At 35.5% G+C, this 72,089-nt stretch overlaps 1 protein-coding gene across 1 annotated transcript; it reads left to right on the plus strand.

The window, feature by feature from the left end:
- Window positions 1-2,959: 2,959 nt before the first annotated feature.
- On the plus strand, window positions 2,960-21,664 carry RGS18 (regulator of G protein signaling 18). Its single transcript, XM_036756574.1, has 5 exons — window positions 2,960-3,248; window positions 3,821-3,922; window positions 5,132-5,193; window positions 16,969-17,135; window positions 20,634-21,664. The coding sequence occupies exons 1-5, from the start codon at window positions 3,130-3,132 to the stop codon at window positions 20,889-20,891; spliced, it is 708 nt and encodes a 235-aa protein (XP_036612469.1). The 5' UTR covers window positions 2,960-3,129; the 3' UTR covers window positions 20,892-21,664.
- The last annotated feature ends 50,425 nt before the right edge of the window (window positions 21,665-72,089 follow it).

The following is a 72,089-nucleotide window of genomic DNA, read 5'->3' on the forward strand; positions in this document are numbered from 1 at the left end:
GTGCTGGAGATGCAAAGACGAAACATGAAACCTTTCCTGCCATCAAGAAGCTTGTTGTTCAGTCATTTCACCAGTGTCTGACCCTTTATGACTCCATCTGGGGTTTTCTCAAAAAATACTGGAGTGGTTTGACCTTTCCCTCTCCACTGGATCCATTTTTGTCAGGCAACCAGAGGTTAAGTGCCTTGCTGAGGATCACACAGCTAGGAAGTGTCTGAGGCTGGATTCAAACTCAGGTCTTCTTGACTCCAGGCCCTTTGGCAGCCCACTGAGCCACTACCTGCCTCCAAAGGAGCTTATATAACATGTTTATATATCCATAAAAATGCTACATACCACTTTTGCAATTGAAAGTTCAAACTCTGATTTGGCAAAATATAAAAAAGAAACATTTCATTATAAGGCTAAATGGCCCATTGGACCAAAAAAAAAAAAAAAAGAAGAAGTTAAGTTCAGCTAAATTGTAGAAGTGCATTAATTTTTTGGATTAAATAGACTTTGTATACAAGTATTGTATATGTGCAATATATATTTATATATGTATTGCAAATGATACTTTGTTACTCTTTAAATTAATTATCTAAGATATAATTCTATGATTCTATAATTCAATAGATACCGAAGGTACGCATATAGTATATACATGCTACAGATATATTTATTTCACTAGTATAGTTTACACTACCATTTAAATAGCTATATTCTTTAATTCTAGATGCCACAAGGGAAATTACCACACATAAACACAAATACACACACATCTCAATAAGACAATCTCAGGTGGTGGCAATGAGCTACTGAGCATTGCACTTTTAATCCACAAATTTTAATCTTATGCAAGCCTGCATGCAGTTGAGGGTTCCTAAAATCAAATAGCAATCTTTTCCTGTATTTTGCATATCAGTTACAACAACAATTGTTATCCTAAGTTATTGTTTTCCCCAAGTTACTAAGAATGGATTGAGAGACAGAGAACCTGGGTTCTAATCCTGATTTTCACAACTGCTGTCACCTTGCTTCAGTTTCCCCATAAAGAAATGAGAAAGTTGAATTCGATGACTGTTAATGTGCCTTGCAATTCTAAATCTATGCTATAAAATCATCTCTTTATAAACCAGAACAGTAAATATTGCTCCTAGTTACTAGAGTGCAAACTCTCCAGAGTAACAGGTAGGAGGTTTAGAAGAAATTTAGAAAAAAGGAAAACAAAGTAGTATTTGGTGGAGTGAATAGAAGAGTTTTGGGTTAGGAATCCTGGGTATAGTTTTTACCTTGCATACGTTGTCAACTCTCTTCACATATTATCTGCTAATGAATTGAATAAGTTAGAAAATATGATTTCTACAGGGTCTGTGGATACTACATTTTTGAGATATAGTGTTTGTTTCCTCTATTGCAAGCCCAGCATTTTGCAAGAACACTTTTTTTTTCTTTAGACAAAGAACAGGAAATGCTAAATGTTACGATGCTGACTCTACTATAAACACCTTTAACCTCACAGATTGTTGGTTTGGGGGAAGGGTCGGATTGGCAAAAATACATCTTCAAACTTTATTAGCACACAGCTAATGGCTTTCTGTTGGCAACTGGGGAAGATATTTTTGACTCAAACCTAACCTCTCTCTAAAAAGAGAGCAATATATTTCAATGGCTGTCAGTTCTGATCACGAATGAAATACAAAAGATGCATTTTTACCCCTCAATCTGTACAAAAAGAGGCGGCATGCTGATGAGCACGTTGTTAAAACTTTGGCAAGACTGAAGTTTGCCCTGACTAAACAAAAAAAATCCTGTGAGGCATACGGATAAGGCCTCATTCTGAATCTTTCCCTTTGATTAGTAGTTGTTCATTCTTGTACTCCTTTTTCTTGTGCTCATATCAGAGGCTACAAAACCCATTTATTCCTTGCTCCATTGTAGGGGCTACACAATCCCCCATTCTCTTTCAGCTGGTGGGCTAGTGACAAATACATAACAGTTCTTCAGTATGTACCATCTTTTGTCTTATCTGTGTAGTTTGTATCTGGTAGCCCATATGACTTCATGTAAAAAAAGCCCATTGGGGCTCCCAAAGTGTACAAATTTATAAAATACTTTCATATTACAGACATGAATGGTTGTATGTCTTTATCTGTAGAGTTATTAATATGTAGAAGTCATATTTTGATCAATATTCATCAAACTGATATAAGCTAGGAAATTTCACAAAGGGTCATGTTCTTCCTACATCTTTTTAAATATTTAGCCTTCCTAAAGACATTCATGACGAGGATGTTTCTTTTATTGTATCAGGTTCAGCCAACTGACTACTGACATTTTGCTAAAAGACCTTGAGAGTTGCTGTTTTGGAAGATAAGTCAATTGAGCCTGCAAATTCCTATCCAAATCAATTTTATAGTACTAGGTTCTGTTTCTAAGAGCACAAGCACTGATGAGAAATATGACCTTGGTCAGTACTTTCCTTCTCAGGGTCTCAATTTCCTCATCTGGAGAGTGAGGAGTTAGATAAGATATTCTCTGAGAATCCTTCTAGCAATATTCTATAATGTAATGTTCCTACTTTTAAAATTCTTATCTTCTTTTTTGCTTGCAATGTAAGATATTTCAGTATCTCAAGATTTAAAGTTTGGCACTTCGTAAAGGCAGCATATGGGTATGTTTAAGAACAGAGAGGAAAAATTATTAGAAATCCAAAACTTATCTCTTACTAGCTAATTCAGAATTCTGTTATAAATTCATACTTAACAAAATTTACAATACTGTATAAAAAAAAGTTCCTGTCGGAAATGACTGTGTCAGTTTGGGCTCAAAGGCTCATTTTGATTGTGAAAACACCAAGCAGAAGTTGCACTGTGGTAACTGTCCTCTTTATCTTAGTGGCCAACAACCATTTTGTAAATGAGTAATATCATTTCCTTAAACAACCCAGAGCAAAATTGGATTTCAATTCCTCGGTGATACACATTTGTAGAAGAAGTGCTGAGCACGGCTTCTAACTTTTTCTTCCTTTTGGAACATTGTGGGGTCAACAGTTTTGTGATCTCCATGTATAACAATGAAGGATTCAGATTCTACAAGCAAACTTTTTCAGTGTCCAACTGAGAAGTCTCTTAACTTTGTGGAAAGAAGATGGAAAAACCATTGGTTTTCTTTTCTCAACTAAATATGTCAGACCCAAAGGAAAAAATTTTCTTCAAGGCGATTCACACAATAGGGAAAGAAGCATTAAACAAAGACATAAAAAACAGGTAATATATATTTTTAGAGAATTGGTAAATAGGAATTTAGAACATAGCCATAGGGAAATATTCTTATTTGAAATATACAACTGTGACTATATTATGTGGTGATGAGGTAGAAAATAGTATAAAATATTTTTATGTGAAGGGAATATTAATATTTTATGAAAATGTGGAAAAAGCAAGTGGCACATATAGAGCTCCAAAAGAAAACTTTTAGTTAAACATAATCCCATGAAATTTACAGAATGAACACTGATGGGGAATGGTGTCACATTCTCCTCATATTTATCAAGTGAAAAGATGATATCCTCCTTGGTAAACTGGATTTTACTTCTTTTATTGTTATTATTGTGATCTTTGTTCTTTCACCGTTTATTTTGCTTAATTTTGTCAAGAATGAGAACAAAATCATGGTTTTTAGCATTTAAAAATGTGACATCTGAGACATTCTATTTGTAGGCTAAAAACAAATAATATCATAAAAAGAGGAGAGAATGATCCCTAAGTGTATCATTAGTTAGAAAGCAAGGTTTGAGGATTGTTATTCATTTTTTAAAGCAGCTTATATTCTATTACAGAGGTAAAGAAAAGAAAAATAGAATAAGCCTTCTCCTGCAGAAACCTGAATTCCATGAAGATGTCAGTCGTGGTAGATCTGAAAACTTGGCCAAGGGCACAAGGTGAATATTTTTGTTTTTAATTCCACTCCAAAAGTGATTTTGAGCTTATGTTAATATTATATGTCTATTATATTTTTAAATTTAAAATTAAGGCCTTCTGATTTTTTTTGGAATTGTACTATTTTTGTGGGGGGAAGTGTAAGAAGGTGTATGGGAGTTATTTCAATAAGCTATAAATATTTTTAAAAGCAATAAAAAGCAAAATATCATCAAACAAAGGTTTTTTGGAACTAAATTAACATCATTGCATATGTTTTTTCATTAGTTGGCATTTAAACCTTGCGTAGCTTTCCATGTTTTGAATTTTGCCTTTTGATTTCTTAAAACTTTTGAAAGAAATAAGAGGTCTCATGATTCTGTATAATAACTAAAAAGGAAGTCATCTGTCTTCAAATGTTTGAACATTTTTTTCTTACTTTTAGCATCAGGTGGTTAAAAATGTGTGTTTTGCTAACTTTAAGTTTTACTAAAACTTTTATGAAAAATACAATGACTATCAAAACGGACCTTACTACTATCCTTTAGTTTTTAAAATAACATCAATAAAAGGCATGCTATTTCACAGAATTATAACTACTATACAATTACCGTGTTAATTACATAAAAATAATGTACCTACCTCTCTAACTTGTAACAATTCTTCAAAATATTTTAATAAGAAGAAATTTAAAATATTTGTTAGATTAAATTAAAATTATATATTAAAGATATTCATAATAATTTGTCATCCTTCTGAGAGTCTACTAGGCAAACTTCCTCTCCCCTTAACAAAAAAAAAATCAAACTCACAAAGAGGCAGTATACTGTGGTAACCACTTCAAAGAGAAGGCTACCCAACTTGCCAAATGTTGCTTATTTAGGGGTCAGCATTTCAAAAGGTGGATGACCCAATTTAATTTCTGTTCAACCTTGCTTCTGGTTAATTGCTCCTCAAAGACCCCAATAATGCAAACAATCTTTGAAAATAATTTATATAGAACTTTTTAATTTGAAATATTGCATTATTTTACAGGCAAAGTGTCAAAAGAAATTAGACCAAATGTTTTTGAGGACTCCAGTGGAAAGAGGGCTTACATTATAATGTAATCTAATCAGACACCTTCTAAAACAAGACAAAGAGAGTTCTCTAGCAGATAGCATATGTTAAGTGAATCACTGTGAGGCTACTAAATGTGCATTTCATCAAAAAGTATTTCATTTTTTGAACAGTGTCTCCCCTGAAGAAGCAGTGAAATGGGGTGAATCCTTTGATAAACTGCTTTCCCATAAAGGTTAGTAGCAATTTTTTTCTAACTAAAGACTATTATTCCATAATGGAAAATGATGCAAAGTATGTGTGTAATTAAACAGATATGGCAGTTATCTAAATTAAGTATGATGGGTCATTTAGAGCACTGTGAGTTTCTGATCTACTGTGGAGACTAAAAAGAATACCGTTGAGTGCTGAAATGAAGTATTGATTTATTACTTTTAAGAGTTCCCTTCCATTTAAAGTGTATCATGAAGGTAGCAATACTGATGTCACCTTTTTCCCATAAATATGAAAAAGGTAACAAGAAATAATTAAAAACTGTTCTGCCTTGAATAATGAGATGATTCCTTTTGTGAAGTAGGTTTCTCAAAGTTATAATGCAAGAAATGTCTAAAGCTGCACCAGAATTTTAGTATGTGATCTTAATCGTACAAGAGTATACAATGAAATTAGTTGGAGTTTATAAAACTGTGTTAATAAAAATAAAACAATGACTTTCAAAATGTTCAGTATGTTAATTTCTCTTTCAGACATGAATCTTCCCTTTAAAAAATATGATTTAAAGGACAATTTAGAAGAAATAGAGAATATTACCTAGGGACGGAAATAGATAGATGGGATTACTAGAATGATTAGCAAGGAAATAGTGGCTGACAGTAAGTTGGGGTGGGGATGATATACAGTATAGGAAAGTTTATGCAATAACAAGAAAAGAGGGAAGTACTGAAAGTGTTAGAAATGTTTAGAAAGGGAACAAGTTAAGAAAATTCATCTTTTTTTTCCAAGTTACTTTAACTCAGCAATTTGATAATAAAATATTGGTTATTTGCATTCCCTTTTTACATATACTAAGTCTGATAATTTCTTTGAGGAAAAAGAGAGGGGGCAAAAATGGTAGCATCAGCAGCTTACATGCATGCAACATTTGAAGGTCTGCTATATCTACATATACCAATAACACCTACCTTACAACAATCCTATGAATTAGACACTATAGGTATAATTCCATTTTCTCTCTATTTGCTCCTATTTTACAGGTGAGGGAACTGAGGTCTAGAAATTTTAAGGGACTCAAGTGGCCATGGTTAATAAATGAGTCAAGATTCAAACTCAGGTTAATTTCATCTATCCTTGCATAATAATATCACCAATGGGATCAGTAAGTGCGTAAGAGCCGGAAGGGGCATCCGGGAATAACTTAGTGCCAGCCTTTCATTTCATAGATAAGGAAACTAACATTCAGAGAGGTCGTGACTTGCTCAAGTTCACATGGCCAATAAATGTCTTGGGTAAGCTTGAAATCCAGGTCTTTCTGCCTGTATCCAAAGCTTTTTCTAATTTCCTATTGTGTTTATATGGCATGGAACATGCATATGTGTGTGTGTGTGTGTGTGTGTGTGTGTGTGTGTGTGTGTGTAAGTATATACACACATTACAAATAAGTCGCATCTAGAAAGCAGCAGAGAGGTGCCTGCGTTTATGATTATGTGAGCAGGCTGAACAAATAAAAAGGAGAATTGGAGCAAAAGGTGTCATGGGGAGAATCCACGACTAAAAATAATCAGCTGATCTCACTGGGAGAGCAAGGATGGTGAATAGTCCAAAGGTTCTACTGGAATCATTGAATACCTCGTTTTATTTATAATGTTGACACATAAGAAATTCTGCAATAAGCTTTTCCTGTTCCCCTTTCTGTCTGAGGGAAAGCTAGTAACTTCCCTCTGAGATTGCCTGTATACACATACATACACACACATACACGTGCATATATGCAAATACATATTTATCATATGCATATTCTTGTTTGCATGTTGTCTCCCCCATTAGAATATGAGCTCCTTGAGAGCAGAAAATGTTTTTGCCTTTGTTCCACAGTCTTTAACATAGTGGAAAATATGGGTTCAAATTCTACCTTTCACATTATTGACTCTGTGAACCTGGAAAAAAATAATTTAACTTCTATATAATACTTAGGCATTTCCATAGAACAAATGATCTAGGTCAGAGATGGGCTTGGATCTAGATTTAGTTTAAAATCTTCTATTTGCTAGACAAATACCTACTCATTTTCTAAAGAAATTTCTGGCTCAGAAATTAGGCAACCTGGGTTAAAATTCTCTTTCTGTCACTTATTACCTATATAATCTCAGGCAAATTAGATAGTCAATAGGCATTTATCAAGCATGCATTTTACAGTTGCTGTTCAGTCATTTTTCGGTCACGTCTGAGTCTTCATGACCCCAAATTAGGTATTCTTGGAAAAGATACTAGAATGGTTTGACATTTCCTTCTCTAGCTCATTTTACAGATGAGAAAAATGAGGAAAGCAGGGTTAAGTGATCTGCCCAGGGTCACATAGTGTCTGAGGCCAGATTTGAACTCAAGATGAGTCTTCCTGATTCTAGGCTCAGCACTCTATCTCCTGTGCCATCTAGCTGCCATGAACTTACCAGGTACTATATTAAGCACTGGAAATACAAAGGCAAAAACAGTTTCTGCATTCCAGAAACTCACAATCTAATGGTTTATGTGTGTGTGCAACATGTAAATAGGAATCTTCAAGCCACATGTAGAGCAGGTGATGGCAGTCTAGAAAGAGAAGGCATCAGGAGCTGGGTGGGGGAGGGATAAGACAGTAAAGATTTACTACAGAAGTTAAGATTTAAGCTATGTATTAAAGGACATCAGGAAAACTATGGGGCATAAGTTATGAGGGAAAGCATTCCCAACATGGGAGACAGTCTGTGCAAAGTTACTTATATGGAAATTAGAGCATTGTGTTCAAAGAAATGCAAGTAGGCCAGTGTAGCTGGATCATAGAATGCATGAAGGAGAGGAATGTATAGGAGGGTAGGAAAGGTAGGAAGTATGCAGATGATGAAGGGATAGAGAAATTCATACTTCATCATGGCAGTAATATGGAGCCACTAGTACTCACCGAGAAGCGAGGTGACAGGATCAAACCTACATTTTGGAAAAATCCACTTTGAAGCTCAGTAAGGGATGGACTGAAGTGGGGAGAGACTTGAGGTAGAGAGAGCTGTTAGAAAGCAGTTGTAGTAATCAAGGCAAGAGGTGATGAGGCCCTGAACTAGGGCTGTAGCTACATGAATAGAAAGGAAGGGACTTACATGAAAAAAGTTGTAAGAGTAGAAATAACCAGATTTGACAATGAATGAAATAGATGGGGTAAGGGTGAGTACACTTGGATGATTCCCAGGTCATTGGCCTGTTGGCTGAGTGACTGGAAAGAGGATGGTACCATTGACAGTGAAAGCAAGCACTTACTAAATGTTTATTGATTGATTGATTGAGAAGTTCTGAAGGGCAAGGGATAGATGGGGACCTGGGGAGGGGAAAAGATAATACGTGATGTTTTATGCATGTTGATTTTGAGATGCCCATGTAGCATCCAGTTTGAGATATCTAAGAGGCAGTTGGAGATGCATTTAACCATATGGGGCCTCAGTTTCCTTATCTGTAAAATGGAAAATATGTTTAATGAGGTCCCCTTCTAGGTCTGTAATCCCATTGTCCTTTGAACCTATCTTTCTTCCATACAAACCTGTGAGGTACGCCATCCAAGTATCATTAGCATCATTGTAGATAAGAATGAAAGCAAATTTAGGCTTTAGTCCCTCTCTAAACTGAGTTACTCTCATTTCCATTATCATAGGATTTGACAGAGATTATGCTTTACAAGGATACGATTTAAGAACCTAGTCAGAGCTATCAGAGTAGAACTTTAGTTGCATTACATATAGTTTGTGTTACGTGAAGGTGAAGGTGAAAGTAATCCAAAAAAGATATTCTAGTGCAGAGGTGCCAGACACATGGCCCACAACACTCCAGAGTACACCCTGAGCCAGATTAAAATATAGTTGGAAAACAATTAACAAAATAAGTTAAAGTACAATAGAACATACATAATGTTAATATGTGGTTTTCTAAGTTAGTATGCAACTGCATATTAACTGCATGTTTTAAGGGCTCCATTTCTGCTTGAGTTTGACCCTACTGATCTAAGGCATTTTATTGATTTTCTGAAATTATAATAGTTCATACTTGTTTAGCACTTTATGCTGAAGATTAAATTTACCCTCGCAACAGTGCTCACAGGTTGTACAATTAATTGTATCCTTTTTTTGCGGATGAAGAAGCAACTTCAGAAAACTTAACTCATTTGCCTAAGGTTACATAACCTATTAAGTGAGAGAACCAAGATTTAGGGTTATTGGTCAGCTCCCCTTCATTCCAGAAGAATCTTGATTCTTTTTTCCTTCTATTTCCCCTCTTGAGCTGTATACAAGCTACAACTGATTTTTCCTTAGCTTAATTCTGGGGAAAAACAAAACAAAACAAAACATTGTAGAGAGAACAGGAGCAGAATATGTAAGTTGTTCTTTGATAGGAAAGGGGAGTGAAAACAAAACAAAACACATCACTTGATATCCTGGAAACTATTATCACCCACCTTTCTTTAAGACTGGTGTTGCTTAGGAAAGGAAGTTCACGTTCCTCTTCTACAGAAGATGAGTACCCCTTAAACTTTTAACCTTCTGCCTTTAATATATTGTGTTTCCACATTTCTACTTTCCTATTTTCTCTAAGACCCAGGACTTCAATGTTCCAGGAAAAGTATGATCTTGAATTGGCCTTATTCAAGGTAAACAGTATACTACAAATCTATCTGTAATACTAAAAAATGAAGTTTAGGTGAAACTAGAAATGGTGTACGTAAAGAGACCATTAGGCAAGAAGGACCTATTCAACTCCATGACAGGGTCAAAGCTCTTGATTCAAATCTTAGAGTAACAACACTGTAATCTAGTAATTAGTAGACTGAGTGGCACTGCACAGTCTCCGGACTCTTTTGTTTTCTTGGCATCAGAAATTGAAATAACAGATGCCCAAATTTCAATTTAGAAACATACAATTACATGTATTTCAAATGTGTATGACACATTGAGCTTCTTCCAGGGTAAAACCTAGTTCTGGGCTATGGCAGGCTCCTCTGGCAGCTGCATTAATTTTTGCACACCTCCAAAGTACCATTTAGTAAGTTACTGCCTCGGGGCAATGATGATTCCATCACAGTGCAAAACTCAATGCAGCAGCCAACAGTGGCTAACACAAGGTAGGGCAGTGGGGAGTAGGAATGGGGAGGGGAGGTAACAAATACCCCCAGGACCTTGCTCCACTGAGCATATTTCTTTTGAAGTCCAATATTATTACACACCTGAAATAACAGAGTTTCTCTTTAAGTACCCAATTTTACTGTTGAAGGATTGTTCAAGTGACACTTTTTTTGGATTTATGCAATTTGTTGGAATTAGATACTGGCTCAAAAATGATTCCATTCAATTAACACAGACTGACCATCTATATAATATACATAGAATTGTTCTAGATATTAGAGACTATTACAGCCTGACATATAGGATAGAGAACCAGAAGGGGAATCAAAAAAGGTCTCGGTTCTATTCAATGCTGCCTCTAACACATGCTGGTTGTATGAACCTAGGTCAAACTACTTGATTCTTAGCACGCTTAAGCAACTCTGTAAGACTAGACACCTCCCAATAGCTACGGATCTAAATTTGGTACAGGGATTTTCCTCACTGGGAGCTCTTGACTCCAGCGAATTTGTAGGTCCAGATTCCCTCCCCCGCCCACTGTTGCATTAATAACACTTGGGTTCTCTAATCTACCATAGTTGTTTCAATTGAGGGCATATGTCTTCTTCATGACAATCTACATAAGGTACTTTTTTTCTTTATTTCCTTCCTAAAAATAAATTTCAGAGATTTTTCTATAATTCTAAGTAGTCCTTCCTAAATCTTATTTCTTTCTAGGGTAGAAGAACAATTTTTTTTCTGAAGCCCATAATAGCTTAGAGACCATTTAGAACACAGTGTGTTCCACGTATTCCAATTGGGTGCTGTCCACATAAAAAAGCAAATGAGTTTTAACGAGTAGTGATGGACTAATCCTTTTCAATATCTTGGGATTTGTTAGCTGACTTGGGGAATAATTTGCCTTTCTTGAGAGTTGGTTCATAAGTGTGGTATACGAACAAGCTAACCTAAAGTCAATGTAGCTTCCTCCTTTCTCAAAATATATTGCAGCCTTCCGCAGTACATTACACAACAAGAGATAATCTCATAGTTTCCTATTTTCATATTAAACCTAAACTGGGGATAAAGTATACTCAAGTCCACTGCAGAGATCAGCATGGTAATTTGAATGTGTGAATTTCTTTTCTAGATAGATTTTCACAGCTGCAGAGGAGAAGAACAATCCTTTAGTAGGTCTCCAAGAAAAGTTCCCTAAGGCTGTTTCCCCTCCTCCTAGCTAAGGACATTTGTCCCCATGATTTGCAATTTAAAAAATCCAAAACTAGAGATCAGGATCACTTACAAGCAATTTTGTGACTTGCTTTTAATTCTTCTTATCTGTCTAACTGAAAAGTCATTGTCTTTTAATCTCAGAGCTCAATACTCACTAGGATTTGTTTGTATACACATACATATATACGTATACAAACATACATGTATATGCATATATATATTTACATACATATAGGTAGAAATATGTTCCTAAGTAAATATGACTTTGGAAATAATAACCAAACCACAACAGGAGAAAAAGTATAATGGCAGAAATGGATCCAATACGGGAATGTTCTTCATTCAACTCAAAGCGTAAATGGCCACTTATTTATAGTACTTAGTAATATTGTGGAAGAGGCTGTATTTCAGTGAGCAACTGGGTTTCATTTAATGGACTCACCATATTCTGGAGTATCCTAAATATAAAGTAGTTTCATTTCTTTCATTAAACAGCAGTATCCCATATAGTCTCTATTCAATACCTCTAATAACAGGCTGATGACACTACAAGTGTTTTATCTAAAATTGAATTTTGCCTAATGCACAGTGTTCTCTATGCACAACGGGCACTTAATCAATGTTTGTTGAATGGGCTTATTAAAATACTTCGAAAACTTTTACCATTTTGGTCATGCTTTTCTGAAAGGCCTGTAACTTAAAAGTCCTAAAAAATATGCTTCTGAAGAACAGAGTACTAAAGATACCATCTGATTGCCTCTGAGCATAGTGAGGATATCATCTCCTTTATTCTGGATATGTTTGGCACTCCCATAGAACATTCATTATATTCCTATATGTATTCACTCTGTGGTCATGGATGATAGTACAACACCTCATCATGTGAATTTTTTGTTCATTTTCTCCCAAATATTTTGTAGGATACCTATCTGATAGGATAAGGAGATTTTTCTAGATGCTATCACATTTACTCATTTGCATTATGTCCGGTTATGTAACAACATTGTCTCATGTTGAATATATGTGTTACACACACATATATGTATATACACACATAAATACATACATACATATATATTTCATATATATGTATTCATATGTATACATATATATGTATATATGTATTCATATATAATTCATATATATTAATTAGCTTTGGTTTCTATATATTACATTTTATATTATAGCCCCATATCTTATGTCTTATAGCCTTATATAATGCATATGATAAATTACTATATATCAAAGAAATTCATATGTGCATTTATATGTAAGTATTTATTTGTGTGTATTTATATACTATAATACATGTATACATACATATACATACACATACATATAGACACATAAATGTATATACAGATACACATACATGCATATACACATCACAAAGCTAGGTGACACAACGTATAAAGTAGTACACCTGAAGTCAGGAAAAGCAGAGTTCAAATCTGGCCTTAAGTACTAGTTGTGTGATGCTGGGGAAATCACTTCTCCAACTGCCTCAGTTTCCTTAGTTTTACAATGAGATCATAATAATACCTACTTCACAGAGCTGTTGTGAGGATTAAATGAGATAATATTTGTAAAATGCTTAGCATTGTGCTTGGCGCTAGTAGGTACTACATGAATGATTGCATTATATTATTATAATATACATTATATAAATTATGATTATGATGTTGATGTATAAATGTATATGGGTATGAATGGATAAGTCAGATTCCTCTGAAAACCACGTATCTGTAGAACCAGCAAGAAGAAATCAGAACAAATGAAGTTCTCATGGGAAAAAGGATACTTCCTAGACGGCTGGCAAAGATCTAGTCTCAGGAATGAGTTCTATATGATTTCTTAGTTCTGTAGATGGTTCCCATTCCCTCAGTTTTGGTTGTGGTTGTCACCTTCAGTTCAATGATTTAACAAAATCATATGGCTTAATTTTCTCATAAAAAAACAACAAACAATCCCAGAAAAGTACTGTACAATTATTTTTAAAAAACTGTTTTTGCAGCCAGAGATATAGGAGAAAAGATCTTTTTAAGGTGCCATCAAATCAGTTTTTGAAGGATATGTGTTTTATCTGTTAACTGAAGTCAGCTGGCCAAAACCCCGGATTCACCTGAAGTCTGGAATTGCTGAAACCCGGTTGGCAACAATAATGTAAAATTACAGTAGACTTGGGATTTAAACATAATGGAAACTGCATCCAGCAAATGGCAGCTGGTGAAAGGAATTCTGGGGCAGGAAAATTAAACAAAATATACTTTCAAATTGTATTTCCTCCTTAGGTTACTATGTTAATAGGATAGAGATAGGAATTGGAACTATGATTTCACTGGTAAAAAGAGCTTCCGAGGGGTGAAATTCCATTTACATTCCCTTTAACTTAAAAGTTTTCCAGAAATGGTAGGTTAAGTGACTTGAACAGGGTGATACAGACATTATATAAAGCAGGTGAAAATCAGCAGGTCACTTTTGGAGTTCTTTCTACCATCATATTGATTTAAGACTTCAAGAAGAGAGAATAACTATGACAAATATCTTTAGTTCTTGAGAATTATGGCTTTATGGTGAGTTGGGAAAGCTTCAATTCATAAAATATCTAAAACAACAATTGACAGCTCCTATTCTCTTTTTAAAGAAAAACAGTGCTTAACATGAGCATATAATAATGAAAACAACATAAAATAATACATGAAGTTCAGTCCCATGACTTTCCTAGAATTGTGCAACTAGTTACTAAGTGTCAAAGGTGGGATTTACAAAAAGATTTCCCTTACTCCAACTCCAGCACTCTACGCTGTGTTCCACAATGCTCATGAAACAGGCAAGAGAACAGAAGCATTGAATCTAATGCTAATCATTTGTTTCTTCTTTCTACTTGGTGATGGTTTTGGTTTTATTTTTGTTGTTCATTTGTTTTGTTTTTAAATTCTTGCTGAGTTGTTCAGAAAATAAACAATTTGGATAATTTTTTTTCTCTAGCCCAAGGAACTGAGTAAGTTGTAGATTTGGTCCCATGGGGGGCAGCTAGGTGGCACAGTGAGTAGAGCACAGGACCTGAGTTCAAATCCAGCCTCAGACACTTGAAAACACTTACTAGCTGTGTGACCTTGGGCAAGTCACTTAACCCCTCAAAAAAAAAGATTTGGTCCCATAGGGGAAATCTAAACTTTTTCCATACTGGGAAAGATGGGCATTCAGTGTAGCCAAGTATGGGGGCAGAAACAATACAAATACATATAACTCTGTTAAAGAAATAACATTGAGAGACTTCCTGCTGATATTTAAATATGAGCAGAGTTATAGATTATGAACTTGGGATGCCATCTTCCAAATCATTTTTAAAATGTTGAACATAACTGGGCCAAAGACATAGTCCTGTAGCAAAAGAAAAAAGCTATATACATACAACCAATCATACTTTCATCTGGTCCTCATTAAGTCATTTTTCAAGACTTATATTGACCAAAAAAGCACTTATTAATCACATACTGTATGCTCCATGGAACTGCACAAGATGTTGGGATAAGAAGAGAAATGCAAATCCCAGACTTCAAAGAGTTTACTTTCTATTGGGAAAGACATAAATAAGAAAGATACAAAATATTTTTAATTTGTAGTAAGATAGAAAGTTATTGTTTATATATATGAACATGTACATATACAAAAAGGTTAGAAAATAAGGTTGTACATTACAATTGGATATATTTTGTATAGCTTATTTTAAATATATGTGTGTATATACATATTGAATTGAATGTGATAATACAAACATTTGTTTTGCCTTCTAAACTTTCTTCCACCTTTTCTTTTTCTTTTCAAATATTTCATGAAGCTTTTTTCTCCTCCTTTTTTCCTCCTTTTTCTTCTTCTTCTTCTTCTTCTTCTTCTTCTTCTTCTTCTTCTTCTTCTTCTTCTTCTTCTTCTTCTTCTTCTTCTTCTTCTTCTTCTTCTTCTTCTTCTTCTTCTTCTTCTTCTCCTTCTTCTCCTTCTTCCTTCTTGTCACTACCTGTATGAGAACTCTCTATTCTCCCTTCCCCTCAAATCCCTCTCATAAAGTATAGGCAAGCAAGACAATGTTTTATTGTATTGATACTATTTGAAAATATATAACTCATCACATACATTCCATTACCTCTTCACCCAGTCTTCCAAAGCCATGATTGTACATTTCTACTTTCAGAGTTCTTAAAACATTCAAAGTTCTTTTCCTTTATATTTACACAGAATTACTTCAAAATATATAGTAGGTATTTCAGGAAAGAAGAATTTTAAAAATCATGTACTATAGAAAATAATTCTTAAGTTGAGTTTTGGAGAAAATGAAGGGTGTCTAAGGAATCAGGAGTAAAGGAGTGAGTTTATTCTAAGTATGGGAGACAGCCGCTGTCAAGGTACTAAGATGTGCAATGGAGTTTTGTGTATAAACAGCAAGAAGGCTGGTTTTGCTGGACCATGGAATGAGTGAAGAAAATATCGTGTAATAAAATTGGAAAGGTAGATTGGAGTCAGACTGTGGAGGAAGTTTAATGTTTTGAAAGTAATATGACAACTATGACAACAGCAGCAGCAGCAATTAGCATTTTAAGGTTTGCAAATCACTTTAAATGTATTATCTCATTTTATTTTCACAACAACCCTGGGAAAGAGATGTTACTCTTATCTCCATTTTACAGATAGGAAACTATGAAGTAACTTACCATGGGTCACACAGCTAGTAAATGTCTAAGGCCAGATCTAAACTCGGATCTCCTGATTTCAGATTAAATATCCAAAAATGCATCCTCAGAAGAGTCACTTTAAGGAGAGCAAGTATCATTGTCCCCATTTTATGATGTGTCAAATGGGGTTCTGGGAGTTTGTTAACTTATTTATTTTTTTTGAGGGTAGAAGGAAGGGTGATTGGGATTAAGTGACTTGCCCAAGGTCACACAGTTAGTAAGTGTGTCAGGTGTCTGAGGCTGGATTTGAACTCAGATTCTCCTGACTCCAAGGCTGGTGCTCTACTCACTGTGACACCTAGCTGCCCCATGGGAGTTTGTTAACTTGAAACTCTTGAAGCATTAAATCAACACATGAGGAGGCATTTTTTTTAAATTGTTTTTCTCTCCCCATTACTTAAGATAATTGACTTTTCATTGTTTTCTGGAGAAAAAACTTATTTGTTCCACAATGTACCTTAAAGAAATGCTGCTGAGAAGAGTCAGAGACAACTTAAATGCAGTAGACTCACTTTTTTTCAATTTATCAAATAAATTGTTGGATTTCGTCTAATGTCAAGAAATCATAGTTCTTTTGAATGCACATTGAACCGGAGAAAATATCTATCTTATCAGTATTTGTGGTCATTCCCTAATGTCAAACTTTAAAACTCTTAGATGGTTTTAATCTTTCAAACACATCTTTTGTCTCTTTCATTTATTTTTCTTTGTTGGTAGATGGATTCAATGCTTTTACCAGGTTCCTTAAAACTGAATTCAGTGAAGAAAACATTGAATTTTGGGCAGCCTGTGAGGATTTCAAGAAAAGCCAAGAACCCCATCAACTCTTCCATAAAGCACAAGTGATATATGAGAAATTCATACAGAATGATGCTCCACAGGAGGTATAGTAAAAAAAAAAAGGAGAGAAATAGAAAAGAATTGAAAGAGGGGGAAAGGTCAAGCAAATCTAAAAGAGCTTAATAAAAGTTGCATCAGAGAAAACTCACTTGCTAAAAATGAATACATAGGGACATCATATACTGTACTTCAAAGTTCAGAATTATGCTTGATGAATAGTGACTATATATTAATATTTTCTGGAAGTACATAGGTAAATAAATAAATATACTTCTACGTAGATATATGCATCCAAACATATAAACACACACTGTGTGCAAATATATGTGGCAATATGCCAGGGTCCAGCCTTAAAGGTAGGAAGATCTAGGCTCAGCTCTTGCCTCTTAAGCATGCAACCTAGGTAACCACAAATATTTAAACATTCTGTGCCACAAACAACTCTCTTAGACTTGAAGTTACAGATTAGGTTTGATCTATATAAGCATAAGGAGTTTCCTCAGCCCTGCATTTCTTACACTATACACACACACATTGCATATATCCATCTTCCTATATAGCTAGAGTTCAAATTAACTTGCCCTATCAACATTTACATATACATGTAAATATATATGTGTATGTGTGTGTGTGTGTGTGTGTCTATCTTTAGAGATAAAGATAGAAATAGAGAGATGGATGGACAGATAGGTAGACATCTATATGAATCCAAAGACTGAAATAGATGGAGGTAGCTATATGGAGAGATTTAAGATAGATGATAGACAGATAGATAGACTGACAGATGGACAGACAGTTTGGACAGGGTACATAGAAGTTGAGAATTTATTCTACATTTTCCCATTCTTAGAGTTTTATATTTTCCACCCAAAACTTTCAGACTCTCTGAATTATGTATACACACAAAGATGCACTGATTCATTCTCAGTATATCAGGCTTATTGTTATTTTTGATTTCCTACTTAGCTCTATATTGAAAATTTAATAGAATCATAGAAAATTAAGAATTTGACTTCCTGCCTGATGTAGAAATATCTTCCACAAGAGCTGGTATAGGGGTGATAAGGGCCTTATATATTTATATGTATGAGCCTATTGTATATATATTATATAATGACATTTCATATATATGTATATAATACATGCCTATAAATATCACAATTTTGAAGCAATGTCTGTCAGAGATTAGAAGTTAATGTGGGTCATAGTGAACAATAAAGGGACCCTAAGCTTTGTAATACGTGTGGGTTTATTCTTCCCCACCAGGCATACCTACAGGCAGCTAGGTGACACATTGGATTGAACATTGGACCAGGATTCAGAAAGATCTAAGTTCAAATCTGCCTTTAGATATGAACTGTGTAACCTTGGTCAAGTCACTTAATTTCTATCTGCCTTTTTTTCATATGTAAAGGGGATATGTAATATGTAAAGCCCCTATCTTCCAAAGTTGGGAGGATCAAATAAGAAAATGTTTGTAAGGTGCTTTGCAAACTTGAATATATATACATATATGCATATATATAATATATATGCATAAATATATATAATATATATACTGCTAGCTATTATTATAATCAGCACCCTTCCTCCACTCACATATTCATAGAAAAAAGCCTTAAAGAGGACATCAGGGCTCACCTTCACCCATATTCCTCATCAAACTACCACAGCTATCTGCCCCATGGTTTTAGCATAGGAGTAAACAAGATGGAGGACCAAGATTCAAATGCTCAGTATTCTCTGCTACTGGGAAGTTTATAAGAGCCTTTACTTCGGGAGGGGAATGAGGGAGGAAAAATCTTTTTTATTCTGACATTCATAAAGCAAAGGTTTGTACTCTGTGATTAGTACTTTCTCCTACTATCCCCTGTTTGAAAATAAAAACATAGGCAAGTCACAAAGCATTTGTCATTAGTCATAATTTCAAAAAATGATGAGATCTTTTAAAGTAGTACTAAAAAGTACATTACAATATATTCAAAATAAATAAAAGGGAGGTATATAACATATAATATATAATAAAAATGAGTTATAAACAGTTGGGATAATCAGGAAAGTTCTCATTCAAGAGGTGGCATATGGGTGGAACCTTGAAGGAAACTGGAGACCTCAAGAGATGAAGAGGTGAGACAGGAATTCATTCCAAATTTTGGAGATTGTGTAAAAGCAGAAATTGAAGAGATATAATGTCATTTCTGAGAAATGGCAAGAAAACCACATAGGGTGGATTTGTAGAATACAGTATAATGAAACTGGAGTGTGTGCGTGTGTGTGTATGTGTGTGACCAAGGTTATGAAAGTTTTAAGTCACCCAAAAGAGAAGTGTGTATTTGATACAAGAGGTAGTAGTGAACCCCTGGAATTTTTTGAGCAGGGAGAGAAGTAACAATTAGACCTATGCTTTAGGAATATCACAATGTCAGCTATGTAGACAATAAATTGGAAAATGAGGCAAGGAGATCAGTTACTTGAAAATAGAGCTGAGAGGTGATGAGAACCTAAATTGGTAGTGGTTGAGTGAGCAGAAAGAAGATAGCTCTGAGAGATATGGGACAAGGGAGAATTGATAACACATAGAGACCAACTGGATATGTAGGGTGAGAAACAGTGAAGATTTAAGGATACCTTTGAGGTTAGAAAATTAGGATAAAAGTGGCATGCAAAGAAATAGGTAAGAGGCATTGGAAGAGGCATGGATTTGAGAACAAAATTAGTTCCATTTTGCATATGTTGAGCTTGAGATAGATAGGGGACATCTAGTGTTAATTAAAATTCATTCTGATTACATTTGAATCTGATGATTTAACAGTGCTCTATTGTACCACATTTGCTAACATATATGATGTTCCTTTCTATCCTGAGATCTTAATTTAAAGACATTTAGCATGAGTGTGAAAGTAGTCTGGAAAGAGACATCAAAGATGAGAAATCTTTAACAGGTTAATTGCATTTATATTTTCTTTTGCCTGGCTGAGACCATTTGGCCACTATGCCTCATAGAAAACACTAGCTGACACATGTCACATCCTCTGTGTCATTGGCTGCCTTTTCTTAGAAAAGATGGTTATCTTTCTTTATTTCCAGTTCATTATCAGTGTTTCCTTTTAAAGGCTAGCTACATAACCAAGCAGACTGGGATGCTTTGTAGGCAAGCAAAAGGTTGAATGCTACAAATCTTCTCTCACTTGCCTAAATTTTGCACCATTCATTATTTTTCCCTTTAGCTTTAGGCATTGAGGATTCTCATTAAAATAGAATTAGTCAGAAATTTTCTCTTTTGGACAAATTAATTTATAGGTAAATTAACAGAAATGTGAGCTACATGAGTTAGGTTATCATCCATGAAAGCCAGATTCCTGTTGGGAAGAGGCTGTGCTGATATCTCTGGTATTACAGGTGATGCTTTTAGGAGAGAAACATCTAAAAAAAGAGAAACCTAAAGGAGGAAGAAAGGAGAGAGAAACTGACCTTGTCTTTTTCATAATTGAGCCCATTGATAGCTCTGATCTTCTTATAATAGTTTCTTCCCAATTATGCAGGTTAACCTTGACTTTCACACCAAAGAAATAATTTTTAAGAGCATCTCCCAACCAACCATCCACAGTTTTGATGCTGCCCAAAGCAGAGTTTATCAACTTATGGAGCAAGATAGCTATACACGCTTTCTGAGATCCGACATTTATTTGGACTTAATAAATGGAAGACCACTCCAAACAACAAACCTTCGAAGGAGATCACGTTCCTTTACTTTCAATGAATTTCCAGATGAAAAACCAGACTTTGCCATTTGGTTATAAAAAAAACATTCTTAATTTTACTCATGTATCATGGTAAGCTATGCAAAATTGACTCACATAATATTGGCTATTAATATTTATAAATTTAATCAATTGTAACTTGTCATATGGGTGAATCTAAAAACATAATTTGGAACACTTCTCACAGCAAAGGGATGCAATGTAGTAAGTATTATGGTCATAAATACCTCCATTTAAAAATCATTCCTTTTAATCTATAATTTTCAAAAATAGGAATGATCCTTAATGTATATGTGAAGAGTGATAATTATACGTTCAGTAGGATGAAGAGGACAAGATTTGCAAAAATTTGACAATAGTTTATAAAATGTATATTTATATATATGCATATATTCCACATTTTATATTAAATTTAAAAAAGATAATGTTCAGAGAAGCAAGATGAAATAGGAGATAGAGGAGATAGCCTTTGAGCAAATAAGACCTGGGTTTAATTCTTGCCTCAGGATAAGAGTAGAGTTAGGGGATAGAAACTGGACCTATGGGTTCATTTATGAAGGAAACTTCTGAATGTATAAACTCCCTGTACAATTCATATTTGAACATTTTCTGCAACTTATGATCTTAGAGTTGGCCTATAAGTAGAATTTTTTTTTCAAAACTATATGATTATAATCTCTATTGCCTTGAATAAAGCATGTAGGCCTATGCTTTATTTTAAAAATATTTAATTTTAATGGGTGTTGCATGGTATTAATGCCTATATTTGGATGATGGTGTGCAATTAGCTTTCACATCTTCATGTACTTGAAATGCAGAGAAAAATTAAAGAATTTATGCTAAAAATTTCTTTATCTTTCTTGCTCATTCTACTTTGGTTTATTACTTTCTAGAACTAGTTACTGTTCATTCACTATCAATTAAATTTAATATATATATATAATTATTTTCATTACAAATTATAGAACATACTGATTTAAATATTTAGTCAACTTTCTCAGGCTATTTTGAAAAGTGGCACCATTTATCTTTTCACCTTTCCAAGATCCCTTCTAAATGGCAAGTTTTGTATTTGTTCTTCTCCTGTTTATTGGTCTTTTCGTTTGTAAGCCACAATTATTGCCCTTTATGCACCTGATAGAAACTTGATGATGGCCAGCTATACCCTCATTTGCATGGCATGGATCAAGGCCAACAACATGTTTCTCAAATGCTGATCAGTTCTGTTATGGGTCAGTAGCCTTCAGAATCTATCACACTATTCACTGTTCATCAATAAACCCTATCTGAGTCACCAAGGAGTCCTTAGCAATAGACTAGGTATGGTGGAGTTTTCATTAAATACTACCTTTGCTTCAATGAACTTGTTGTCTGGGGGGTTTGGGGTGGGTGGAGCAGATACCAAAACAGCAGGTACAAAGTGGAGAGGGTTTCCTGACTCCAGGCCCCATGCTTTATCCATTGTGCCACATTGCTGCCTATAGTACAGCTGGAAGCAATCTCAGAAGTCCAAGCCTCTTCTTTTACAGATGGGGAAACTGAGTTCAGAAAGATTAAGTATGTTATCCCAGTCTACATAGGTAATAAGTACAAGAGCCAAGGTTTAAATCCAGTCCTCAGTTTCCAGACACAATGCTCTCTCCATATGACCACATTAACTCCACAGAAGTCTATGTTTCTCTCTGAAGATGGCCTGATTACATTTACTCTAATTCTCTCTTAATTGTTTTAATCTCTATTAAATATTTCACTAATAAAATATATATGCTTTGTTTTGTCTTCATGTTGTGTACAGATATTTCAGATAATATAAAGGTGTCCAATTGATCTGGGCTGGGGGACTAAGTCAACTGAGGTATGCATCCCAAAACACATCATAATGTACTCAGTATTTCTAAAAAAAAAAAACTCCATAATGCAGTATAAGTATGATTTGGTGTATAGGTGGAAATGGAGGACAGAATCGTATAGCCTCCACTTAGAGCAATGTGAAATACTTAAAGTACAAGTAATTTGAGTACAGATAGCTATTAATGTTCTTAGCTAGATGTGCTTAATCAGGGAACATTTCCAAAAGGAAGTAGATTTTTAGATTCTACAGGAATAAAAGTGGTCTGGTGGAAAAAGTGCTAGTTCTGGAATCAGTTCAAATTCCATCTCTGCTATGAATGTGAAAGGTAAGCTTTCTTTTTTCCAGAGTCCAAGACCTCCACAGAATTTATTGCCCTTCTCCACATCCTGTTGTCTGCTCTTTTGCCACCATCATCATCATTTCCTTTTCTCCCAGACTTTGGGCTACCTCCTTCACTTCTACTGCTTTATATGTTTACCCCATTAAAATGGAAACTCCTTGAGGGAAGCAGCTGTCTTGCTGTATATATTTGCATATTCCAAGCTTAGGATTGTCTTTGGAATATGGCAAGCATTTAATAAATGCTCCATCCATCCATCCATCTATCTGTCATCTATTTATGTAGCCTCTCTGAGGCTCAGTTTCTTCATCTATAAGATGAGAGAGTTGGGACAGATAGCCTCTGAAATCCTTTCCAATATTTGATTTATGATTCTCTGAAAAGGGCCAAAGAAAATAGGATCTAGGTAAGACTGGTTACTCCAAGCATGGAAAAATGTAGATACGTATAGATTATCCATAAAGGTCATCCAGACTAGAGTGAAGGATAGAGGGAAAAAATCTATTTGTGATGACTGCTATCATATTCTTTGAGGCGATGTGGATATTGGGCCATAGCAAGAAGTAAATACCTAATCTAATCAATGATTATAGATACTTGAGTATTTTCACAGAAGGATGAGGTACTTAATAGAATGTAAGATGTTATGCTTAAGCAGATCAAAGATTGTTAACTGTGACTTTACTTTTTTCAAGCTAATTTAGGATGTCTGCAGGTAGACTTCTATAGTATTTATACTGATAAATACTTCATCTTTATGATTCATTCTTTGACTTTTATTTGGCTAAGTAGCTAGCATTGCTGCTTACAAAGCATTACTACTCAATCAAATTTAATGTACCTTTACCTGCGGTAGTAAGTGATGACCATTAATTGTCACAGTGAGAACTATGTGATTTGAATATTCTCATCACTGGTGAAGAGTAAATAGTAAGTAAACTTGAATGCGTTTCCACTTCTCCCTTAGTCCAGTTTGGGCTAGTCCTTTGAGAAAAGGTTGCCCATATCAAGAGATGAAAAGGACAACTGGGTTATGGTAATTTTCTATCATCCTATCTCCAAATAAAATCCAAGCCTTTTAGCGTCCTTGAGCCCAAGAAATAAATGAAACTTCAAATTAGGGAGGATTGGGTCGGGGAGGGAGGTGCTCTTTAAGGAGACATGATGACACTGCTCATAGATGAGTCTCTGTGTATACAGAGACTAATGAGTTGTGAATATTGGGATCAGAGGAAGAAATCTGACTATTCATAGGTACAGCCGCCACTTAAGGTCTAGGATACCTAAAAGAAGTGTGGCTGTCCTTAACGGAATGAAGATACTAGGAAAAGACAGTATTTATGACCATGCCAGCACAGAACAGCAAATAGCATTTATTAGGGGACATCAATGAACAAACTCAGCATGGATGCCATACCAAGTAAAAAAAAAATCAAAAGACCATATCAACTACAGGCAGTAAAATAAACCTTGTGGAGTTCAAAGAGGATCTTGGTAAAAAAAAACAAACCCTGGTAAAATGCTGAAGAACATGTAATCATAGCTTTGAAAATGAAAGTGGACTTCATCTTGTCCATTCCATGCATTTTACAAATGAGGAAAGAGAGATGCAGAAAAGTCAAATGAGTTTCCCAAGGTATTGCTAAAATATAATTTTCAGAGACAGAATTTGAATCTAGGACCTTTGACTTCAAATCCAATACTCTACATAATGTCAATGTGTACTTAATAGAATAATGAAAATCTGTGTAACACTGTTCAACTTTAGCATCCTGTGATTTCCCTGTTGCAGAAAATATATAATATTTATCATTGCTCTCTTGTTCTAATAAACCTTCCTTTTAATATGTGTAGTCAGCAAGCTTGTAAATTGGGGAGATTGTATCAGTGTTTTGGACAACCAACTAGGAATATATTGCAAGTTTTCTGCCTGGGAGTTCTAGTCTCAAGGAGTATGATATCCTCTAAAGTAACCCAGGACTTGATGCCATCAGCCAGCTATGAAAAATGAATTACATAAGTACAACATGTTGAAGGGGGAACATCCAGTGAAACATTTTTTTTAACAATTCCCTTTAACTCATCCCAGAAATGCCTAGTACTACTGACTTAAATTGATGATGAGGGTTATTTGAATTTAGAAATGTGTTTTGAAAAAAACCTTTTATAGATTTGTCATTTTACCAAAAGTAAAGATAGTGCTTATTTAAAATCAGAAAACACTTTATGATATTTCACTTGAGTATGAAAATATTATGACATTATGATGAGGGCAAAAATTGATCTTAAGACACACAGACAAATTGAGCTTGTCATCTCTGCATAATGCAGCCCAATTACTATCATTTGGGGGAGTGGGGAGATACAGAGAAAAACCAGAACGTGTATCTGGCAACCTGAATAGCTTCCTAATTGCCATTTCTGCATCCAGCTTCCTCCCTTGCCAATCCAACCTACACACAGCTCTCATTTCACTCCTTTCCTCAGAAAGCTTCAGTAGTCCTAGGATAAACTACAAACTTCTCAGTTTGACATTTAAAGCTGGTTACAATCTGGCTTCATTTATATTCCCAGCCTGAATCCACATTACTTCCCACCACTCATTTTACATTCTAGCCAAATTGGCTTACTTCACGTTACCCATACACAACTTTCCATCTTCTGTCTCAATGTTTTTCTACAGGATCTCCATGAACCATTCCCAGAACACTTTCTCTCTTTACCTCCACTTTTTGAAATCTCCATCTCATTTCATGGCTCAGCTCAAGGGTCAACTCCAACATGAGGCCTTGGTTCTTAATGCCCACTTCCAAAACTTTGCATTTATTTTTTTTATTTTTGTATTTCATTTTGTGTGCAGTATATATTTTCCAATATGTACACATATGGAATGAATTGAATGATCTTTGTTTCCTAGGAACTTATGTCCTGAATTTAGATACCTGGATTACTTCAAAATCATATACATTTGAAAGACATAAATTCCAATAATGATGATGATAATGATGATGGTGATGATGATGCTAATACCATTTTTTTAGTGTTTTAGGAACATATTCAAAAGGTACTAGCCATTTAGTGCCCTTTCTCTTGGGTTACCTCCTTCCTATTTACAATATAATGAGAGACATAATGCTTTAAGGAGCAAAACCTTGGACTCTCCTCAACTAAGGCCTACATATAACCTATGAATATGGGCCTCTATTTCTTTTCTTCTTTCCCTTTATCTCCTTTTAAGTGAAGGAAATTAGAGATAACAATGAACTTGTAAGCTTACAAAGGTCAGAAGAGTGAGCTACATGAAGCCAAGGAGCTGAGTCTATGCCAGAATCAGCCTGAAACAGGTGAACGGTAATAGAGACATATAGACTCATCTTTGGCCATATTTCCTTTTGAAGTAAACTATGAAGACAATATTATTATTAAATTACTATTATTACAATACTATACTATTGCAATACTATATTTGCATTGTAGGTGCTCATTTTTCCCTGAGACCAAGGTTGTATAGACAATATGCCTCTAGGTATTTGGGAAAATATTTCTACATTTTTGTTGCTTTATTTTCTAAGTAACTTTTTTTTTTTGTAAAAGCTAATGGTGTTAAATTAGCTACTAATGACATCAATCATTGATAGCTAACATTGGGGAGAATAGACCTGCCTGGGGACTCATTCTGATAGCACTAGTGAAAGCCACACCACTGTCTCTTGGGGTATCCCAGATTTTTAATGAGGAGATATAGCTGGCCATGGTTGGAAGAATGAAATCAGAAACATCACTATATAAATACAGCATCTATATATCTATCTATCTATCCATCTATCTAACTCTTTATATATATACTTACAAATATGTGTATGTTTACACACATTTTATGTGATATGCATATCTATACATCTATAGATATGTGTATCCATACATATTTGTGTGTGATATTAGAAAAAAATTAAACAGAATACTTTCATTTCTCTAATTTTCTGGGATATATTTTTCATCATGAAGTCAGTTCTGGAATTTACATGGTATGGAGAGCTCTAGCTTTAAAACTTCATATGAGAAAAATATGAATTAAAGTCACAAAACAAATAAATTTTGTGTGCTTATTCATATGACAAGTTAAAACCAACATTTATATAATGCTTTACATGTAGTCTCATTTGGTCCTGAAAACAACATAGTGGCACAGATAGTTCCAGTATTTATTTTCATTTTGTAGGAAAGAAAACTGAGTCCTAGAAAGAATGGCTTGTCATTTCTCTAAAATATCATGCATTACTAAATCTTAGTAAGAAAATTGCTGAACAGTTGAATGGAATACCTAGGGTTACAGTACATAACTTTACCATAACAAATTAATTTTGGAGATCTGATACATGGTGCCATAGAAAGAAAAGCAGCCCTAGGAATGAGAAGATTTTAGAATGGTTTAGGCACTATTATCTGTGCTTCATTGTTCTCATCTAGAAAAATGGATATTGGAACAGGCTTCCTCTCCTCAGCTCCATCTTAGAATCCCTAGCTTCCTTCAAGGCTCAGCTCAAGTCTTCCCTCCCACCTGAGGCAATTCCCTATGCTCCCAGTTATTACTCCCTAATAAGTTACTTTCTCAACTTTTTGAATTGAGTTATCTGCATACATGTGGTCTCCTAAACTTAACCATCCCCACTACAAGTTGCATATATTTTGTAATTACTTATCTGCATATATGTTGTTGCCCCATTGTATACTGCAACACTCCTTCACCTTTAAACACCCTGTGCCCTGCTCCTCTCCAGTTCCTGAGAACAAGAATTGTTTTGTGTTAGTCTTTGTATCTCTAGAGATTATCATGGTACCTTTAACACAGTAGGCACCTCATAGATACTTGTTGCTTGGATAAACATTGATAAAACTTGAATTCAGATCTTCTGATTAGATACAATACTCCCCCCCACCCACCCCCAAGTATAATACAGGCACCTAGATAGGGGCAAGTATAAACAGAAGCTATCCCTTGTACATTGAAATGTTTATTTACAGAGAGAATTGCTTAACAGGCTTTGGGGGTAGGTTTCCATGGAAACCTAAAATAGTAAGACACTATCATTTGAAAGTTAACCAGAAATAAAGATGATTTATCTGAGAAAGATATCATGTAAATGAATGTGAAATGTGAAAACAATATTCAATTTCCAAAAATTAGATTTGCATATAATTTTTCAGACACATACCTATTGTACACACAAGCCCACACACACTACACACACACACACATTCAAGTCATTACAGAAATGCTGTATTGTGAAATAAAAGATGAAATGATGGTGAAATCCTCTTATTAATTGTTACTTCCTTATCTTTTAGCAGCATATAGGCTATATTTCTATTATTTGTGATCGAAAGTTTCTATTACCATTTTTTTTGAGGAAGAGATAGTCTAAGAATGCCAATAAAATACTTAGCTCATTAATTTTACTGAATAAGTATGGAAGAGAGGGTAATTCTCCAATGTTTCTTCTTGAATAAGAGTGTCTACTCCCACTAGAGGGCACCACTGTAAATCTTAGGAAAAGAAACCTTTATCAACCCATGAAATAATAACACAGTAAACATTTCATAATGTTCAATTTTTTCTATGAAAATTTTGCTGTGGAATTTGCTATAGATCATAGTCCTAGAGCTGGAAATAATTCAATTGCACAAATATTTATTAAGCGTCTACCAAGTGTAAGGGGGAAAAGACAAATCCCTGAATATCTGTAATAATGATTTGTTATGAAATTCTGAATCACATGAACAAAACATAGGACAAGAAATTTTCTCCAACTATCATCAGTTTTCGAAAAGTCCCCCAAATGAGGCATTATTGGGCCAGAGGAAAAGAATTATAGCTGCCTTCTCAGACCAAGACACCGAGAAGCAGAACAAGGTAAAAAAAAAAAAAGAAAACTTATGAACTAATAACAGAGAATGCTAATCCCTAACTTTCTCACTCAGAATCATCACCCCCACCAGTGCCAATGCTCTAGAGTATACAACTCAACATAATCTACTTGTGTTCTGGGATCCACTCTGTGACTTCCCTGATGATACTGCAGTTTCTGCCAGCCAGCATACCCTGTCCTTAGCCTCACCCAGCATCATGTAAGAACAAGCAGCAGACCTTGAATACTCTACCAATACAATTTTGGAGGGGGGAAATAGAACCTTATGCAAATAAGGGTGGGGAAGAAAAGTGCACTGGCCAGTCAGTTGCACTGGAATGGAAACTGCACAAACAACGGTAGCACTAAAATAACAATGGTAGGTGGGAGGTTCATTATGAAAGACTTTTAACACCAGACTTAGTTTTTTGTTTTGCTTTGTATCTTGCCGAAATGAGCCAGTAAAGATTTAATTTTTTATGAAAGAAAAGGTATGGAGATACACACACATATGTATATATAAACACATACATATATGTGTGTGTATATACATACATATATATACACACACATATATACATATATTTATGCCTATTGATTTTGCAGCTTTGTGGAGGGTGGATTGGAGAGGGTCAAGGCTAGAAATAGGGACACCGACTCGAATACAGACTACAGAACATAGACACCATGTCTTGAACTTAACAAATCTAGAATCTAACAAGTCACCTTAGTTTCAAGGTAACTTTAAAATAGAGCACAGAATGTAATCAATATTTAGCAAAATACGCAAAAGAAGGTTCACAGAATTACTAGTTAAAGTACAATTTAAAATAAAAGCAAAATTGTATTTATTTCAATATCAGAGGAAGAAAAATAATTGTTCACATGTTATCTTCCTTCTTAAAACTTTGAGCCCTTGAGAGCATCATCTTTTCCATTCCTTTGTATCACCAGAATTTAGCACAGTGTCTAGCATATAGTAGGTACTTTATAAATTTTTATTGACTAAGACATAGAATCAAAGTATACAAAAAGTTACTTATACAAAACTTCACTGAGTAGCAACAATTATAAGCCATGAAAAACATCTGAAAGCAAATTAATAGGATTTTTCATGATTTTATATGACTGGTGTCATTTTTTTTTGTCAAAGGGAATTAATGATTTTACCCTTATTCTCCAAATTCCTTATTATACTGCATTCTTTTTTTAAAAGCAGACATATTGAGGACAAAGGTTTTCATTCTTGTCTTTGTCTCATCAGTACCAATTTAAAGCTCATTGACAATAATACTAAAATCTCATTTAAATGTCTGTTGACTTGAATTTTAAAAAAAAACAACCCTTTAACCAAATTTCATCCTACCAGTTCCTACCATTTGAACTACAATTCCCAGGTTTATTTTCATTGTTTACTATGAACCATAGAATCATGGTATTTTCTATCTAGAAGGGATCTTAGAAATAATGAAGTCCAATTTCCTCATTTTACAGTTGAAAAAGTATTTGTCCCTAACAGCCATCACAACATTAGGAAGAAAATAATTTGTTTGGAAAAGTGAATTAAGCATCCAGGATACTAGTGACAATCACATCCAGCAAGAATAAGAAAGCTCCTTAATATTTTGAACACCACAGGCAAAGAAACTTTAAAAAAAAAAACAACTTTAGTACGAATAAGACAAAAAACTGAAAAATCATCTTTGTTGTTGTTCGGTCATTTTCAGTTGTGTCCAACTCTGTGACCCCATTTGAAATTTTCTTGTCAGAGATACTGGAGTGGTTTGCCATTTCTTTCTCCAGCTCATTTATACAAATGAGGAAACTGAGACAAACAGGGTTAAGTGACTTGCCCAGGGTGACACCGCTATTAAGTGTCTGAGGCTAGATATCAAGTCTCTCTGACTCCAGGCTCATCTCTCTGTCCATTGTGCCACCTAAATATCCAAAAATTGTAGGACATTAGTGTAATGGAATATTGCAGCAAATATGATGAATACAGAGAAACATGAAAACACTTAAATGAACTGATAAAGAGGAAATTGAAAACAACATACGCAATGCCTACAACAGTGGAAATGGAAAGAATAGCTACACCAAAACAGTGAGAATGGAATATTAAAGAATTATAATGACCAGAGTTGGCCTCCAAAAAGAGATACAAGAAGTAATCTCCACTTACTTCTTAGCAGAGGTGGGCAGCCATGAGAATGAAACACCAAATAGATATCAAATTTTTGATGTGTTCATTTTGCTGACCTTTTTTTTCTTCCTATTTTTAATATATTGTAAGCGATGGGGCTCTGGGATGGTGTCTGGGAGGGATACAGTGAGAAGTATAGATGATGGAAAAAATAAAGATATTGGAATATTTCTTAAATTAATAGTACCTACTTAATTGGTCTGCTGGGAGATCAAATGAAGTAATGCAAGTGTACATAAAGGCAATATACAATGAGGGTAAAACAGTTGGGAAGAAATATAAGTATTGATTCACAGGGCATTTGAAGGAGGACAAAATACCAAAAGCATGAGAAAAATATTAACATTTATTAGAATCAAAATAAAAAAGTGACCCAGAAGAAACCAACAACTATTGACCTATATGCTTATTTCCTCATCTATATAAAATTTATATCAAAATGATCTTTTTTTAATCCATTTTCAAAGAGGCCCAATGACATCACAGGTTGATGTCTTGACTTTAAGTATACTGGATTTAAATGAGGCAGAGTTGCCCCATCATCAGGCTCGCTCTCTCTTCCAGAGTCATCAAGATACATTTGCAAGAGAAAAGTTAACTGACTGGTGATGGTCCCAAATGTAGTGGATGACCTTGGCATTTCGGATGTCTGACCAAGCTCTAAGTCCTCCATAGTTCCTGCTTCAGCTGCTGTCATGGCTGTTGGAATAAACTATCATCATCCACCAGAGGGAATCATCACATGCTTTGAGTAGATACCCTCCTTCTTTGATGACAGGTTTGAGTCCTGTCTGTTATCTTCAATGTGGTTTGGCCCATCTGACAATATGGTTTACCAGGGTGGAGATGCTATGCATATTACAGTTTCTTAGAGCCACAGTTGGATGAAATGTGAACACCAAAGGTGAATTAGATGAGATACTGTCAGTCAATGATTTATTAAGAGCCTACTACACGCCTGGTATGGCATTAAGTTCTGGGGATACATGCAAAGGCAAAAGATAGTCTTTCTCTCAAGGGACTCACAGTCTAATGGAGGAGACAACATGTAAACAGCAATGTACAATCAAACTATACACAGGGTAAATTAGAAATAATTAACAGAGAGCAGGCACGAGAATTAAAAAGGATTAGTACGTGAAAGGGATTTTTTTGGAGTTTGGATGGGTGGGAAAATAGGGATGGAATGAATAAGGACTTTGTAAACCAAAAACAGGGGCACCCTGTCAGCTGATGGAAAGAAGAGAAATCAGTAGAAAAAAAACACAGCTCTCATGATCCCAGATCCTTGTCTTCTCCAGTCTAAATATATGAAAAGAGTTCAGGGAGGCCTAGCATCTCTGGTGTGAGGCCTTGCCAAGCCCTGTCAGGAAAATAATCTACACATAAATTGAAGGTATCCTCAACAAGGTATTTGTATGGAGCAGACAGATTTTCACAAGGGATATTTTGCAAGCATCATAGCTTTCTCATCATATAATACAACTAGTTGAAAGATCTAGAGAACACAAAATCCCACTGCATTCATGGTTTGCTGATTATAAAGGAACAACATTTGAATCATAGTAGCATGCTGTCTTAAAGGCTTTCTTCCAACAATGTGTTTTCCATGAATATATAAATATTATGGAAGATGGAGCTGTAGAAATGACCTTGTGTCATGATTCTCAGATTATTAATATGGGGTAAGGCATAAAACAGAGCTATGAATACTCCCCAAAGATGTACCCCCTGGCTAAGAATAAGATTCAGTGCAGAATAGAGACTGAAGAGGGATTCTCCTCTTGTTTTCAAATGACTTTGCCCTAGGTGGCCCAGGGAATAGAGCTCTGGGCCTGGATTCAGCAAGGCCTGAACTCAAATCTGACCTCAGCCACTTACTAGGCAAGTCACTATGCCGATATCTGCCTCAGTTTTCTCAACTGTCAAATGGGGCTAATAATAGTACCTTCCTCCCAGGAGAATTCTGAGGATAAAATATTTATAAAGAACTTGGAAAACCTTGAAGTGCTATACAAATGCTAACTGTTATTATTATTCTCATCAGGGTCATCAAAACCCATAATATTGCAAAGCCACTATTAAAAATGCATAACCGCTCAAAATAATTTAGCCTAACTCTTCACATAAGGAAAAAATGGGTGAATATGTTTATTGTCAATATTATAAGATTATAAAGGTCATTGATCTGGAGCTGAAAGGAAGAGCAGACACTTAATAGCTATGTAATCCTGGACATAAGCCTTGGTTTACCAATCTGTAATTAATAGCCAGATGTAAGGTTTGCAAAACACTTTACAAATATTATCTCATTTTATCTTTATGGCAACCCTGCGAGGAAAGGGAAGGAGAAGAAAGCACACAATTATATGGCATTTACTATGTACCAGGCACTATGCTAAGTACTTTTTTTCTTTTGCAAATATCTCCTTAGAGGCTTGCCACAACCCTGGGAAATAGGTGCTATTCTTATGCTCATGTTACAGTTTGTGGAAATTGAGGCAAACAGAGTTTAAGTGACTTGTCCAGAGTCACAAAGCTAGTAAACATATGAGGGACCTCAAGTCTTCCTAGCTCCAGGCCCTGTGCTCTATCTAATGTGCCACCAGCTATTATCCTCATTTTACAGATGATATACAGAAACTGTAAGTGACTTGCCCAGGGTCACACAGCTAGTGAGTGTCTGAGGAAGAATTTGAACTCAGGTCTTGCTGACTCTAAGTATAATATCTATCTACTGGGTTACCTGATAGTCAGGATTTTGCCACCCAGCTGTAAATGAATATAATAATAGTACCTAATAACATGTGACACACTTTAAAGGTTCATATAAAGGTTGGCTATTATTAACTCATCCCCCCAGCCTCAATTGTGACATATGAGAAACTTGAGGTCTTGGGAGTTTCACTGACTTGCCCAAGGTCACACGAGTAGTGAGCATAAGTAGTGGTATTCGAACATAAGTCTTCTGATTTCAGAAGAGATGGGAGGAGCTAGGTGGCTCAGTGGATAGGGCACCAAGCTTGAAGTCAGGAACACCTGTGTTAAAATCTGGTCTCAGACACTTACTAGCTTTGACCCTGGGCAAGTCATTTAACACTGTTTGACTCAGCTTCCTTACCTATGAAATAAGGAGGAGAAGGAAATGGCAAAACCACTCCAGTAGGTTTGCCAAGAAAACCCCAAACGGGGTCACAAAGAATCAGACGTAACTGAAAACAACTGAACAACATCTTTGGATTCCAGAGCCATCGGTGAATGCTGACTCCACCACACAGCCTCAAAGTCTTGCGATTTGTATAAAACTTGTCAATCAGAATCTATGTCTTGGACAGACACTCTAGTCAGGTGTATTGGGCACAGAAGCAAACAGAAGGAGGTGAATGAACTTGGCAGCCTTTTTGAAAGAGGAAAACTGCTTTACTGACCTCAAACTTCTGTCAGAAACAGAGGGTTGTTGTTTAATATCAATGCTTTAGTCAATGGTATTGAATGGAACTCTTCATTCTCCAAAGAATTAAAGATGACTATCATTCAGAGTACATGGTGAGTATGAACAAAACAACTATGACTGAAAAAGATTTGCTGTCATGTGGAAAGACTGCAAGATACCTGATAGAGCTACTACGTGCTCCAATATTATCTACAACACTGGAGGAGAAAGCAAGAAATGTCCTAGCATGTCAGGTGGAACCTTTTTTGACAAACTTATGAGAAGACAAGGAACAAAATGTGGAGAATGATCAGGCAGGGATGGATCTCAGTATACATTCTTGGAGGGGGTACCTACAAAATGAGATCACAGCTCCATAAGAATTTTTGATTATGACAAGGAATCAAACCTGTAACAGATGCAAAGTTTTTTTTTTGTATTTTCTGTAGTAACTAACACAATGTTTGATATGTAGCAAATATTTAATAAGTATTTTCGGATAACTGTTGGATTCCAAATCATTTCTAGGTAATTAAAGACTAATTCCAATACCTTTTCTTTTGTGTGGAGGTGAATTGTAGAGATGAAAAGCCAGATAGTAATCTCTACAATTTGTTTCCAAGAAGTACTTGAGTATGCTTTGTGAACTATTAAATTCCACTTCTTACTTTTTTTTAGACAGAAGTGTTTGTGATTTTTGTCTATTTAACGCCAGGATTCCAGATATAGGCCCATTATCTTGTTGATTAAGTAAATTTCTGTCATATTATCCTAAGATTTTGCCAACTTTAAGACCCAATATTATCATAGGATCATAAATTTAGAGCTAAAAGGGAGCTTAGAGGACATCCAATCTAACTCTCTCGTTTTGCAAATTAGTAAACTGAGATCCAGAGAATTCAAATGATAAGCCCAAGGTCACACAGGTATTAAGTAATAGAGACGTAATTTTAACACAGGCCATTCGATTACAGAGCCTATTGGCTTCCCTGGCTTCCTTTAAGTCCCAAGGAAAATTCCCATCTTCTAGTAGAGGTTCCTAAAGTGGGTGATATCACCTCCTGGGGGGCACTAGAATGATCCAGGGGGTGGTAGTAGCCTTGGGAGCAATTGAGGGCCATTGAATAAAAATAAGGGGGTGGTGGAAGCATAAGGAAAGAAGAGAAGAGAATTTTGAAAAACTGTTCATACATGTCAAAAAGTCCAGCATGCGTTGGCAGGAATATGTGCATGTAATGACTTGTTTACAACAGGATACTATATGGTTACATGACACAATACTGTGTCATCAAAATTTCAATGCAGGAAAACCCCACAATTTTATGATACTTTACTAAATTTAAGATGCATCATTTTTTTCAAAAATGTATTTTATATATTTTTGAAATGATGTAAATTTCAAAAAAAAAAAAAATCTTTAAAGGGTTAAAGAAAGTAGATTTCCAGGGGAGTGCCCAACCTTTCTCAACTCCAGTGCCATCCCTTACTTAATTATTTCCTTTTCATCCTGTATATAACTTGTTTGCACATAGTTTTTTGCTGGTCGTCACCCCAACTACACTGTGAGCTCCTCGAAGTTAAGGAATGTCTTATGCCCCTTTTTGTACCCCCAGTGCTTGGGGAGAACAGCTGGCATATAGCATACACATAATAAATGTTTATTGAGTAACTCAACTCTTACGAAGTACTTTAAAGTTTGCATGATGTTTCCATGTTTTCTCATTTGATTCTCACAATAATCTTGGGAAGTAGGTGATATTATAAAGACCATTTTACCGAAAAGGAATATGAGGTTAAGTGACTTGTCCATGGTCTCAATAAAAATTCCAAATAAAGTCTTCCTGATTCCCAAGATGATTTCTCTATTCACTGTAACACTTAGCTGCCTCACATGGGTATACTAATTTGGCTAATGATTAAATAATGGTTATAGAAGAGTGAACTGAGTAGTATAAAATGATGCTGAAGAATCAGACTAGATTTGGGGGTAAGGAAGATTGGTCATGGTCCTTTTACATGATACACAGCAGAATGACAGAGACCAAGATACATTAGATATACTGTCCATGCCTCTGAGTAGACAAGATGTCCGAGCAGTTGATTCACAAGTGTCAGGTAATGTATCAGATAACAAGTATCTGTGCATTGTTTCTAGAGTATTAAAATATTGCTACTTTTCAGGTTTTATTTGTTCTATTTGTAATAGTTAAAATACTTTAAAAAGTAAGATTGGACTAGGTCAGACTAATGACCCAATTAGAATAGTATTTTGACTATGGCTGGGGTCCCACACATATTTTATGGGAGAGCATGAGGCTTATTTTCCATGATGTCATTCTTAAAGGTTATGGATGAATTGTAAATAGCTTACAATAAATTCTCTACACTTGCTCTCCATGATGTTATGCATAGCTTTTGTGAACCCAATTATACTTTCTTCCTCTATACTCCACTGAGGCAACAGGTTCTCTATTTTTTATTATCTATTGTTCTGTAATATAACTTCACTGTAATAAAATTATTTCTTCCAAGAATCAAGGGATTCTCAATAATCATAAAATTTGGGGAGTCAGTGGACCCTGTCCACTCATTTTATAACATTGTAGAGTTGGTCATATGCCATTTCAGCATTAGTCTTAAGAAAGCAAATATCATGGTTTATGATGCCTTTTTGCCTTTTCATCACATTCATTTGGGAAACAAGCCCTCATACCTTTTCCCATTATGAATGCTTCCTTATAACAGCTAAAAACAAATTAAATGCAAGCCCTTGACACAGAGAATTTGGCAATGTATACAGTACAATATTCTGCCATAGTAGTCCCCTAACTGCCTTTTGATAGGAAGGAAGAAAATTTTATCTGTTCCTTGGGACCCAACATTTGCTGGATTTTTCAGTTACTTAAACTTCAGTTTCACCATTTTCCTGATTTTTTTTTATTTACATTGCTGTAGTGTATTTTGTTCTCTGGTGTCTCTCTGTGTTTCTCTCTCTCTCTCTCTTTCTTTCTTTCTTTCTCTCTCTCTCTGTCTCTCTGTGTTTCTCTCTCTCTCTCTCTCTCACACACACACACACACACACACACACACACACACACACACACACACACAAACACTGGAAGCACAGGGGTTACTCACAGTGTTTAATCCCATTACTGATAAATATGGAAGATTTGCCCTACTTTGTTTCCATCATAAGCCAGTTCAATCCTCCTTAGATACCTGGTATCCTTGATGCAACAGGAGTTTCAGCATATATTAATGCCAGATTGAATGTAGACACTTAATTTGCATTGTTGTTGTTTGTTCAGTCATTTTTCAGTTATTGCCCAACTCTTCATGACCCCATTTGTGGTTTTCTTGGCAAAGATGCTGGAGTGGTTTACCATTTACTTCTCCAGCTCCTTTTATAGATGAGGAAACGGAAGGAAACAGGACTGAGTGAGTTGTCCAGGATCACACAGCTAGTAAGTTTCTGAGGTCTCATTTGAATTTCGGGTCTTTCTGACTCCAGTTGCAGTGTTCTATCCACTGCTCCATCCAACTGCTGATTAGCATAGCCTTTTGCAGCTCAGAATTCCTGTGCTCAAGAGATCTGGCACCCTTACACTCCCTTTTAGCTGGGATTATAGACATTTACCTATACCCAGTATATTTATTTCAAATATCAGTTCATATAGATCTTCCCATATTTCTCTAACTGTATTAAATTTCTTTCTTACTGAATAGTAATATTTCATTGCATTCATGGACTATAGTTGCATTTGTTGCTGTTTTTGTTTAGCCATTTTCCAGTACATGGGCATCTACTTTTTTTCCCCTCTAGTGTTTGACACAACAGTGACCATTGTTATGAATATTTTGTTGCATATGATAGACCGTTGTTTCTTCCTTGAATTTTTTGGGATTATGTGACCATTTAGGGAATCAGCAGATCAAATAATATGAACAGCTTTAGGAACTTTTCATTTATAATTCCAAATTAGTAGCCAGAAAGGCTGGATCAGCTTGTAGCTCTAACCATAGTTTATTAATGTCCTTGTTTTATAGCCCCTCCAACATTGACTATTCCCATTTCAGGGGGAAGATGAAATTTGCTGGATGTAAGAGAGAAATTCAGACTTGTTTTAATTTACATTTCTTTTACTAAAATTGTTGGGGCATGCCTTCTATTGGTCATTTATAGGTAATATTTTAAACTGTTTCTACTCTCCATTTACTTCTTGGAGAATGATGAGATTCTTCTCTATTATCTAAAGGCAAAAAGGCATCACTAAATGATCTCTCTCTTAAGATTATTGCTAAGATGGTATATAAACACCACAAAAGATATGGATAGAATTCACTGAATCCCCAAATTTATTTTAGTTCTCTACTTCTCAGGTCAATCTTAGCATTTCCAGAATCAACCTTCATCTTTTACACTTCTTAGTATGTCATCCATATATAAGTTCAGCCAAAAATAGGAAAGAAAGAAGGACAGACAGGAAAGAAGGAAGAAAGGAAGGAAGGAAGGAACGAAGGAATGAAGGAAGTGTTGAGTTTTGAGAGACGAAGTCTAGGAACCCCAAGACTGGAGTTCCCAGACAGGGTCATTGGAGGGTACCCCTAAAGGACCCAAGTACTGGAGAGAGTCAGAGCCATCTGGAATGAATTCATGATCTCAAGCATTCTTTAAGTCAAGATGGCAAAGATTTATTACGCTTTTCAGCAGGCAAGAGTTCTTAGGGAACCTGTAATGGAAAAGGGGATACAGGTATCAATTATATAGGATATTCTATGGTAAAACATGTGCCAAATATGCTAATTAGTTGTTTTGGGGGTGGGATTAGGGAGTGGTTAAGGTGTGGGACTGGTCAGTTCTTAAAGGAACATGCACTTTTTGTATCTACTGTGCAGGTATCTTACCCAGAGTTCACTGGGAAATAGCCCAAAGGGGGCTTCATGGAGGTGTGGTTTTAGTCCTGAAACATCATTGAGTCAACTAACAGTCAGGGCTGACAGGGAAATACCCAGGCCACTCCCATCAATGTCTTGTTAGACAAGATAAATGCAAGAGAGTATACATATGTCTAGGTCTAGCAAGCATATGATAGCTCAGCGAGTAGTAAATATCTCTATGACCCAGGGCACAGTCAGTTCAGTGCATACACAGTTGGTTGAACTAATAAATTCTATAGGTGCAGCTGGCCACTGCATCAGGAAGACAGATAAGTGCTTTGCTAGGGCATGCTGTCCTGTTTTGCTAGAAAGAAACTGCTAGGGACAGTGGTTTAAGGCAAGGGAGAGATGTGATTTTGGAACTGGCTGTGGTTTTGGAACTGGGGTCCAAGCACAGGCACCCAAGCACCCCAGCAGAAGGAAGAGAAATAAAGAAAGGAAGGAAGGAAGGAAGGATGGAAGGAAGAAGGAAAGAAAGGAAGAAAGAAAGAGTTATGAACTGTTCTTTTCCAAATTGGTTACATGTACAATCCATTCTTCGGTAAGAGAATGAATAACCACAAATAAGTTTGTATTTTAGATTCTGTACAAAACATTGTTATAAAAGAAAATGTTATTTTAAAATATGAAAATTGAATTTGTATGTTAAACTGATGGAAATGCAGTGAATGGAACATGGATCTAGAGTCTTGAATGGCAAGATACTATGTGAATTAAAAATGAATGATGTATGGGGAAGCTTATGGTGTTCTAAATTCAGTACATACTGTGAGCATCAGTATAACAGTGTATTTGTAGAGCATACATTTTTGAATTGGAGCAGGTGGCAATGATTTTATGATTAGAAGATAGTGGAAATATTCACATACAGGGTTCTACTTCCTTGGGATAACATTATTTTAAAAAATATTCCACAGAATGTGCTATATCATAAAAGTGAGTATTTCCCCTAACAAGACAGATCATTATATATCCATATTTGTCCATCTCGTCTAATTCTTGTCTCTGGCCTCCTTTATATTGCCAGAGAAAGAATGCCCAAACTATAGTAAATGACAGAAGAATTAATACTGATTTTTCTTTTAAATATTTAAACTGGCAGGTTATGTAGTCCTGGTATAGTTTTGATGCAGTCATAAAGGGACACGATGTGAAATTTTTGCAATAGGAAGGCCATCAAAATAGTTATAAGTCATATGAAGATCTGGTATTTGGGAAGGGAAAGACTGTCTAGATGGGGTCCTTGAGTCTCAATGATCCCAAATGTTTCACTGTATCCCTACAGTCCCTTAATGTAGAGGATGGAATTACAAGGTATCCCTAAAGTCTGGACACATAGGAAAAATGCATATTTTGAAATATTTGGAATATTAATGGACCTTAGCCCCTTGGACTCCTTTTTGCTGGGGTATGCTAAAGGAGAAGGTGTACTCAATGAAAATTATGCATGCAACATGCTTGATTGAACACATAAAGAGTGAATGCACTAAAATTGACAGCAATGTGGAGTTATTGCATCAAGTTCACGTGAATCTTGCAAAGCACATCAACCTTTGTATCACAAATGATGGAAATCATATTAAAGATGTTATTTGTTAATATTCCAATTAAATAAATTGTTGAAAATTTCATTCATTTCCTGTCTTGAAAATATACAATTGTGCCTATGTGTCCAGACTTTAGGAACACCCTGTAGATAATATTAAGGTACCTTGCCTTGAAGGCAGCCAGTGGCTCAGTGGTTGGAGCAATGGGCCTGGATTCAGGAAATCCTAAATTCAAGTCCAGCCTCAGACATTTTCTACCTGTATGACCCTGGCTCAGTCACTTAACTTCTGATTGCCAGACAAAATGGATCCACTGAAGAAGGAAAGGGCAAACCACTCCAGTATCTCTGCCAATAAACCACAAGTGGAATCACCATCATGACTGAAAAGACTGAACAATAACAAAGCTATCTTGTATTTCCTCTAAGTCTAAGAAGCTTTCCTTAATTAATATTAACTGTTCTTTAATCCATGATTACATTTCCCAAATCAAATATTCTTATTCAATTTTCTCTTTTAATGATATTTATCTGTACATACTCTGTACACACATCTGAACATACATGATTATGATACCATCTTTCTCTCTTATCTTAAGGTCTTTTACCATAACCATAAATCTTTTGCCTTGCTGACTATAATGGAAATTACATATCTGTCAGGATAAGCAAACAATTACTTAAATTACTGCCTTTCAATTTTTAGTTATCCCCAACAAAAGAAACATACACAATAATTTACTCTATGTCTTTATTTCTTAAAATTTTATTCTCCTCACTGAAGACCCATAGGCCTTACAAGCCTCTCTCAGGATCATTCAATTGATTTCTGTTACACACTCCTCAAGTCATATTAACAAGCAAGATATTTTAATAATTCATTTACTGAATACCCCTGACCCAAAACATGAATGAAATCTCTCAAAGTTAGTGGAAAGGAGACCTTAGATTCTCATATTTTCAGATCACAGAAGCCTCAAATAAATAGGAGTGAGGCGTCATTTTAACAAAGTTGATAATATAGAACATGTAGAAAAAATGTTTAAATGATATTAAATTTTTACTCAACTCTCGCCAATCAGTACATAAAAATGCACTTTACAGTTTGTGGAATTTTTCTCCCAATCTTCTGGGCCATGACCTTAGCTAGCAATTTTGTGCCCCTGACAAGAGGCACAATAGACTCTGATATCAGGGTACATGAGATGTAGTCTTATTTCAGTTGACTATAGAGTACAGTAGTGAGGAAATGTTCATCTTGGATGTGGCCATTTACAGGACTAAATGTGTAACTCCTGATTTTTAGCCAATGATTCTTAATAACTAGATGCTAAGTACAGTTTTTCCATGTTACTGCAAGACAACAAATGCTATCAGCACCTTTAGGCAAAGTCTTCTCTACCCTATCTAGTTATAGCTCTACCTGATATAAGAAAAAATAAACAAATCACCATATCAAATATGGCCCTAAAATGGAAGATGTGCTAATTTTATTTTTTTTCTAGTAGGCAAATAAAAGTGATAGGTTATCCCTCATATTAGTCACTTTGGGGAGAAAAAATGATATGTTAATTTACTCATGACATTAATTTTAAAAAAATAATGATTAAACCAAATTTACCTCTATGTCTTTCTATACATACATAATCAGAATTAAAATATGTTTAAATACTTACCTTGCATTTATAGACATGAAAATAATGCAATAAATAGAAACATGGCAATTTGCATTTTGTATAGGTTTTGACAATGTATGCAGAATGAATTATAAAGGTCATATTACATTTTCTTAGTCTCTTACTTTGAAATTGTGCTTATATGTCAAAATAGACTTTTGCAATTAAGCTAAGTCACTCATTTTTTAATAGGATTTGAACTAATAACATTTTCACTTTTCAGTACCCATTATTATGGCTGTAGGTAAATAAAACCTCTTTTTCTTTTGCCAAGTATTGACTGATTTCATGTAATTCCAAAAGAAAGTGATAATTGTTTTGTAAGAAGGATATTAGACTTATTTCCTACAGGTCTCCAAAACAAAATTAGGCTACATAGCTGGAGATTTGAGGGAAACACATTTCAGCCTAACATGAAGAAGAAGGTTTTACAATTAGAATTGTCCACAAAAGGCAGATGGAAGCAAGATGATGGAAACACAATAGTAGTAAGGAAGATAGGAGATACTACAAATATAGAGTACAGAAAGTTTGGCAACATCTTGGGAAAGGCAGATCAGAGAGAGTGAGGAGTGGATGATGACACCTAGGTTTCTAGTGCATGTAAATACATGGAGATCCTTCTCAGCATCTGCACCTCCTACCTTTGAATTCTGGGTGAAGTAAATTAAATTAACCTTATAGGCTTGTATGTTTGGTTCTAGCAATCTCTGACACTTCTCAATCCCGCATGGTAGTTTCAGCCTGAATTCCTAAAAGGAGGTGGAAGACATTTATTCCCAGCCATACAGAGAAAAAGCAAGCAATAGGCTAGTAGTAGTGGTGGATAATGCAAGGAGCATAAAGCACAATGCAAAGGAGAAAGTGCTTCTGACTACAGTGAAAGAAGACCTAAAACCTAGAGGGCCACTAGTCTCCTCTTTGAGCAGGAGTTCTTAACCTGGGTTCCATGAACTTAGAAAAAAAAATCTTAATGATGATTCCATTGGCAGTGGTCATTGTAATCCTGTGTGTTTTCTTTTATGCATTATATATATATATACATATATATATATATATATATAAAATATGTATATAATATGCAAATATATGTGTAGAGAGACAGAGAGAGACGGAGACAGAGAGAGGCAGAGAGACAGAGAGAAAGAGACAGAGAGAGAGGGAAGGGGGTCTAAGGGCTTCACCAGAATTTCAAAGGGGTCTATAACACAAAAAGGTTAAAAAAAACTCTGTCCTAGATGCTGAGAAGGATCTCCATGTATTTACATGCACTGTGGACTCCACAGTCTCCAATGACAGAAGACTAAAGATTCTTACCCTCAGAAAACCATAGTAATGAAAAGAGGAGTCAAAGAGTATGAAAGGACACCAGAGACATATGTTCACAAGCATATAAACCAAGAGAAATTTATATCAAAGTAAAAAAATAAGTGAAAACTAAGGTATATGCAAGGGCACTATAACAAGTTAGGCTACCATGAAATAAAATGAATCAAAATTAGCTGTGAAAAAATTTCAGGGGACACCACAGGGATGATGGAGTTTAAAGAGAAAGAAACTCAGACTGGTTCAAGGAAGAGATATTGATTTGATGATGATGATGATGATGATGATATTAGCTCTTTTAGTTTTACAAAGTGCTTTACATTTGTTATCTTATTTAATCCTCAAAATCCTGTGAATTAGTTATTCTAATTTTATACATTTTACATATGAGGAAACTGAGACTAAGAGAGTTTAAATAACATGCCTAGGGTCAAATAGCTAGTAAGTGACTGGAGAAGGATTTCAACTCAGATCTTTGTAAAAGCAAGTCTACCACAGTACAACTGAACTGTATGAATAAAATATCTAAAAGAAGATATTTGGAAATAATTTATATTGGAAAAAGGAACAATCAATGCAAAATTAAAAATAAAAAACAGAAAAAATGATACAGAACATAAGGGGTCAAAGGACATCCCCTCCAAAGGGTAAAATCTCATAAGGATATAATGGTTTATTTGGAATATAAGAATACTAAATGTAAAGAAAATTTGGCCAGAGACATAAAAGTGAAAAATACTAAGATAACACATGCATTCTACAAATGCCAAAGAACTGACATTTAAAAGGCAGGGTATTGCAGAGATAATTTCAGAATCTCAGAAAACATGATATATAAAAAGACCAAAAATCATATTACAGGAAATAATATAAAAACATGATGCAGATCATTTTAATTCAGACAAGAAAGCACTAATCCCTTAAATCCAGAAGAAGAAAATACCTGAAGTACTCTGATATGTGATGGTAAAATTTCATATGTCTAATAACCAAAAAAAAAATAATTTGTGATCAGCCAAGAGAGGGACTTGTAGAAGAAGGAAAAGAAGAAAGGATGAACAAGGAGGAGGAGGAAGAAAGAAGGAGAAACTCAAGCTACAAATTTATTTTTAATTACTTACTTATTTTTAGTTTTCAACATTCAATTCTATAAGATTTTGAGTTTTAAATTTTCTCCCCCATATTCTCCTCTCTCCCCAAGACAATGTGCAATCTGATATAGGCTATACATATACAATCATATTAAACATATTTCCATATTAGTAATGTTGTAAAGAAGAAATAGAACCAAATAGAAAAATTATAAGAAAGAAGGAACAAAAAAAGAAAAGAGAAAATAATATACTTTTATCTGCTTTCTCTGGATGTAGACAAGCATTTTCCATCATGAGTTTTTTGAAATTGTCTTAGGTCACCGCATTGCTGAGATCTAAGTCTATCAAAGTTGGTCATTACACAATGTTGCTGTTCCAATATACAATCTACACTCATCATTTGTTCACGTAAGTGTTTCCAGGCTTTTCTGAAGTCCACCTGTTCATCATTTCTTATGGAACGATAGTATTCTATTACATTCATATACCACAACTTGTTCAGCCATTACTCAATTGATGGGCATCACCTAAATTTCCAATTATTGGCAATCAAAAGAGCTGCTACAAATATTTTTGTACGTGTCATTCCTTTTCCCATTTATATGATCTCATTGGGATACAGACCTAGAAGTGGTATTGCTGGGTCAAAGGGCATGCACAGTTTTATAGCCCTTTGGATATAATTCTAAATTGCTCTCCAGAACGGTTGGATCAGTTCACAGCTCCACCAGCAATGCATTAGTGTTCCAATTTTCCTATATTTTCTCCAAAATTTATCATTTTCCTGTTTTGTCATGTTAGCCAATCTGATAGGTGTGATATGGTACCTCAGAGTTATTTTAATTTGCATTTCTATAATCAATAGTGATTTAGAATATTTTTTCACATGACTATAGATGTCTTTAATTTCTTCCTCTGAAAACTGCCTGTTCATATCCTTTGACCATTTATTGACTGGAGAATGACTTGTATTCTTATAAATTTGACTCGATTCTCTATATATCAAAAAATAAGGCCTTTATCAGAGACACTGGCTGTGTAAAAAATTGTTGCCCAGCTTTCTGCTTCCCTTCTGATCTTGGGTACATTGGCTTTGTTCATGTAAAAACTTTTCATTTTAATGTAATCAAAATTATCCATTTTGCATTTCATAATGTTCTCTGTCTCTTGTTTGGTCATAAATTCTTCCATTCTCCATAGATCTGACAGATGAACTATCTCTTGTTCTCCCAGTTTGCTTGTAGTCTTACCCTATATGTCTAAATCATGTACCCATTTTGACCTTATCTTGGTATATGGTATAAGATATTGATCTATGCCTAGTTTCTGCCATACTATTTTCCAGTTTTCCTAGCAGTTTTGTCAAATAGTGTGTTCTTATCCCAGAAGCTGGATTCTTTAGGTTTATCAAACAGTAGATTACTATAGTCATTGACTACTGTGTCTTATGTACCTAACCTAGGCCTAAACAACATAAAGCGGCAGGTTGTTTGTGGCCTGCCAAAGGATTTTGGTCAGCTTTTAGGTGACCCATGGCAACTAACCATTGTCTGTCTGGCTCTGGTCTAACCTATCTATGGCTCGAAGAAGGTTACAAGTTGTACAGGTCTGACCTAACCTATTCCACTGATTTACCATTCTTTTTCCCAGCCAGTACCAAATAGTTTTGATGATTGTTGCTTTATAATACAGTTTTAGATCTGGTATGTTTAGGCCACCTTCCCTTGCATTCCTTTTCATTAATTGCCTGGATATTCTGGACCTTTTGTTCTTCCAGATGAATTTTGTTATTTTTTTCTAGCTTGATAAATAATTTTTGGTGATTTGATTGATATGGCACTGAATAAGTAAATGAATTTAGGTAGAATTGTCATTTTTTTTAATATCAGCTCTGCCTACCCATGAGCAACTGATATTTTTCCATTTACATCTGACTTCATTTGTGTGAAAGGTATTTTATAATTGTGTTCACATAGGTCCCAGGTTTCTCTTGGAAGACAGACAATATTTTATACTGTCTACAGTTATTTAAATGGAATTTTTTTAATCTCTTAATGTTGGGCTTTATCACTTATATATAGAAATGCCAATGATTTGTGTGGGTTTATTTTATATCCTGCAATTTTGCTAAAGTTGTCAAACTACAAATTTTATATATATATATATATATATATATATATATATGCTTTGCAGAAGTGAATATATTCATGAATGAAATAAATTATGAAAATTAAGGAAAACAGATCTATTTTATACATTCCTACAATTGTGACAGCAACAAACATATGTAAGAATATTCAAATTGCAAAAATGCCAAACAACAAAAATATAAAAAAACAGTCCAACTCTCAAGAATTATTTAAGTAATAAAATCATTTTTTTAATTTGTAAGTTATTGTTTAAGAATCAAGGAAATAAAATTTATTGTGGAAGGTGAAAAGTATAGGATAAGCATGACCAAGAGCCACAGAAGACTTAAAGCTTTTTTAAATTTGTTTTTTATTTTTAGTTTACAACACTCAGTTCCACAAGTTCTTGAGTTCCAAATTTTCTCTGCATTCAGACCCCATAATTCTTTTGCTGGATATACATAGGCTTTTCCATCATGAGTCTTTTGGAGCTATCTTTGAACCTTGCATTGATGAGAAGAGCTAAGTCTATCATAGTTAGTCCTTACAGATACCATATGTCTGTAATCACGTATAATGTTCTCCTGGTTCTGCTCCCCTCACTCAGCGTCAGTTCATATAAGTCTTTCCAAGTTACAGTGAAGTTCATCTGCTTCTCATTTCTTATGGTAAAATAATATTCCATTACATTCATACACCACAATTTGTTTAGCCATTCCCCAATTGATGGGTATCCCCTTGATTTCTAATTCTTTGCCACTACAAAAAAAAAGCTGCTATAAATATTTTTGTACGTACTGGTCCATTTCCCACCTGTGTGATCTCTTTGAGGTATAGCCCTAGAAGTAGTATTGCTGGATCAAAGGGTATGCACATGCTATAGTCCTTTGGACATAGTTCCAAATTGCTCTCCAGAATGTCTGGATCAGTTCACAACTCCACCAACAATGTAACAATGTTCCAATTTTCCCACATCCTTGCAGCATCTATCATTTTCTTTTTTGTCATGTTAGCCAATCTGACAGGAGAGATGTGGTACCTAAGAGTTGTTTAGATTTGTATTTCTCTAATCAATAGTGATTTAGAGCATTTTTTCATATAAAGAAAAGAAGTTAAAGCTTCACAGGGAATTTGAAGAATCAAAAGAAGGGAGGGAAGAAGAAGAAAATTAGAAAAAAACATACACACATACGTATATACGTATATATTTAAAAACTCTAAACGTATATATATATATATATATATATGTCTGCACACATTACATATGTGTGTATATGCTTATATATTCCAAATACATATACAATGCATAAAAATAAAACTCCACTAACTTCCCACTGCCATAAGGATAAAATATTAATTCGTTTGTTTACAACTTTGCCTCTTTAGACACTACTTCTCCTCTTGCACTTTTCAATCTGTATATCTATATCTGTGTACATGTGCATGTGCATGTATACCCATATAGGAATAAATTCATGAATCCATGCATACATATGTATTTTGCACACATATATAGCTATACGTGTCATTGTTGCTGTTGCTGTTGTTGCTGTGGAATGATGATGACGATGGTGATGATGATGATGACGATGATGATGATGATGATGATGATGATGGTGATGGTGATGATGACGATGAGGATGAGAGATGGTACCTAGCCAGGGAGATAACAGCAGTCTTTCAGTAAACATTTACTAAGGGCCTACAATGTACAAGGCAATGTGAATATAATGAAAAGCAAAAGACAGTCCTTCCCTGGAGCTTATAATCAACATGAAAACAACTATGTACCAAAAAGCTATCAACAGAATAAATAGAAAGTAATCAATGGAGGGAAAACGCTAGAATTAAAAAGGATTGGGAAGGCTTTCTTTAGAAGGTGGGATTTTAGCTGGAACTTGAAACAAGCTAGGGAAGGCAGGAGGTATAGATGAGGAAGGAGAACATTTCATTCTTGAGGGACAGTCAGCGAAAATTCTGAGAGTTCTGAGATGGAATGTCTTGTTTGAAAAAGAGCAAGGAGACCAGTGTTGCTGGATCAAAATATACGTGGCAGGCTGTAAAGTATAGGAAGACTGGGATCAAGGGAGCCTAGATTGTGGGGGGCTTTGAATACTAAAAAAGAGGATTTTCTGTTTGATATTGGACGTCACTGCAAGCCATTGGTATTTACTGATATTCTATCTCAAAAGTAAAAAGTTAAATATTCTGAAACCAATCTTCAAAAGAAAATTACACGAGGCAACTGAAAATGTTTATAATATTTTGTCTCCTTAGTTTTGTTTCTTTATACTAAATTGTGAACAACAGAGAATACAATTTTTTGTTGAAAAATTGCACATTGCTAGGCAAACCCTGGGCCTCTTCTATTTATAATGTCCCAAGATTTCTACACCAATGGCCTCTCTGCAATCATTATGTTCATAACAGGTTAAGAGTATAGAATGAGCTTGGAAACTTCAGGTATGGTTTACAAAACAGGCAAAAAAGCCGTTTTCTTCTAATACTGACAAGTCAAAATGATCTATGATCAGTGCATAAAGTTTTGATTCATGGTTTGCTTTTTTCTACTCAGAGAAAGGAATCCTGCCCACTCCAAGATAACTTTGGGGACAGGAAATGAAAGTTAACCGTGCACTTTTAAACACCAGGAATATGAATAATGCAATAGTAATCTCTAACCCTCCCTAACTTTTTAGGGAGAAGTAAAGACATTTTTCTTGCTTCAGCCTTATAACAACTCACTTGCTCTCCAGGATCCCAACATCTTTCAAAGATCGCCCATAAGTATGTCATCAATTCTATTGACAAGTTCATTCAGTACCCTGGTATGTAGTTCACATAGACCTGGTGATTTGAGTGCATTGAGGTGAGCTAAATAATCTTGGACCATCTTCTAACTTGTCTTGAATTTCAACTAGATGTTAACTATGGTTAGTCTACACTTCTCAGTTCAAAAGTAATTTTTCATAGAGAGAAAATAAAAGCAAATAAAACAAGAGATTTGCCTTCTCTTTGACATGTGTTGTCATTGTTACATTCATATCTTCTCTAGCACTGTTTTATATGTTATTTTATGATCCTTTTATACCTTTTGTAACTTTTTAGTGGCTTTTTATTGTCTTCTGAATGTATCTCAAACTTAGTTCAGTTTGAGGTTTAATACTCGATACTATTCTGACAAGACCTTTTCTGCATAACAGCATCTCCCCACCCTGTGTGCTTATACATATTCCTAGGCTCATTTTAAGTGCTGGATCTTCCTTGACTTCAAGCCTTTCCTGATCAGAGTACCTAAATAAGATCCTCCTAACTCCTATCACTCTGCTTGTGCTTGCTTATGCATTTGGTCACAATGTATATTGTATTATAGTTATTTTTGCACTTAACATCCTCAATTCTCTCTTTTTCCTTACACCAACTAGCAAATTGTAAGCCCTTTCAGGGCACATACTATGCAGTTTTAATTTTTGTAACCCTTGCACCTAGCACATTACCATCTACATATTAGGTGGTCTCAATTAACATTTTTATGCAGATGACTTTCAGATGTACTTGTCCAGGCCTCATCTCTCTTCCATCCTTCAGTCTCCCAGCTCCAACTGCCTTTTAGATATCTTGAACTGGATATCCCATGTTGTTGCTATTCTTGAGTAATTTCAGGTGTGTCCTACTCTTTGTTACCTCTACTGGGTTTTTTTCCTAGCAAACATACTAGAGTGGTTTGCCATTTCTGTCTCTAGCTCATTTTACAAATGAGGAAACTGAGGCAAAGAGGATTAAGTGAGTTGCCCAAGGTCACACAGCTAATAAGTGTCTGAGATCAGATTTGAACTTCCAAAGATGAGTCTTCCTGAGTCTAGGCCCAGTACTCTACCCACCTTGCTACAAAGCTTCTTATATGGGATGTCCCATAGACATCTTAAACCCAGCATATCCAAAGCTTAACTCAAACTTTTCCCCCAAACCATCCCCTCTTCATAACTTCCTTATTAGTGTTAAAAGGTATCACCACCTTCCTTGAGATGTCCTTTGAGAGTGGAGACTCTCTCTCTCTTTTTAATTCGCAGCACTTAACACAGTGCCTGGTACATAGTTAAGTGCCTAATTAACATTTGTTGACTGATTGTTAACTGACTCTCCCAGGCTTACAAGCTAGGGGTCATCTTGACTCTTCACTCTCTCTCTCACTCCCCATAGCCAATCAGTGGTCAGGTCCTATCATTCCTACTTTTTATAATGTTTCTAGTAAATGCCCTCTTCACTTCTTTGACCCTGCAACCACCCTAGTGCAAGGACTCATCACCTCACCCCTGGACTACTGCAATAGCCTACTGGTTTGTCTTCCTGCCTCAAATTCTTTTCCATTCCAATACATCCTCCAATCAGATGTCAAATTGATCTTCCTAAAATGCTGGTCTGACCATATAACTCCCCCCACCCCCAATATAATAAACTCCATTGGCTCCAAGATCAAATATGAAATCCTCTGTCCTTCAAAGCCCTTTGTAGCCTGTTCCCTTCCCACCTTTCTAGTCTTCATAGATACTGTATGATCCAGTGACACTTGCCTTGATGCTCCTTACACGAGACACTGTATCTTCTTACTCAGAGCATTTTCACTGGCTTTCCTTCAAGCCTGGAACCCTCTCTCTTCCTCCTCTTCGATGCCTCTTAATTTCCCTGACTTCCTTTAATTCTCAGCTAAAGTACTACCTTCTACAGAAAAGTCTTTCTGGTTGCACCTTAATACTAGTGCTTTCTCACTGAGATTGTTCCCAGTTTATCTTGTACATATCCTGTTTGCACATAGCTGCTTACATGTTGTATCCTCCATTAGACTGTGAGCACATCAAGAACAGGGACTATCTTTTTGCCTTTCCCTGCATCCCCAGTTCTTAGCACAGAACTGACATAGAGTGGATGCTTAGTAAATGCTAGGGGCAGCGAGGTGGCTCAGTGGATAAAGTGCTGGGCCTGGAGTCAGGAAGGCTCATTTTCCTGAGATGAAATCTGACCTCAGACACTTACTAGCTGTGTGCCCCTGGGAAAGTCACTATTTGCCTCAGTTTCCTCATCTGTCAAATAAGCTGGAGAAGGAAATGTCAAACTACTTCGTATCCTTGCCAAGAACACAAAGAGTCCGATGTGACCAAAATGACTGAACAAAAACAGCAACAAAAATTAAATGCTAGTTGCCTGACTCCCTGATTGCTTAATAAACATTTGTGGAATGGAATTGAGTGTTTGAAAACCATAATTATGCCCATAATAAGATTATTGTTCTCAAAACAAAACATTCCCTATCTCTTTTACCATTTTGTACTTATAATCTGGTCTTTGATTCCCTATCATTCTGACCCGTCTCTTTTCCTTTCACTCCATTTGTTCCTCTTAAATTGTCATCTAAAAATGATCATAATATTAATCCTGATGTCATCTGTCCTGAACTTACAGAGTATAATGGGATTTCTTTTTTTTTCTTGATATGGGCATATTACAGAATGATAGAATATATATCAATATAGATGTTTGTATTTCTATACATTCTATTATTTTGTACTTACATATAGATATTTCTGTATATTCTATCATTTTGTATGCCTGTATCTTTATTTCTATATATTCTATTTATCTGTCTGTATCTATGTATTTCTATGTATTCTTGTAGCAACCATTTGCTAGCAGATATTGTGGCTGTGTAAGACCAACAACAACCATCACACAAAAGGCCTGCTAACACAGGTTCTTTGATCTGCTTTTCTAAGGAAAGCAAATTTAAGGGGTTAACAATCTCAGTTTAATCAAACACACACACACACACACACACACACACACACACACACACACACATATATATATATATATATATATATATATATATATATATATAATCAGTCACTTAGTTCAAGGGGAAAAGATCAGCCCCCTGAACTTCAAGGCAAATACAAACTGAAATTACAGACATCAACAGACAGACCTTATCTGATTCAAATCACAACTCATGGTTAACAGAGAATCACCAACATCTATCTGGGTTACAAAGCTGGGGGCAGTTACAGCTTGCCCAGAGTCAACACTCCTTCTATGAGTGTGCCCCAAAAGTCAAATACCAAGTTCCCCTCAATTATATCCTGTTCTGAGCCCTGAGGGCTCCGACCTCACCCAGGCTGGGTGTGTGAAAGTTCCCCATCCCCAATATCACATCATACACAAGTCAATGACTCCTGATTGTCTTAGTGCTGAGAAATAGCTGAGAAATATTCCAAGACAAAGACAGCAAAAGGTTTGCCACAAGTTCAAAGGCGAGGCTTGATGGTCTTAGCATCACAAAAGGGAAGAACAGGGAAAAATCTGATTGCTTTAACAAATTTTATATCAGGAATTCTTTTTCTCTATATTCTATATTCTTTCTTTTTCTATATATATAGTATATGTATACATATGTGTATATATATTATTATATTTCTGTAGCATACATAGGTATGTATATTTTTTAAATTTGCAAAGCCCTTTACAAATATCATCCCATTTGATTTTCACAGTTGTACTGACAGGTAGGTCCTATTATCATTCTCATTTTACAGATAAAGAAAGGTGTGATTGATAGAAGTAAAGTGAGTTGTCCAGGTTCATACAGCTTATAAGCATGTAAAGAAGGTTTCAAAACTCAGGTCTTTCTCCTGATGCAGCCTCCATACCACTCATGGTGCCACCTAGCTGCCTCTACCTATACTTCTATTAAACCAAATATTGTATTAACTGTTTTGACAGTTCCATTACCCTTCTGATTCAGGAACTGCACTGGAGAAAGATTCTTTCAGAAGTAATATTTTAAGGGGGAGATATATTTGATTTAAAGGATTAGTAAAATTATTATCATATTTAGGAGTGAGGCAGGTCTCAGATTAAACATGTTAAATTTTTAAAACTAAACAGGATTTACAAAATGCAAAATAGATTTTCTGATAACAATGTATGTTTCCGGTACCATTTCAAAGATTCCCTCTGACCAAGAAGACATCTTGTCTTAAATTTCCAGTTATTCACCAACAAACTCCATTGTCTAGATGTCTCATCAGATCACAGTGCATATACTTCTTTTCCTCTTTTTTTTAAGAATTCTAGTCAAAATTAATATTAGAAACAGATAAAACATTCTTTATATTCTTCTTAAGTATCATTTAGTTCTTCAGTTTCCTTGAACAACAATATTAAACTCACTGCTGAGCACAGTCTCATACTTTCAGAGTAATATAGTAAATTAAGAAAATTTCCTGTCATACCATACTAGCTTAAAAATTGTATTTAGAAGTTCTGGAGATTGCAGTAAGTCCACAGTGCCATATAATTCCAGCATTTTATTTGTTGTTAGTGCCCTAACTACAAAATATTATATGATTGTGTTACTACCAATTCCTATAGGTCTCCAAACTATAAATTGTTAGACTCAAATTCTGATCTGAAATCTGTTGCTACTATCACTCCATGTCTCTGATAAATTCCATGCTGCTTTTGTCTATCCCAGTACAGCAAGAAAACAATTTGAGTTAGGTAGCAATAAGCACAGGCAAGAAAGTACAAATAAAATTAAAATGGACCTACACCTTCCTTGTAGATCAAAACAAAACCTGACTAGGCCTAAATTAAAAAGAGATGGTTAAATAATTATCTTTTTATATCATGCATATACTCATATGCTATAGTTTCACCTAGAATTGTGAAATTACAAGTAGAAGCAACTCACAGTAGTATAGAAATAGTCAATACAAGCTAGCACTTGACATTGTGGAGAAGAGGAAGGGAGCATCTGAGTTGGGAAAGGCAAATACCCTGATTTAATTTTAAATATATATCCAAACTTAATTGTAGCCTTCTGCAGGGGTGGGGTGGGCAGGGAAAAACAAAGTAAAAAGGGCACATCAGAGAACAAAAGAAATCTTACAAGGAAGTAAGGAAAAGACAGACCGTTCTCAACACGAACTGTATTATTTATCATATAGGCTTTCTTGAAATGACAGTTTATTGTTACATATTTTGAATCATCTCTTATGTTCTGCTATGCACACGACATGCTTTTATTTCTTTCTTACTTTCTATATGTTCCAATACATGTTTATGATACGTTTTTGTTTCTTTTCTCCTGTATTTGTGTTCTGGCATTTGAGTCTAAAATAAATTTAAAAGAAAAAGAAAAAAGGGGCAGCTAGGTGGCATGGTAGATAGAGTATTGGCCTTGGAATGAGGAGGATCTGAGTTCAAATCCAGTCTGAGACATTTGACACTTACTAGCTGTGTGACCTTGGGCAAGTCATAACCCCAATTGCCTCTCTTCCCCCCTCCAAAAGAAGGAACAGAGTAATATATTCAAGTTCAGTGAGTTTGACTTTGATTCCTAGCAAAATATTAGAATATATTATTAAAGGTATGTCTAAGGCTAATGAACATCTAGAAAAAATAAGCAATGATGTTTTTAAAAAAACAGCTTAGCTTCATCTAGACATTCCAACTGAAACTATATTTTTATAGTATCATTACACTAGGAAAGCAGAGAAATGATATTATTATAGTTTACCTTGATTTAAATCAAGTTTTTGACAGGTCCAACATGGTATTCTTTTTAGAAAATATGGAGATATGTGAGCTAGGTCAGTGTCCAGCTAAATACATATGGGACTGGCTTAATGTCTGGACCCAAAGAGTAAGTCATTAATTATGGTAGCTTAAACATGTCTCTAGGGTTTGCCTTTAGATACCATTCTTCTCTAACTTTTTTATGACATGAAGCTATAGGAGGAGGTATAGACAACATGTTTACTGGTAGATACAGTATCTAAAGAGTTAAATAGGTTAGAATATTGGGCTCACATGGAAAAATTGTGCTTGTCGGACTCATAGCGAACAACTATTAACAAAAAATGCAAGTCACACAGAATTTTCCTTATGTGACAACAATGTCCGTAAGATTTATGAGAATACCAAAATGAAATGGATTCCTAAGAAAGGTCTTGTTTTTCCCTCATCAGAGGTCTTCCAGGAATGGTGACATGGTAACTTGTCAGTTATGTTATATACTTTTTAATTAATTTATTTATTTAATATTTTTAGTTTTCAGCATTAATTTTCACAAGAATTTGAATTACAAATTTTTCCCCATTTCTACCCTCCCCCCCACTCCAAGATGGCATATATTCTGATTACCCCATTCCCCAGTCAGCCCTCCCTTCTGTCACCCCACTCCCCACCATCGCCTTTTCCTTTACTTTCTTGTAGGGCAAGACATATTTCTATGCCCCATTGCCTGTGTATCTTATTTCCTAGTTGCGTGCAAAACTATTTTTTTGAACATCTGCTTTTAAAACTTTGAGTTCCAAATTCTCTCCCTTCTTCCCTCCCCACGCACCCTCCCTAAGAAGGAAAGCAATTCAACAAAGGTCATAAGTGTATCATTATGAAAAAGCCTTCCACAATACTAATGTTGTGAAAAACTAAATATATTTTGCTCCCTCCTATCCTATCCCCCTTTATCCAATTTTCTTCCTTGATCCTGTCCCTTTTCAAAAGTGTTTGCATTTGATTACCTCCTCCCCCTATCTGCCCTCCCTTCTATCATCCCCCTTTTTTTATCTCCTTCCTCTTTCTTTCCTGTGGGGTAAGATACCCAATTGAATGTGTATGTTATTCCCTCCTCAGGGGATTCAAGATTCACTCATTCCCCCTCACCTGCCCCCCCTTCTCTCCCAACAGAACTGCTTTTGCTTGGTACTTTTATGCATCATGATTTACCCCATTCTATCTCTCCCTTTCTCCCTCTCTCAATATATTCCTCTCTCATCCCTTAATTTGATTTTTTTAGATATCATCCCTTCATATTCCACTCTCTCTATATATTCCCTTCAGCTACCCTAATACTGAGGTCTCATGAATCATACAGATCATCTTTCCATGTAGGAATGTAAACAAAACAGTTCAACTTTAGTAAGTCCCTTATGAATTCTCTTTCTTGTTTAACTTTTCATGCTTCTCTTGATTCTTATATTTGAAAGTCAAATTTTCTATTCAGCTCTGGTCTTTTCACTGAGAAAGCTTGAAAGTACTCTATTTTATTGAAAGACCATATCTTGTCTTGGAGCATGATACTCAGGTTTGCTGGGTAGGTGATTCTTGGTTTTAATCCTAGCTCCATTGACCTCCAGAATATCATACTCCAAGCCCTTTGATCCCTTAATGTGGAAGCTGATAAATCTTGGGTTATTCTGATTATGTTTCCACAATACTCAAATTGTTTCTTTCTGGCTGCTTGAAGTATTTTCTCCTTGATCTGGGAGCTCTGGAATTTGGCAACAATATTCCTAGGAATTTTCTTTTTGGGATCTTTTTCAGGACGTAAGCGGTGGATTCTTTCAATTTCTATTTTATCCTCTGGCTCTAGAATATCAGGGCAGTTCTCCTTGATAATTTCTTGAAAGATGATATCTAGGCTCTTTTTTTTGATCATGGCTTTCAGGTAGTCCAATAATTTTTAAATTCTCTCTCCTGGATCTATTTTCCAGGTCAGTGGTTTTTCCTAGGACATATTTCACATTGTCTTCCATTTTTCATTCCTTTGGTTCTGTTTTATAATATCTTGATTTCTCATAAAGTCACTAGCTTCCACTTGCTCCAATCTTATTTTTAAGGTAGTATTTTCTTCAGAGGTCTTTCGGACCTCCTTTTCCATTTGGCTAATTCTGGCTTTCAAGGCACTGTTCTCGTCATTGCCCTTTTGGAGCTCTTTTGCCATTTGTGTTAGTCTATTTTTAAGGTGTTATTTTCTTCAGTATTTTTTTGGGTCTCCTTTAGCAAGTCATTGACTTATTTTTCATGGTTTTCTTGAATCACTCTCATTTCTCTTTCCAATTTTTCCCCTACTTCTCTAACTTGCTTTTCCAAATCTTTTTTGAGCTCTTTCATGGCCTGAGGCCAGTTCATGTTTTTCTTGGAGCCTTTTGTTGTAGGCTCTTTGACTTTGTTGACTGCTTCTGGCTATCTCTTTTGGTCTTCTTTGTCCCCAAAGAAAGATTCCAAAGTCTGAGTCTGAATTTGAGTCTGTTTTCATTGCCTGGTCATGTTCCCAGCCAACTACTCAACCCTTGAGTTTTTCGTCAGGCTGACTGCTTGTAGAGTACTTTGTCCCAAGCTTGAGGGGATGTGCTGTTGTTTTCAGGGCAATTTCTACACAGCAAGCTCTGCCACAGCAGCACTCCTCCTCCCCCAAGAACTGCCAACCCAGACCGAGAATCAGATCTTAAGCAGGCTCTTCACTCCCACTCTGATCTGCCACTTAATTCCTCCCACCAGGTGTGTCTGGGGCCAGAAGCAACTGCAGCTGTAGTTCTGTTCTCAGAGCAGCACCACCTCTGCTGCGTCAGGGGAGTTGGCCGAACCACGAACTCCTTTCACTCTGTCCGCGCAGCTTTTCCCACTAACCTTCTCTGTTGTCTTTGGTGTTTGTGTGTTGAGAAGTCTGGTAACTGCCACAGCTCACTGACTCAGAATAGGCACTAGGGCCTATTCTGCCTGGCTCCTTGTCTGGTTGGTCCGGGTGTGGCTTATGCTGAGCTCCTCTCTGCTCCCAGCACAGGGCAATAGACCTTACCCAGTGACCATCCAGGCTGTCCTGGGCTGGAGCCCTGCTTCCCTCTGCTATTTCATAGGTTATACAGTTCTAGAATTTGTTCAGAACCTTTTTTTATCAGTGTTTGGAGAGTCCTGGGGGAGAGCCCTAGGCAAGTCCCTGCTTTCCAGCCGCCATCTTGGCTCCTCAGTTATGTTATATAGAAGAATTTTGTTCAATCACAGATTGTTTAATCCTCTGTAGTACCTTTACATTGAGAATTTCTGATTTTGTGGGACTTGTAGTCAGAAGACATATAGTCTTCAGTCCTATTTCAGACACTGGCTTTGATCCTTAGCAAGACATTTTAGTATAGTGGTGACTCAATTTCTTTTTCTGTAAAAATGAAGACATCATCTGCTATAACAACCTTATTAGATACTTGTGGGGACCAAATGGGACAATGAATTTAAAGCACTTAGTAAATCACAAATTAATTTACATTCATGAAAAGTGGTACCATGAACTCAAATAGGGAAGTCAAAATGAGGAGTTGTTTGGAACATAGTTCAAGCCCTTCTCACCTTACACTTGGACAATTACAATAGCTCCTAACTGATTTCTCTTCCTCAATTCTTTCCTTTCTCCAATCCATTGCCCAAATAGCTGTCAAAAAGATATTCTTAAAGTGTAGGTCTGACCATGTCATACTTTTGCACTGAAACTTCAGTAGCTCTTTATTGTCTATGGGATAAAATACGATCTTCTCTGTTTACCATTGAAAGTTCTTCACAACCTAGACTAATCTCCCTTTTGAACCTTATTAAGCATTCTCTTTTGTATGCTCTTGAGTCTAGCCAATCTTCTTGTTCCTCCTCACATATGACATTCCGTCTCCCATCTGTTTGGTTTTCACAGATTGTTTTTGATAATGTAAATATACTCCATCCTCACCTTTAATTTTTAGAATGCCTTACTTCCTTCAAGGCTAAACTCAGGCACCATCTTTTATATGAATCCTTTCATGAACTCTCCAGCTACTAGTACCTTTCCACCCAAAATATCTTGTAGTTCTTTTTGTGTACACTTTTTATATACTTACATACATCTCTACCTATAGAACATAAGTTTCCTGAGGACAGGGATGCTTTCCTTTTTGTCTGTGTATGCTCCTCAACTAGAACAGTGCTTGGTTCATAAGAGCTTAAGAAATGCTTGTTGATTGATTTCAGATATGTTGAGATATACAAAAGTGCTTGATACACAATAGCTTAATAAAGATTTACTATATTAAACTCCATTATTCCTATGATTTCTAGAGTTTTTATTAAAAATGAGTGTTGGATTTGGTCAGGAGTTCCTCTGTTTTGAGCTGTCACAATTATCTTTCTCCCTATGTAGTTGAGTAGCTGTAATACAAGAGGCCCAACTGGGATGGGGAAGGAGAAAATCCTTCTGCTGCATTCTGGAGGGGGCAAAGAAGAAACGCAAAATGCAATCCCCTCCTAGGGGCTAGGATTTTCATTTATAACTAACCAACATTTGAATAGTTCTTGAAGTTGCTATATGCCCCAATTGTTACTCTAGAGCTAGCAAGCTGGCTTTTGTACGGCCCCCAGGGGATGTGGCATGTTCAGTGGACAATAAGTGGCTGTTTTGATTCCTTCAATCTTGACTAAAAACTTCTTCAAACTGCACAAAGAAAAAAAAAAGAGTATAAGCCCTTCTTTATACTTCCTCTCATTTATTTATTCTATTTTCTGTCCCTTGCTTTTTATGATTCCATCAATTGGGTTGTGGGAAGGGGGCCTATTGATCACGGTCATTTAACTAGTCCTTTTCCCCAGGAATGCATAAATAAAATAAAAGCTAATTTTCTAAGCTTCAACACATTTTAGATACAAATGCAGCTTATTTTTGAAAGGCTTCTCTGTAGTGTTTCTCACAGTCAGTTCTTTGGAAATAGAATGTTATGATGAAAACAATATTATACCAGGAATGAGGAAATATGAGCTTTAATCCCAATTCTGCTACTAAGTATCTACATGACCTTGGACAAATCACTTCACATTCTTGATATCCATTTCCTAAAGTATAAAATGAGGGGGTTGGGCTAATGACTAAATTCCTTGTCAGGTCTAATTTTTTATAATTCTGTACTACTAAACTGTGCACTTTTAATTATTAGAAATGTGTAAATAAACTTTTCCTAATGATAAAAGCTTATTCTAGCTGTCTTCTCCACTTCATTTAAGCAAAAGAAAAAAAGTGATGACCACCTATCAAGCAGCATGGAACATTCTTCCTCTTAATCTTTCACCAACCAAAATTACCCATTGTCAGACAATTGTCAAAGAGGCAAAACAAGAAGAAAAGGAAATGTACAGATAAGGCATGTAAGATTCCTAATATTTTTATCTATGTCCAGGTAGACCTAATGAAGCATGCTTCCCATATATTCCCTTGACAGAGAAGTACTAGAAAAAAAAAGGTCAGATCAATCTTTAGAGACATATTTTTAGCTTAATTATAATCATCCTCAAAACAAGGGAACCAAGTGAAGTTTCACATCCTCAGTAATTTCATGGTTTCCCCAAAGTGAAGTTGAGCCTGAAGCATATGCACAAGAACATCTGCAGTTTCTTTTTTTTTTCTTTTTCCACACTGTCAGCTATTCAGGAACTCCATCGTAGTTTCCCCAAATGGTGTATTTTTCCTACACTCACTCAAAACTGGCCTTGCAAAGATTTTATTTAAAATAAAAGTCATCAAATTTCAGAACAGGGCTCAATAGCCAACTAGTTCAACCTAAACAAGAAAGTAATGCAAGCAACAATACACCCAAGCAGACATCATCCAGCCTCTGTCTGAAGTACTGCAATGAGAGAGAACATGCTCCCTTTTAAGGATGCCCAAGTCTACTCCTTCTTCCATAAGATAGGTTTCCAAACCCTTGAAGACAGTTGAACATTGATATTTTCTTCAAATTACTCTCATGTGACATAAATACAAAATTCCCCATGATCCCATTTGCTTTCTCCTGGAAGTTCTCTAGTTTATTATCACTTTCCTCTTAAATTTTGGATTCTGGAACTGAATATGTTATTACTGCCAATATTATGGTCTAGAACTGAATATACATAAACATCTCTTCCTCTTTCAAAGCCTTGCCACTGGAATTCCTTGGAACATTTGTTGACTTTGGAAAGGATATCGGAAGAAGCTCATTGTGTTGAGAGAGAAAAGAAAGTTTGCATAAAATAGACAAAATGGGGAAAATGTTGTATGAGAGCAAGATCCAGGGAAGATACTTTAACAATATCATGAAATGCTCCTAAAAAGACATGTACACACTCAAAAAGGTAGAACCAGCTAGTCACAATTTCCCTGGTGAGTTCTAGGGTGAGAATAGAGGTTGTTCAGAAAATTGTGTACTATACAGATTCAATCTTAGAATATACAATCTTAACTCCAGCAATGTTCTCCTGTACTGCGTCTCACTTATACTTTAGAAAACTTTCAAGTCAGTGGAGTTATTGCAACACTGTATGAATAATGATGATAATAGGTGGTGGATTTTTTTTCCTGGAATCTCCATTTTCAGCCTTCTACCTTGTTAGCAATTTCTAAAGCTCTCATGAAAACATGGACTCTGGCTGCAGAATTTTTCCACTTGCTTGTCAAGGCTGTTTGCAGCCCCATTTAAATCAGTTTAGTCCTTCGGCAGGAAGAAATACCACCAATATAATTAATTCAAAAAGTAAATACTAAGCAAATAGCCTAGTCCTTCATAACATGTCAGGAAGTACCACAAAGTCCCTATTCATTTCAAATATGTAAATCTGTGAAATGAATTAATGATCTTAATAGAGACCTAAATCTACGGAGTTTATATTGGGTCCTAGAGAAAGATATTCTACCCACAATCAAAGATATGACAAGAATGGAAAACTTGGGGAAAAATACTAGCTTCCATGTTTATAATTCTTACAACACACTTTTGAGCAACTACAGTGTAGCAGACAGTACATATAACACAGTTTCTGTAAATGCTTGCCCTCAAGAAGGCAATAGGGGTCTGCAATATTCTCTTTCCTCTGCCTTGTTCTTTCCAGGGAATATTTCCTGCCACAGCCTCTGAATTGCAGTATACTATCTAAGTATTCTCTGATGCAGTTCCATTCCATTTCAGAATCAAAAGATTTAATATTCCAGTGTCAAAAGGGAGTTGGAAGACAAGTACAAGGTAAACTTATATTAAGTAGAAGACTGAAATGAGCTGGGAGCCTGAGGAAGCAGTAGCAGCTGCTTAAATAGCTATCTTGGATGGAAAGTTTTTTAAAGCAAAAATTTCAAATTGGTTTGATATTATGTGAGGAACTTGCATCATCTTAAAATTATGCAATTGTCTTATTGGTCAGAATTTCAGTATTTTGCGTTAGGATCTCATAGAGCCACCTTTGTCATCTATGCTACCAGATACTATTAAAGTTAAAATAACTTTTAAAAATAAATGAAAAGATAAAGAAAATGGTGACTTCAGAACTTAGCCCTGTGCATAGTATGGTTGCCATCATTACCAAATATTATCATCATTATAAACAAACATTTATCAATTACTTTTAAAGAGAGAATGTCATATGTTATAATGACATGTTATAAACATATTATAAATTTATGACATGTTATAAAATTATAAAGTGGCTGGAGAACACAAATAGGAAGAATCAGAACTCAACAGAATCTCAACAGGTCAGAAGTTTGGGTAAATATAATAGGGATACATAGATAGGAAATTAATCAGGCACTCCTTTTAATGAACTTATATCCTACCAGAAAGATGAAACATGTACACACATAAGTAAATACAAGGTAATTTTAGGATAGAGAAAGAGACAATATCTTGGGGATCAGGGAAGTCTTCATGGAGAAGGTAGTACATGAACTGTTCCTCAAGGAATGTTAAACCTTGTTCAAAGTAGAAATGAGGAGGGAATATTTGGGCAAGGAAAATGATTAGTGCAACCACAGAGGCCAGAGATGAAATGACAAATTTAGGAAGCACCTAGTAGTATAATCTTACTGAACCATAAAGTGTGTGAAGGCAAGATATGAGAAAATTTAAGCTGGAGGTTGAGTAAGAGGATTCCTAAATGTGGCCAAGCATGGTATGTATGCCTTAGAGAGATAAGCTTGGCAGCTGTCTGGACATAGCTATTTATATATCTATCGATGTGTGTGTGCGTGTGTGTATGTGTGGGGTGCACATGCATGTGCGCACGTGTGTGTTCACATATAAAAAAGGGTTTTTTTAATGTAGAGAATGATGTCCCTGAATCCCTGTGCATGTGCATGATTACCATCCCCAACAACCATTATCATCTTTATAAACAAACATTTATCAGTCACTTGGAGAGAGCAATGACATATTATAAAATGGTCAGAGAACACAAACAGAATGTCACATTAGCATCTGATGCTGCCTTTTGTATAGATGGAGCACTGTGGCCCTCCTCTGGCCTTTCCATCTTTTCAGAATAACTACCCTTAATAACTTCCGAGATTCCTCTTAATTCTGACTCACTGATATACAAGCAGCAATTGCTGTTGGTTCAAACATTTACAAATTAGTAGTTTGAATGGTAAGGAAAAGGAAATAACAGTGTCATGATACACAACTAGATTGAAAGCTTAGTGAGGGAAGAAAGAGTATTATTCATCTCTGTAGATTTCTTAGTACCTTCCACATTGCATAGCACATCATATATGCTTATGTGTTTGTTTAATGAATTAATGATAAGCACTTCAAGATGTATCCTACAATAAATTCATCTAATTGAATTATCAATTAGCTTATATTTCATTTTCCCCCACAAGCATAACATAAAAGATTTCTACTAAATTCTTGAATGAAATCCAAGCTGATTCTTTCTACTGAATTTCTTTGATTAATCTGTTTAATGCTGCAAAAAAATAAATTGAGGTTAGACTGTCATCCTATCTTAATGAAGCAAAACTGTCCCTTTATGATAACTGCTTCCTTTTCTGAATGTACACCTACGATCTCTTTTACAATGCCTTCTAGAATTTTGACTGATTTTGAAGTCAAATTCACTGACCTGTGGTTCGTGGATCCCTTTCTCATAAAGGATCAAAACATTGAAATCTAAGCACCTAGGGATATCATGCTTCCTTTGGATATCTATAAGCCCAATTCTGGCACAACTTCCTTTACAGGAGGGTTCATGACTACAAGTTGAGTAAGAGCTAACAATCCATTTTGCTAGACTAGACTGTTAGTCTCAGGATGTTTCAACACTGTCCTGAGTACTGGCATACATTCAGTTAAAGGAGATGTTAAATTTAAGACAAGATAAGAACCAGAAAGAGTGTGTTCCACTGATGGCCATACATGAGACTTTTTGTCAAGAAACTTCTTCAAATGGCAGAACTCATTGATTTTAAATAAGAGTTTGGCTAAAAAATTTTTAGGATTCCATTAGTTCCCAAATTAAGATTCCAAAATCTATACCCAAAGGCATAGATTAATTATATCCCTAGATATCTACTTGCTTTTGTATCAGCATGACCTAAGTAATTTCCATTGGAAAGTTTTTTTTTTAGAAAAACCACCTAAGGCAGTGTTCATATAAGGCGCATCTTTCTAAACTATACCCTTATAATTTAACCTAAAATATTCTCCCCAAGATATATTATTTGTCTACAGCCAATATCATGCTTAAAAATAATTACTACCATTTTTCATTGGCAGAGAACAGCTGCATCTGACAACAATGAAGCTAAATTTAAGAAGTGTATTTGTGTGAGTGTGTGTGTGTGTGTGTGTGTGTGTGTATGTATGTATGTGATCTATAAACCTCCCAGAGGTTCCTGACCACAGGGAATCAATAAAAGAGGCACCAAATAATAACCAATGCATTATACCAAAGACCTCTGATTTCTCCGGTGTTAGAACTCTACCACTTAAATGAGTTAAATACATATTAATTACCTCCTACGTCAAAGATGAGAGATGTAGCAGAAACCTGGTAGAAACCCTGGGTTGGACTCCTGCCTTTGATACATACTTAATGGATAAATATGAACAAGTCACTAAAACTCTTAGTGCCCAATCAAGTTCCTAGACGTTGGTGTTCCACAGCAGCTACTCCACACAGGGATAAAATCACAGGTCTGAACCCTCCTTCTTACTCCAATTAAGTCTCAAGGTACTGTTCTAGGTGCTAGGGATTAAAAAAAAATAAAAGGAAGGAGTTTCTGCCCCCAAAGACTGCATGAGTGTGTAGGAGGCAGATATATGGGAAATAACATGTGGAGATGAGCTTTGGGGGAAACCAGGGATTTTTTCAGGCAGAAGTGAAGGAGCCATTGAAGATGTAGGGGACACTGTACAGAAGTTAATAAAAAGATGTGGAATGTTCAGGAAACAGCTAGGAGACCAGTTTGAGAAGAACAAAAAGTGTGTCAAGGAGAGTATTATTACATAAAATAGGAAAGGGAGGCGAGCGCTTCATTAAGAAAGGACTTAAATGTCACATTGCGGATGTCAATGAAATCTATTTACAACTTAATACATGGGATTTAAGGAGTTTCCTGAAGCTTAGATGGGTTAAATGATTTATTCGTGATCATATTGCTGTCAAGTGCTAAAATTAGGATTTAAACCCAGTTCTCTCCTGAAACCACATCTATTATTCTAACCAACACACCACACTGATTATCAAGCACTGGTTAAGCACCAGGAATATTTTTCTTTTCATTTACCTCTCTTCACCAAGTAGATAATATCTCATTATTCTTCCCCAATCCAAAGATGAAAAAGAATATATCTCATAATTATTTTTCTTCTCTGCTAGCTACTTTCACTTTCCATTCCTTCCCTCATACATGCTGTAAACAGAGAAAAGTTGGGAACAATATTCTTCATTTTTATGTTTTTTTAGAATGGCACTGGAGTGTTCAACTTCAAAAGAAAGAAAAGATGTTTTCTGGAATTTCCAAGTGTCTATTTAGTCAAGAATTATATTTACCCTTTGGATTTTAGTGAAAACTTCATTAATTTTGAAGGATTTGGTGAATATATGAACTCTAGGAATTTGTACAGAAAAAAAAAAAACTTTTGCATTCCAGTTGACTGAGATTAAGTGACTTGATCATCATCACAAAGCTAGTCAGTGGCATAGGCAAGACAAGAAGCCAGGCCTTCTGATTCCCATTTCAGTGCTCTTTCCAATGTTCTAAAATGTTCTTGCATAATACATTAAAAATTAGCTAATTATTAAAGATTTGAACTGGAACTCTTTCCAAATGTTATATTTGGTGAGAAGGGTGACAAAATTGGGAAGCAAATGTATTGGGAAAAAATGTATTTATACATATGTATATATGAAGTACTGTGCTATGTAGCATATGTATAGGAATGGATATACAAATATAATTGTATATGTATGAATTACATATTTATATGTATATGAACAGATATACAAATATAATTCAATTGTATGAAAGTGCAAAATCGCTTTCATACTATTGTAAAAGTTGAAACCAAATAAATTTAGAGGTTTTTATTTGTAATTTCAATATATTCAGTGATACATCCTTTTACTGGAAAAGTAAATAAGTTAATTAAAAAACTTAATAAACTTTGATGGATGGACTGTTGTTGTTGTAGGTTTTGTTGTTGTTGCTACAACCAGGTTTTCCTATCTAAACCAGGCTGAAAGTGGAAGGGCTACACACAGGCCTAATTCCAATGCTGATCTACATGGGAGCTTTCTTCTGCTCTATTTTTGACCTGGGTTTCTTCCTTCCTTAGGCAAACTGGGCTTTAGCCAGGTTAATACAGAACTTAGGAAAAAGACAACTGTGACTCTGCTCAGAACTCCTAAACTTAGGTGTTGCCAGCCTTAGTTTACCTGGCAGTTGGGCTTATGGGTGTGAACCACTTTAACCTGTGTATTTTGACAAAGTATTCCTATAGGATTTAATTCTACTATTAATATACAGTGGTTCTGGATGGAAAAGGAACTAAACCTTTAATGATTATTCCAAATACCTAGTCATTGCTGACAGAATAAACTCAGACATCTTTCCTTTAGAGTTCACCTACATATTAGAATTGCTCAAGTGTTCAAACCCACCTAAAAATGAATTATTTTTTTTAAAAACTTCCTGAAATGTGTACCCATGATTTTTTCAACCTTTAACAACAACAAATGTCCTTTCCTAACATTGCAGGAACCCAAATACAATTCACATAGACTACCCTGGTAATTGACAAATCAATTTAGGAAATTGCTTAACTTTTGTTATTAAAAGATTATTTCACATTTCTGTACTTCATAGGAATTGACTTCTTAAGCTATTTCCCAGGTAGGTAAATGATAATGATAGCAGATCAACTGACCTCAAAGTTTAAAGTAAAGCACCATTTAAGATGTGTTGAGGAAGTGTGGATGATACATGCAAATACCTGAAGTTTTGGTGACAGCAGGTCAGGTCCTTACAAGTCAGTGATCATAAACTCAGCTAGAAAGTGGCAGAACCCATGTAAGACTAAATTTTCTGACTGCCTATTCAATTCTAAATCTACTATAGCACAGCTTTTTGTTCATCTGCTCCAATTACTCTATGAGAGCTGAGAAAGATGAAAGCTTTAAATCTGACCGTTGTCCCTGCCCTCATAGAGTTTACAATCTAGTGAAGGATGGGATATATACTCAGATAACCATGATACCAAGTATAAGGACTGGATCTGTGGTTTTACTGATAATATGATGAAATAAGACTATAAAAGAAATATATTTATTGAACTGAATTGCAGTAAGCAGCCCTTGAGAAGAGTTCAAAGGAACCTGGAACGCTTCCCACAACCAACTATGACTTTATTCCCAATGTACCTTTTAATCATTTTTAAAGAAGAGAGGAAGAGAAGAAGGTTGAGTGGGTTATTTTGAAGTAAGGAGTAAATATTAAATCATCACTTTATTAAAGGAACAATAGTAGCATTTTGTGTTTTCTCATTTTCCTCAATTCTGACTGTCCTATTCTTTTCAATCAATTGAACCCAGCAAATACTATCCAGAGATGCATTCAGCATCATCGGTATAAAATTCATGCTTTTTTTCATGTGTGTGTGTGTGTGTGTGTGTGTGTGTGTGTGTGTGTGTGTTACAATGGAGAAGATATTCTACAAACTATATGATAGGCAAGCAGGCAAAAGTTAAAGCAAACAAACTAAAGTAACTAGGACTTAAAAGGAATATTAAAAAATGATTCCAGAATAGCAAGTATAATGTGAGATGATGACTAACTAATGGTTAAGTTCCTTGAAAGCAGGAACAGGTTCTTTTTTGACTTTGTATCTCTAGTGCCTTATAGATAGAAGAGACTTAATAAGTGCTTTTGACTGAATTATTAGCCAGGAGATTAATTCATTTTTTCTACCCTCAGTCATAGATAAGTCAAAAAAGATTAGGCTAATTTTCTCACATGCCTTTCTCTCATTTTCCCCTTATTCAATCACTCACCTCTTTCAAAAGAATTTTAAGTGCCTACTATGTGCACAGTATTGTGTTAGGTACTAGGGATAGAAGTAAAAAGAGAAAAGAAAAGAAAGAAACAATTCCTACTCACAATGAATTTACATTATACTGGAGGAGAGACAAATTCATAAATAAATATATAAATGCATATATAATACATACAGCATAAATATAAAATATATAATATATATCACATAATAATAAAATTAATAAATACAAATATACGCAAAGGATTTAAAAAAAAGTTTTGGAAGGAAGACACTGGGGGAATCAAAAAAAGCTTCATGATTGTACTTTAGCTACAGTTTAAAGGAGGAGAGAAACTCCATGAAGGGAAGGTAAAGAGGGAGGGAATTGCATACAAGGAAGCTGGTTAGCGCTAAGGCATGTAGAAAAGAGATAGAATGCATTGTGTGGGAGAGTAAATCCTGTGAGAGTAGAAAGGTAGTTTGCAGTTAGGTTGCGATTGGTTTTAAAATCTAAGTAGGAGAGTTTATATCTTATTTTAGAGGCAATAAGAAGCCACTGAAAGTAGTTGAGTAGGAGAGTCAAGTGGTTTTACCTGTTCTTAAGGAAATTGATTTGTAAATTCCCTTGAAATGTATTGGTGCAGGATGGAATAGAATGGTGAAAGACATGACAGAGGGAAAACAATTAGGAGGCTGTTGCAGTAATGTAGGAGACAGGTGATGAGAGCCTTAACTAAGGTGGTAGTTTAAGAGTAGAATGGAGAGAAGAGGTCAAATGTGAAATATGTCATAAAGGTAGAAATGGCAAGTTTGGCAACTGGTTAGTTATGTGGGGTGAAGATTATTCCATGCTTATTTTCTATTGCGATGGAAAGTTTCCAACACAGAACATGGTCAGAGAATGCAATGGCGAAGGGTTAAATTAGAGCCAGTGCTCCAAAAGGAAACAAAACTGCTCTTTCTTCTGACTATCCAGTCAAATTTCCGAAAATTGAATTCTCCAAATTGTTAATCAATAAGTGAGCTTTCCTCAGAGAGAAACAATGGCAGTAGCAAATTTTCACTTCTGTGATTTATCATTTACTTCAGTACAGAGGTCTACTGAGAGTCCAAAAATAAAGCTTCCTATTGTCAATAACTCTTAGATACATCTCTAAAGGCTTTGATCTCATCAAAAGAGGACAGTGTGTGCTAATCACCCCATTACACACATAGAGTTTACTTGGTTATATCTCAAAGCCTAAAGTATTTCTCCACAGAAATTGAAACTCAAGAGAACTCAACCAAAGTCGTTTCTTGGGGGTAAATTCAATCACTAAGCTAGTGCCACTCAAACACAGACAGCCATGCAACAATACATGCTGCTTTCAAAGGTTAAATCTATCATCTTTTTCAGTGCTGGATCTTGACTTCACTTGTTTAGCCCTAAATTCTTTCAAAGTAAAGAGGTGCTACATGAAAAAAACAATGCGGGGAGGGAGAGGCAGATTTTTTTTCCATGATATGTCAGTCTGAGAATTAAAATGCTAGTACATAACTATTAACATGTTCAGAATATTTGATAAGTCAAGTCAAATCAACACACATTTAATAAGCATGTACGATGCATCAAGTAGTAGGCTAAGCTCTGGGGAGGCAAAGAAAGGCAAAACTGGTCCCCGGCCTCAGGGAGTTCCCATTCTAATGGTAGAGACAAAAGCAAGCAACTATGTATCTAAAAGATATATGAGGATAAATCGGACGTAGACGCAGAAAGAAAGCACTGGCATTAAGGAGGATTATGAAAGTTTTCTTGTGGAAGGAAGAATTCTGGCTGAGACTTGAAGGAAGTCATGGAAAGCAAGGAAGCCAGGAGGTGAAAATAAAGAAGTAGCGAATGACAGCCAGGAAAACACACAGAATTAGAAGGTGGAGTGTCATGTTCAAAAAACAGCAAGAAAGCTACTGGATCATAGAGTGGGCGAAAGGAAGTAAGGTGTAAAAAAGACTAGAAAGCTACATAGACCTTGTCAAACAGTGTTCAGAAGTCAAATTTAGACAAAGAAAGTAGAAGACATAAAGACAACTTGTATCTTGTACCTAGTCCTCCAGGGGAACAAGCAAAGGACAAGATAAGATCAAAAGCTGAACAATGAAAATATAGTGAAAAAATGTTTCAGTCTTAAGGAGAGTGTCAGTGCATGTTTTCAGAATGCTTAATACAAGTGTGTTAGCACAAATAAACGAAAGCTTAAGTATTTCTCCATGACCAGTTTATTTCAAGATTTCTCTGGGACATACAATTTGAAATATCTAGGTAGTGGGTCTGACTTTCTCTCGGTCTCTCCTTCTCTCTCTGTCTCTCTGTGTGTCTCTGTGTCTTTCTGTCTCTATCTCTGCATATATGTGTAAATGTGTATATATATATATATGTATACATATATGTGTGTGTGTATGAGTTATATGTTATATGCATAGAGATGATAATCATACCTATGGGAGTTGTGAAGTTCACCAGGAGAGAATGTTTAGAAAAAGAAGAGAAGAAGATGGGGGAATAGTAGCATGGAAGAGTGGAAACAAGCTTTTATTATGTTCCTACTATGTCCCAGGCACTATGCTAGGCTAAAAGCTTTTATAGTTATTATTTCACTTTATAATGAGTTGGAGGACAGGCCCAAG

Source organism: Trichosurus vulpecula, chromosome 4 (assembly GCF_011100635.1).
Source record: "Trichosurus vulpecula isolate mTriVul1 chromosome 4, mTriVul1.pri, whole genome shotgun sequence".
Lineage (NCBI taxonomy): Eukaryota > Metazoa > Chordata > Mammalia > Diprotodontia > Phalangeridae > Trichosurus > Trichosurus vulpecula.

Excerpts from the sequence above, each read along its gene's own strand:
- RGS18 (XM_036756574.1), top strand. The coding sequence starts at position 3,130 with ATGGAAAAACCATTGGTTTTCTTTTCTCAACTAAATATGTCAGACCCA. Across the intron at positions 5,194-16,968 it reads TAAACTGCTTTCCCATAAAG|ATGGATTCAATGCTTTTACC; the intron begins GTTAGTAGCAAT and ends CTTTGTTGGTAG. Across the intron at positions 17,136-20,633 it reads AGAATGATGCTCCACAGGAG|GTTAACCTTGACTTTCACAC; the intron begins GTATAGTAAAAA and ends CCAATTATGCAG.